The sequence below is a fragment of the Vipera berus genome (genome assembly GCF_964194415.1).
Source record: "Vipera berus genome assembly, chromosome: 1".
Taxonomy (NCBI): Eukaryota; Metazoa; Chordata; class Lepidosauria; order Squamata; family Viperidae; genus Vipera; species Vipera berus.
Genome location: NC_138202.1, coordinates 9,441,929 through 9,513,053, shown reverse-complemented (window position 1 = coordinate 9,513,053; position 71,125 = coordinate 9,441,929). Strand labels below are relative to the sequence as shown.

At 46.4% G+C, this 71,125-nt stretch overlaps 1 protein-coding gene across 1 annotated transcript; it reads left to right on the top strand.

Moving 5' to 3' along the window:
* The first annotated feature begins 16,095 nt into the window (after positions 1 to 16,095).
* Positions 16,096 to 61,496, top strand: MIDN (midnolin). The gene is made up of 8 exons (XM_081341103.1): positions 16,096 to 16,555; positions 30,263 to 30,489; positions 33,112 to 33,199; positions 33,294 to 33,356; positions 43,875 to 44,324; positions 46,425 to 46,557; positions 47,795 to 48,073; positions 60,412 to 61,496. The coding sequence occupies exons 2-8, from the start codon at positions 30,272 to 30,274 to the stop codon at positions 60,672 to 60,674; spliced, it is 1,494 nt and encodes a 497-aa protein (XP_081197229.1). The 5' UTR covers positions 16,096 to 16,555; positions 30,263 to 30,271; the 3' UTR covers positions 60,675 to 61,496.
* The last annotated feature ends 9,629 nt before the right edge of the window (positions 61,497 to 71,125 follow it).

The window sequence follows — 71,125 nt, the reverse complement described above, 5'->3', positions numbered from 1 at the left end:
TAGGGCTGTGAGCTACAAGCAGAGAACCACAAGCTCAAAATCTGATGATCTTTGGGTGCTGGGATCCCACGTTGGTTCAGAGCAAAGGAGCGATGCCAGGAAAGAGGAGGGCGGCTTGGGGGTTGTTGTTGTTGTTTGTTTTTTGTTTCTTGTTTTGCATGTATGTGAAGTGCGTATCTGGAGAATGGTGCAGCCAGGAACACCTGCCATTTCTGTTCATTTCAGGCCAAACAGGCAGAGCTAGGCAGACAAAACCCATCTGCCGCCAGTCTAGAAACCCTGGCACACAGCATTGCTAGCTGCGAGGTTTCGTGGCACGCTGGGTGGAATTAAGACGGGAATGCGATGCGGGGATTTAATCTTTTGCTTTTTGAGTTGTGACGGGAGGAAGGAAGGCAGGGAGCTTTCCGCAAAGACAAGCCGGCAATCAGTTGAGCAGAATTTACCCGGCTTGGTGGTTGGGTTTGAGGAGGAATCTCGAGGATATCAAGCAGACCCCAAGGGAGACTCGGGGTCCGCTGGTCCAGCGAAGCACTTCCTCCTCCCATTCTTGCTTTTCATGGCCCATCCAAGCTCCAAGTCCAGTTGAGGGCATGTGGGTGGTAGTCCTGCAGGGACTAACTCCTCACAGACGTTGCCCGTGAATTTTGCACAGCCACAGGGACCGAACGGCCATTTTCAAGCTCTGGTAGACGAAATTTAGGATCCGTTCCGAGGTGGACTTAAACATTCTTTGATGCTGAATGGAAAAATCGGTCAAGTGGTTAAGCTTGGCAGGAGAACAGGGTGGAGGAAATATAGTTAGATTCTACTTAGAATAGCTACTGTGTGGTCAAGATTTTTTTTTCCCCACCTGGCTCCAGTTCTTTGGAACAGACTTCCACCAGAAATTGGGTCATTGAAACTTAAAAACATATAAAATCGTGTCTTTTTGATGTCTTCTCCCCACCGCCCTCTCCAGGAAAAGTGCTTTAAATAAATAAACAAACAAACAAACAAACAAACAAACAAATAAATGGGTCAATGTTTGCTTATTATTTGGTAGTCCTCGACTTACAACCATTCGTCTAATGACTGTTCAAAGTTACAACAGCACTGAAAAAAAGTGACTTATGAACAGTTTTCACAGCATTCCCCATGGTCAGGGGTAGGCAACCTTGGCTCTTTTATGACTCGTGGACTTCAACTCCCAGAATTCCTGAACCAGCCATGCTGAGGGGAAAGGGAGAGGTTTCCAAGCTGGCTCAGGAATTCTGGGAGTTGAAGTCCACGAGTCATAAAAGAGCCAAGGTGGCCTACCCCTGACCATGGTCATGTAATCAAACTTTGGGGGTTGCCAACTGGCATGTACAGATGATGGTTGCAGCAACCTGGAGTCATGTAATCACCATTTGTGACCTTCTTAGAGAGCAAAGTCAAGCATCTCTCCCATCATCTCTCTCCTCTCCCATTTTGGAATCTTGCAATAAGGATCATCACCAGATTTCAGCATTTGCGGTATTCCTCCAAGGCGGGCCGGATCACGAGCCATTGCATTCCATTTCCCAGCTTGTGGCCTTGGGGTGGTGAGCTGACAGCACAGAGCTTAATTTCGGCTTTCCCCTCTTTTCCCCCCAGCTCCCTCCCTCCCATAGTTCACCGCAGACTGGCATCTAGCAAAGCAATGCAAGGGAGCGAAAGGATGGCAGTCCCGACAAGGTCATTTCAGACAAGATATTGGCGGGCGGTGAACTAGCTGAAGAAAATTGCTTGGAGGCAGCGATGGGATTCAGCCGGTTCGCACTACTTAGGCAGAATTTTTTTATTGCCCAGGCCCAGAATGGACTTCCAGAAGCCGCACCCGGACAGAGAACCGGTTGTTCACATATTTGAATCCCACCACTGCTTGGAGGTATTTGCATGGAAGAACCGAAGGCCCAAGAGCTGTACGGGATCGAGATCCCAAACGGATCTGCTCCTGGTCTGATATAAATCCTTCCATTCCCCACCATCTATTCAGAACTGAAGAAGCTTCTTGGACGAGAAGCGAAATGTCTTCAAAGAAAAACAAGAAAGTCCAGTTGCCTCCTGAAAAAGCAACTTTGGGACAAACTGTGACCGGGACGATGGAGAATCTCCATAGACGTCGTAATCTGAGAACATCAGAAAAGCTGGAGAATGTGAGACAGTGAGGACAATCAACCAGTGGAACAGCTTTGCTTCCAGAAATCGTGGGCACTCCATCACTGGAGATTTTCAAGAAGAGACTGGACATTCACCTGTCTGAGACGGCGTAGTTTCTCCTGCTTGAGCAGGGGGCTGGACTAGAAGACCTCCAAGGTCCCTTCCAGCTCTATTCTATATACATTCCAGCTGAGAATCACGAGTAACTTTATGTGAGGTTTTTTTGTTTTTGTTTTTTTTGCCCAAGAGTTGCCGGTGCCGAAGAACACAGCCTGGTTCTCCAGCTGCCTGTTGCCTGGGGCCTCTGTCATCCCGAGGCCAGCGTGGTCGCGCTGAGCTGGCAGGCGTAGGTGAAACTCAGCCCAGCCCAGGAATTGCTGGAGGTGTGCTGCAAATCAGGGTGCGCTGCTGTTGGCTTTCGCAAACCAGCGAGTGGGAGACTTGGAAACGCTGGAAAGGCCTCTAAGCGGCAGTCCAAAGAGGGAAAGGATCGTGGGAGTCATCAAGCTAGCAATAGCTGTTGGGGGAGCAGAGGTCAGGACTCAGGGTGGGGTATCAGCAGGCCCCACGGAGAGGAAGGATGCCTGAGCAATGACGTTCACCCACGCCTGGCTCCTTTGGTGATAAAAGTAAGCAGGCAGGAATGCTTTGCACCTTGCAAACCCTTTGCCAACTTTCTCTCCTCCAGGTGAGTGAGGATGGCAGCTTGTCTTGGGCTCCCAAGACAACCACTCTCAAGAGCAAGGGACACCTGGCTTATAAAACCAAACCGGGTTTATTTATTTGGGGTTTTTTGCACGAATCGGAAGGTCCCCAACCTGCCACTGCAAAAGGATAAGGAAATTCTCAATCGCCCAGGTCCACGGTTGGATGTTTCCTTATTATTATTTTTTCTTTGAAAACATTTCACTTCCCATCCAAGAAGCTTGTTCGGGTCTTCAGTTCTAGAACATGCGAAATAATGGATTCTAGAACTGAAGAAGCTTCTTGGATGAGAAGGGAGATGTTTTCAAAGAAAAAAAAAACACCAAGGAAGTTCAGTTGCCTTTTGGGGGGGGGGGGAAGCACCTGTGAGATAAAAGCCAAGATAAGCTTTGTCCCAAAATGCCAAATTTGGACTAGCAGGTGGATTGCTTTGCATGTAAATCTCCTCTGCCTCCCTCATTTTCCTCCTTGGAGGAGTGGAACCGCTACGTTTTCTTGTTGTGAAGACCATCGGAACTCACAACTCTTGGGTGATTGGGTTGCAGAAATACAGTATAACAGAGTTGGAAGGGACCTTGGAGGTCTTCTAGTCCAACCCCTTGCTCAGGCAGGAAACCCTATACCAGGGGTAGGCAACCTTGGCTCTTTTGTGACTCGTGGACTTCAACTCCCAGAATTCCTGAACCAGCATGGCTCAGCATGGAAACCTCAGCATGGGTGGCTCAGGAATTCTGGGAGTTGAAGTCCACCAGTCATAAAGTGGCCTAGGCCAGGGGTAGGCAACCTTGGCTCTTTTATGACTCGTGGACCTCAACTCCCAGAATTCCTGAGCCAGCATGGCTCAGCTTGGAAACCTTTCCCTTTCCCCTCAGCGTGGCTGGCTCAGGAATTCTGGGAGTTGAAGTCCACGAGTCATAAAAGAGCCAAGGTTGCCTACCCTTGCCCTATACCACAGGTCTGCAACCCACGCCTCCGGAGCCGCATGCGGCTCTTTCAGCCGTCTCCTGCGGCTCCCAGTCCTCTGCCATGTGCAGTCCAAAAAAAAAAAAGTGGGACTAAAAAAGTTCAACCAATCAATTCAAATATGCAGGGTAGGTGCATATCTCGCCTTGGCTCCAATCTTCAGTCAAACCCTGTTCTTCACACGCGTGCATGTACGTGCATGCACACACATTTTTTGCGGCTCCCAGTTTTTCCTTTTGTGAGGGAACCGGTTCCGAGTGGCTCTTTCACTGTTTCAGGTTGCTGACCCCTGCCCTATACCATTTCAGACAAATGGTTGTCCAATCTCTTCTTAAAAACTTCCAGTGTTGGAGCACCCACAACTTCTGGAGGCAAGTCGTTCCACTGGTTAATTATTCTCACTGTCAGGCAATTCCTCCTTAAGTTCTAGGTTGCTTCTCTCCTTGATTAGTTTCCATCTGTGGCTTCTTCTCCTGCCTTCAGATGCAAGGTTTGGGGCTGTGGCTGGCATCGCCTTCTCTCTCACCTGCATGTCTTTGGAACCGACTTGGCAAATGAGAAGCCTTCTTCTAGAATCTAGATCAGTGTTTCTCAACCTTGGCAGTTTGAAGATGTATGGACTTCAACTCCCAGAATTCTCCAGTCAGTTTAGCTGACTGGGGAATTCTGGGAGCTGAAGTCCTCCCATCTTCAAACTGCCAAGGTTGAGAAACACAGTTCTAAGATGATGCTGGGGTCCAGCTCCCATCAGCCAGCCACCCTGGTTTGGACAGATGGGTACTGTGGTCTGATCCTTGCTGCAGAGGTAAAAGCAGGGCAGGGCTGGGCAGGGCTGAGATAGGATGCATTGTTGTTGCACAGACATGTTAAAGATCATCGGTACAAGCAAGGGAAGCGGCTGTTTTGCTGAAGTCTGTTACTCTGTGGGCTGTTTAGATTTTTGCCCCACCTTTTGTTCAGGAGCTCAGTGAACATGCTGCTTACTCCTATTTTCTCCATAAAAACAACCCTGTTGGTAGACTCGGTGAAAAGATGGGGTACAGCCCAAAGTTATCCAGGGAGTTTCTAAATGGCTGAGGTAGAACTAGATCTCCCCACCCTTAATCCAATCCCTTCCCCGCTACACCTCATTGGCTCTTAGAAGGAGTGGGCGGGTCCCAGCCAATCAGCTTCTGGAAATGAAGTAGGATTAGAACGCAGATCTCCCCACTCCTAGTCCATCCCTTCCCCCACTACACTTCTTAGCTAAGAGGGAGGGACTGACCCAAATTCAGCCAGTCAGCTTCCATGGCTGGGGAGGAGGGGGTTGGTAGAACTAGATTTCCCCCTCCTAGTCCAGTCATCTTTCCCGCTACACCTGATTGGCTCTTCTATTGAAGGGGTGGGATCATCCTGGAGAAACCTATTCACAAGTAGTCCTCAATTTACAACTCTAATCCGGCCTGGATTTATGGTCGTAACTCAAGGCAGTTGTTAAGTAGATTACTATGTGACCACTCCTGATTTTACAACCCTTTTTGTGGCAGTCATTAAGCGAATGTAGTGGTCCTTAAATGAATCCATTTTATCCAATAGGCTGTTGTTGCTGGAAACCGGACGTAAATGCTGGAAACTGGCCCAAAATGCCAAAATTCAGCCAGGTGGCTGTGGGACAATACAAACAGCCATAAATGCAAGCTGGTTGCCAAGTGCCCAAAATGTGATCATGTGACCATAGGGAAAATGTGTGTGTGTGTGTGTGTGTGTGTGTGTGTGTGTGTGTCCTTTGGAACTCCATAGCTGGGTCGCAAGTTCCTTTTTTAGGAGTCTGTGTGACTGCGAACGTTCACTAAGGGACTGGTCGTTAAGTGAGGACTACCTGTATGTGGTCACTAGGAGTCAACAACGATTTTCATGTCACATAATCAATCAAAACCACTGTAGCAGAAAGGGATCTGAGCTCCAGTCTTTAAAAATACAAATTGGGGATGCTTAGCGATGGCCTTAGGTCAAATTCAACTCATGACAACGACAATAATGACAATTGTCATGGTAATCTCTATACCGGGTTTGTTGTTGTCGTTTTGTTTTTGTTTTTTTGTTTTTTTGCTAATGATGCACGTGTGGCTTCTCTTTGCCTCCTTCTAAAATTATCCCCTGGGATTTCTTAGTGGTGTCTCATCCATATCCAACCAGGTCTGACTCTGCTTAATTCTGGGAGATTACTCAGAGCCAAAATTGTGTTGCCACCTACTACTTTGGAACCAAAGCAGAGAGGCGAGTCTATTTCTTACTCACGCCCACGGATCTGTGCCTTCATGTTACGTACTTTTGCAGGAACAATTCTCCTCTTCTAGGAAGGGTGACAGCGGACTGCCGAAGAGGTGACGTGGGCAGGGCCGTGTCACCTCCGTGGGTGAGACCAAAATTGTTTACTTGCGGCGCAGTGGGGAAAGGGGGTGAGAGGGAGATTTTTTTTTTAAAAAAAAACCTCCCTTTTAGATTACATACTACAGGTGCTCCTTGACTTACCACAGCTCGTTTAGTGACAGTTTGAAGTTACAACAGCACTGGGGAATAAAGGGACTGTTTTTCACACAACCATTGAGACAGCCCCGTGGTCATGTGATCAAAACTGGAAGGCTTGGCAACTGGCATGGACCTCTGGTGGCTGCAGCATCTGCACTCATGGGATCACCTTTTGCGACGAGCAAAATCAATGGGGAAGCCAGCTTCATTTAACGACTGGATCAGTGCACTTAGAGGTGGCAAAATAATAATAATAATAATAATAATAATAATAATAATAATAATTAATAATTAATAATAATAATAATAATAATAATAATAATAATAATAATAATAAGAAGAAGAAGAAGAAGAAGAAGAAGAAGAAGAAGAAGAAGAAGAAGAAGAAGAAGAAGAAAAAGAAGAAGAAGAAGTAGTAGTAGTAGTTGGAAGGGACCTTGGAGGTCATCTAGTCCAACCCCCTGCTAAGGCAGGTCCCTCTTTTGAGGACAGCAAAGTCCGCATTCTGGATAGAGAGGACCTCTGGTTTGAAAGAAGGGACAAAGAGGCCATCTACCTTAAGATTGAACAGCCCTCTCTCAACTGGGGTGGGGGGGTAGGGGGAGGGATACGACATCACCTATGTCCTGTTTTACGACACAGTCCTTTCAGCAGCTCCAAGAAGCTGCCACATCCATTTGCACTCTGATTCAGGTGGCCCTGAGGGCACAGATAAAACCTCCAAGTGGCCTCAACAATCCTCAGAGGGAGTGCTTAACAACCAGATGACTGCAAGGAATGTAAAACTTTCCATTCTCCACCATTCAGTCAGAACTGAAGAAGCTTCTTTGACGAGGAGCAAAACATCTTCAAGGAAAAACAAAGTCCAGTCGCCCTTTGAAAAAGCACCTTTCGGACATCCCAGGGTTTCGTGATCACCGTTTGTGACCTTCCCAGCTGGCTTCTGACAAGCGACTTCAGTGGGGAAGCCGGATTCAGTGAACAACTGAAGTGATTCATTTAACAACTTCACTTAGTAAAAAAAAAAGTAATCAAATTGGGTGTGACTCACTTAACAACCGGCTAGCAAGGGAAATTCTGGTCCCAATTGTGATCAAAAGTTGAGGACTACCTGTATTGGCCGTGAGGTGTCTTGAGCAATTGGGTGAATTTAAGAGCCGGGGAGTCCTAGTGATGGATGGCTTCAGTGTCTTGTCAGGAATGGTCAAAAAGGACACAGGAGTTGTGTCCATTATGACCAGAGTCTCCATAATTAATTACATGTATTTTATGATACTGTGCCGACTCATAGCAGGAGGCAGCCAAGGCAGTATGAATCTGATCAAGGTTCAGGGGTAGTCAACCTTGGCTCTTTTATAACTCGTGGACTTCAACTCCCAGAATTCCTGAGCCGGCCATGCTGAGGGGAAAGGGGGAGGTTTCCAAGCTGAGCCATGCTGGCTCAGGAATCCTGGGAGTTGAAGTCCACGAGTCATAAAAAACGCCAAGGTTGCCTACCCCTGATCTAGTCAAAGTCACCATGAAAAAGGGACAGGAAGCTCTTAGTCATAGCCCAGCGTGCGAAAAAGCTATTAGCATTCCCTGTGGAGCTTCTCCAGTGACTAAGACTGGTTTAGCCCTCAGAGTTCCAGTAAGAAGAGAGATCTCCATCCAATCCTGACATTTAATGTAATCGAGATACTATCTCGTGTCTCAATTGCTTCCCATATGTGGCCTTCTTTTAAAAAGCACAAACAGATTGCATCAGGGCCTCTGAGCATACACAGAGAGCTGTTCCCTCACCATTGTGTAACCCAGGGGTAGGCAACCTTGGCTCGTGGACTTCAACTCCCAGAATTCCTGAGCCAGCATGGTTGGAGTAGAAGTCCATGAGTCATAAAAGAGCCAAGGTTGACTACCCCTGGTGTAACCACTGTCTGTTCAGCTAATAGTACAGGTAGTCCTTGACGTATGACCACAATTGAGCGCCAAATTTCCGTTGCTAAGCAAGATAGTTTTTAAGTGAGTTTTGCCCCGTTTTACGACTTTTTCTTGCCAGAGTCGTTAAGAGAATCACCGCAGTTGTTAAGTCAGTCACGCGGTTGTTAAGTGAATCTGGCTTCCCGGTTGACTTTGTCAAATGGTCACAAATGGGGATCACGTGACCCCGGGACACTGCAAGCATCGTAAATATGAGTCCGTTGCCGAGCGTCTGAATTTTGATCATGTGACCATGAGGATGCTGTAATGGTCATAGGTGTGAAAGCCGGTCATAAGTCACTTTTTTCAGTGCTGTTGTAACTTCAGATGGTCACTAAACTGTTGTAAGTCGAGGACTACCTGTAAACGGTATTAGAGGCCTAGCTTTTCAGCTATTTTTCTCTCTAATGTCAAAGGTTTAAATACTTGATGTGCAGGTGATGCCTCAATGCATGTGGTCCTCGAGTTATGGCCATTCATTCAGTGACCGTTTGAAGTTACCACAGTGCCGAATGAAGAGACACATGCCCAGTACTCGAAATTCTGACCATTACAGCATCATGTGAACAAAATTCGGGTGCCTTGCAACCCGCTCACAATTAACAAGCACTCGCAGCTTCTACAGTCACATGATCAGAATTTGTAACCTTTCTTACTGTCTTCTCCCAAACAAAAAGTCAATGGCAAGCTGGCTTTCTGATTTTTTTTTTAAACAATTGCTTATACTTTTTGTAATTTTTTTTTGGTACCTTCATGTAGTTCCTGTCTGATGACCACATTTGGACAGAGTTGGCTGGGATGGTCAAAAACGGGGATCACGTGACCCTGGGGCACTGCAACCGTTCTATATACCTGCCAGTTGCCAAGCACCTGAATTCTGATCTGCTGGGATGCTGCAACAGTCATAAGTGCGAGGACGACTCATTTTTTTCAGTGCTGTTGTCGCTTCAAATGGTCACTAAACAAACTGTTGTAAGTCGAGGACTAACTGTAATCCCCAATCATTGTGTTCCAGCCTGGCCTGTCCAAGGGTTGACTTGCTCAGCTGCATCTCACAGCAAGCGCAACCACATTTTTGTAACTTTCCTATGGCCTTCCTCAACTTGCCCACCCTCCATTCACAGGGCCTCAGGAGGGCTGGATTAGGGGCACAGCCCAAGTATCGAGGTGCAAATACCCTCGACTTACAATAATTCATTTAGTGACCATTCAAAGTTACAACGGTGCTGAGAAAAGGAACCTAAGGCCCTTGTTCACTTACGACCGTTGCAGCATCCCCATGGTTGCGTGATCAAAATTTGGATGCTTGGCAACTGACTCGTATTTATGACGGTTGCAGCAGTCTGGGGTCACGTGATCCCCTTTTGCGACCTACTGACCAGCAGAAACCAGGTATTCACTTAACAGCCATTTTACTAAATTAACAACTGCAGCGGTTCCCTTAACAATTGTAGCGAGAAAAGTCATAAAATGGGGCAAAACGTACTGAATAAATGTTTCACTTAGCAACATAAAGTTTGGGCTCAATGGCGGTCGTAAGCCGAGGACTACCTGTAGGCAAAGGCGGCATTGTAAAACCCTTTGTGATTGTGTCTTTGTGTGTGTGTGTGTGTGTGTATGTGTGTGTGTGTGTCTGTCTGTGTTGCTCTTTTTCAGTTAGCAGCAGCAGCAGCAGCAGGCGGCAATTCGTCTGGGTTTAAAAGGCACAAGACATCCTTGTCCAAACACTGCTGTTTGCAATGCGCCACCCCACCCAAACGTTTTTGGAATATTCCGCTGGTTCTTTTGGAGCCCTGCCCAAGTGTTGGGTGAATCCAAAGCAAAGAAAAAAGGGAGAGAAAGCTGACCTTTGCCAGCTGAGTCACCGGCCACAAGGCCATGTCAGAAGGCCGAAGGGAGCAGAGGGAGTTGAGGATGGATCCTGCCATGAAGCTGTTTCTCGAGCTTGATCAGATCTCTCTTGGTGGAACATAACGCAGGTAGTCCTCGACTTATGACCACAACGGAGCCCAAAATTTCTGTCGTTAAATGAGACATTTGTTAATGCCAGTAAAAGCAATGGGGGAACCCGGATTCGCTTAACGACTCTGGGATTCCCTGAGCAACTGCAATGATTTGCTTAACAACTGTGACAAAAAGTTGTAAAATTGGGCGTGACTCCCTTAACAGCTGCCTTGCTTAGCAATTTAAATTCTAGTCTCACTTGTGGTCGTAACTCAAGGACTGTCTGTAAAACTGTAACCTGTAACAATTAAACAGTCATTATGTTTGGACAACATAGTTAATTTGCCGGTTGAGTTAACCCATGTTTTGGGTTCAAGCCAGCAGCCCATTGCTATGGCGGGCTTTCAGTTTGTTCTAGTACAGGTCGTCCTCAACGTACAACTACAGTGGAGCCCAAAATTTATGTCGCTAAATGAGAAATCTGTTAAGTGAGTTTTGCCCCATTTTACAACCTTTCGTACCACAATTGTTAAGTGAATCACTGCAGTTCTTAAATTGGTTGCTAAGTGAATCTGGCTTCCCCATTGACTTTGCATGTGAGAAGGTTGCAAAAGGGGATCATGTGACTTTGGGACACAGCCACGGTCATAAATATGAACCAGTTGCTAAGCATCTGAATTTTGACCACGCGATCCTGGGGATGCTGCAAAGGTCGTAAGTATGAAAAATGTGTCATACGTCACATTTTTCAGTGCTGTTGTAACTTTGAACAATCACTTTGAACAATTCACTTAACGACAGTTACTACTGCGGGACCCGTAGCATGCCTCCTCTGCCGGCATGTGTCGGACTTAAAAACTGTCTTGAATAGCAATGGAAAGTCAGCTCATAAGGATGCATCATGTAGTCATAAATTGAGGACTGCCTGTACTATATTTCTTTATGAATTAGGTTAAGTTACATGGTAAAGGACAGAATTAATTCTATGTTAATATTATGTGAATCTCTTTTCTTCCTTGTGTATATAAAAAAAGTTTGTACGATCACTGTTGTGTCATAATAAGTTACTATTTTGGTTATATTTGAAGAATAATAACATTAAAATAGGAAACAAGGAAAACTACTGGGAAAAATGGCACCAAACCGCAATTTGCAGTATTTCTGGGCCAAGACCTTTGTCATAAGGGACAGGCTCAAGAAATGAGGCCAACAGAATATTAAATTTCATTTCATTTGCATTTGAATTGTGGCCTTCTCCTAGATCAGGGGTGTCAAACTCAATTTCATTGAGGGCCGCATCAGCATTGCGATTGCCCTCAGGGGGCCGGGTGGGTATGGCCAGGGTGGGCGTGGCCTATTGGGTGGGCGTGGCTAGAGTGCGTATGGCCTACTGGGTGGGCGTGGCCAGCTCTACATCGTTCGCGTCAAGGGTGCCTATGGGGGCCTGGGCAGGAGTGGGACAGATCTGAGGGTCTGTGGCAGAAGGAGGGTCTCTGGGCCAGGGCCAAGGCAGTGGGGGCCGTTCCCTCACTGTTTCCAGGATGGCTTCGCGGGCCACATGAAACCACTTCGCGGGCCGGATCCGGCCCCCGGGCCTTGTGTTTGACATGTCTGTCCTAGATGTTAGGATTCACATCCTCACTTTTTAATATTTCAGATTTTTTGTGTTTTTAAATATAGATAGTCCTCAATTTATAATCGGTCATTTAGGGTCTGTTTGAGGTTATGACAGCCCTATCTTGGGTCTACTTATAACTTGGATCTGAAGTTCTGGCGGTTGGGCCCCCTCTGTGGATATGTGATTCGTATTATGGTTGCATTTATGTTTGTGGCGTCCTGCAGTCACATGACCACATTTTATGATGGTTTTGCTGAAAAATGGCAGTTTTCTTTACTTCCAGTTTTCTGCAAAGTCATGCCCATAGCGAATTATGGGCTCGCTTAATGACTGTGGCGTTCACTTAACTGTTGGAAAAAAGGTTGTAAAATTGGGTTTGGTCATGCGACCGACTCATTTTACAATCACCATTCATGACCATACACCATTTATGACTGTGATGGGCAGGCTCCATTATATCATATGTCAAGGACTATCTGTATACATTTGAATGAAAATTGATACCTGAGTACTCTACACAATGAAATTCCTTGGGGGTCTTATTTATAATGTTATCCCAGTTATTGCATTTTTATGGTCTGATATGTTTGATATACTTTTTAATTGGTTAGTGTATTGTTGTATACGTATATGTTGCCTTCTGGGAACCATAAAAGCATTTGCAAGAAGTTAAATAAAAACAAATGGAAATAAGAGTTGATAATGGTTACTTCCCAGTCACATTTAAATAATTCTTTGCCTTCTATCTAGAAATGTCCATGGGGTCAAGATGGCAGCCATGAAGGTGACTGCCATGTTAACTTTTTTTTGTCTCCCTCCCATAGATGCCCCTCATCTCCACTAAGGTCAGCAAATATACCCTGCAAACTCTTAATTTTCCTCTAATGATGATCTGGATTTTTATTTTATTTTATCATTTTAGCCATCGTCTATATCCATTGCAGGATGAAGGCCTTTTCCACATGCTTCCAATCAATATGGTCCTGATTTTATTTTGTTGAAAGAAAAATCTTCATCAGGGTTCAGTCCAAGCCCGGAATAAACAAAATGGAGACTGCTTTAAAAAGAAGGTTGTAGTTTATTGAAGAGCAGAACCACAAGACAGGAAGCTCTGGAGCAGCTGACCACATGTTGCTGGGAGTGGTGGCTTTTTGTACCTCCTTGGGCTTTTGAGATTGTTTCCTGTTCCTGTGGCATGAACTTTGACCTGAGGCTCAGTGCATCCTTTTGGTATTCTGATGGTAGGTATGTAGATTTTAGGGGTCTTTGTCTTTCTAATCTCATCAGCTTCTAGCTTCCTGGCTCCAACCTTTCTGAATAGGATTATCAGACCTGCATTTCTACAGACCTGGTTTCTGCCTGGGGCTATTAAGAAAAAAAACGGGCCACCTTTTTCTGCCTTTAAGATCCTTTGGGGAAATATAATATCCTGCCTTTATAATATTCCCCAAAATATTTCTTTCTCTGAGGAGGAGTGCTGTCCTCCCACAATTTGTTTGTTTATATTTCCTATCACTATTATTTCTCATCAAGAAGCTGACTGACTTGAAATTCTCCCCCGCCATCTGCAATTGGATTCAAGACTTTCTTAAGGATCAGTTACAAACAGTGAGGGTCGGCTCTGCTTTGTCCACCCCCCTGAAGCTTTGCACCGGCACGCCACAGGGCTGTGTGGCGTGCCGGTACCTGTACTCTTTATACACTTATGATTGTGTATCATCTGACCCATCCACTGCGATAATCAAGTTCACAGATGATACAACTGTGGTGGGTCTTATTACAGGTGGGGATGAGACAGCATATAGGGCGGAGGTACAAAAACTATCCATATGGTGTAGTAACAACAACTTGCACCTAAACATCGGCAAGACGAAAGAGATGGTGTTAGACTTCCGGAGAAAAAAGGAGGAACCTGCCCCACTTCACATCGGAGAGAACTGTGTAGAGAGAGTTTCCTCCTTTAAATTTCTGGGAGTCTACCTCTGTGAAGATCTGACCTGGAAAGTTAACACAACTCAGGTGGCTAGAAAGGCCCAAAAGAGGCTTCACTTTCTTAGGGTCTTGCGGAAGAACAGGGTAGAACAACGGCTAATGACCCTCTTTTACCAGTCTACTATAGAGAGCGTCCTCTCGTATGGTATTGTGGTTTGGTATGCTGGTCTGACAGCCGCGGATAGGAAAGTATTACAGAGGGTAGTGAGCACAGCACAAGACATTGTGGGCTGTTCCCTGACACCACTGGATGACATCGCCAGGGCTCATTGCCTTGGAAGAGTGAGGAAGATTCTCAGGGATGACTCACACCCTGGACGGTATCTCTTTACTGTCCTACCATCCGGTAGGAGATATAGGAATATAGCCAGCCGTACCAACAGGTTGAAAAATAGCTTTTATCCGTGGGCTGTTAGGCTTTTGAATGGGACATAATCTTATGCAGAATTGACTTGGGAGGCCGGTGTGTGGTGTAGTTGGTTCACATAGTGTGGTGGGATGGAGGGTTTGTTGTCACTGTGTGTTGGGGGGAGAGAGCACGGGGGGAGGCTCAGCTAATCTCAATGTACACATGTTGTACTTTGACAATAAAGGTTTATTATTATTAAACCACCCATCTCCCTCAGAGCCCAGCTAGTGGTTGAAAGAAAATGTGGTTTGGGCTCAACACTGTGTGTGAACTCAACTGATCATGGTTTAGGTTTAGGAAATAAACCAAGTGGAGGGATGGGACCCTTCAGGATACAGCCTGAAGATTTTTGAAAAGATGTGCTGAACTGGCCCCCTTCCATTCATTCGAGCAATTGGCAAGACTGTCATCTCAAAAATACAGTAGCTCCAGTCATAGATTTTACCCATTCATCGCCCTTTACTGAGACACTGATCTCCTCTCATCGTCCCTGGCTGCCTCCACTAAACCCACTCCCTACATCTAGTTACTCCATTAACTCCTTTGGGGAAGCACGCCGTCTACTATCCTTGGCAGGCTTGCCCAGCCAAGCCAAGCCACGAACTAAGCGCGCAACAGCCCTATTTCGCAAACGCGTCTGCAGTCGACCGGGTTCAGCGCGTCGTGTGAACGCCGCCCGAGGTCTTCAAAAGCCTTGCCCACGGAACAGCGAGATTGAAATCGTGTCCCGGGGCTGCTCGGCTCGCCCCTCCCGGCCCTAGTCTCCAAGCCTCGCTTTACGACCTTAAGGGGGTCAGGGAAAGCCAGGGCTGGCTGGCCGTTCCGCAAAAGCCCCGGCGGTCCGAGCTGCAAAGTGGGGGGTGGGTGTGGGGGGGGGAGGAGGAGAAGAGAGGCGATCGGGTTCCACAATCGTGCCGGCGATCGGGTCCCACAATCGTGCCCGGGGTGATCATGCACTTTATCCCTTCCTGCCCTTAAGTCTCCAAGCCTCGCTTTGCGACCCTAAAAGGGCTCGGGGGAAAGCCAAGGTTGGCTGACCGTCCCGCAAAAGCCCCGGCGGTCGGAGCTGCAAAGTGGGGGGTGGGTGTGGGGGGGGGAGGAGGAGAAGAGAGGCGATCGGGTTCCACAATCGTGCCCGGGGCAATCGTGCACTTTATCCCTTCCCGCCCTTAAGTCTCCAAGCCTCGCTTTGCGACCCTAAAAGAGCTGGGGGGGGGAAAGCCCAAGGTTGGCTGACCGTCCCGCAAAAGCCCCGGCGGTCGGAGCTGCAAAGTGGGGGGGGGGGAAGGAGAAGAGAGGCGATTGTGTCCCACAATCGTGCCCGGGGCGATCGTGCACTTTATCCCTTCCCGCCCTTAAGTCTCCAAGCCTCGCTTTGCGACCCTAAAAGGGCTCGGGGGGGGGGGGAAACCCAAGGTTGGCTGGCCGTCCCGCAAAAGCCCCGGCGGGGTCGGAGCTGCAAAGGGGTGGAGCGGGGAGGAAGAGGCGATGGGGGGGGGGCCACAACCGTGCCCGGGTGAATTGACAGCCTGCACGGGCGAGAGCCGCCTCGCGCCTCGGTTGGGCGTCGGCGAGCGCCGGGGCCGCAGCCGGCGGGCGAGGTTGGCGGCGTGACGTCACCGGGCAAATCCCACTGCTGACTTTGCAGCCTTCGGGAAGCCGCGCTGCCTCCTCCTCCCCCCGCCTCCTCCTTCTTCTTCTTCTCGGAGTTGGCTCTTTTCTTTTTTTTCTCTTCTTTTCCTCCCCCCCTCCCCTCTCCTCCTCCTCCCCTCCGCCTCCCCCTCCTTCGCAAGCCCCACCCAGCCCCGTGTGACTCTCCGTGCGCGCGGGCGCGCGGGCGCGCGCGCCTGTAGAAGGGAAGAAGAAAAAAAAAACTTTTTGGAGCGCCTCCCTGAACATTAAAAAAGCCACCGGGGCTGGCAGGCGGACACCTTTGGCCAGCCGGGCAACGCAGGCGGCGGCGGCTGCTGCTGCTGCTGCTGCTGCTGCTTGCAAAACGAGAGATCCTCGCCCGCCCGCCCTTCCCTCCCTTCCTGCCGCCGCCGCTTTCCCACGACCATCACAGACGCGGGTTGGATTTGCTCTCGCCTCCTCCCGTTTACGGATCTTTGCCGGCGCTTCAGGAGCTTCCCGTCTGCCCGGAGCGAGGATACAGCCACCCACCCACCCCCCGTTTTGTTTTGTTTTGTTCCTGCGGAGAGGACATTTCGGATTGTCGATTATTCAGCTTGTGAAAAATCCCGGTTTTCTTTTGATTCGGGATCGGTCCGGCGGAGAGGCGTCTGTCGGCTTCGGTGAGTCCCTTTGAAGCGTCTCGGGAGTTGCCAAAAGAGACCCATGGAGGCTCTCGGTGCTGGGAAGGCGAATCCCGTGTATTGGGGGGGGGGTGTCAACCGGGCTTGGGTTCCCACGTTACGCTGGGGAGACGCGGGGCCAGGTCCCCTGTGGGAAGCAAAGAGATCGGGTCGGAATCACCTGGGCGATCCTTCTTTGGTACGGTAGATCTTTTTTTTTTTGGCTCTCTGGCCGAGTTGCGTTCTTTCTTTCTTACTTCGGAGTAATTCCCACTTAACTCAGTAAGAGCTGAGCAGTGAGTAGACCCATCTAAAACTACTTTCCCCGAGTTTTTTAAGCGACAGCTTGTATTGGAGGCACCTTACGTTGGAGTGCTGCCATTTCCTATTGAGTAGATCTGTTTGTCCTGCTGAAGACGTGCTGGCACTGCTTAGATCGAGAGAGATCGAGTTTGTCGAAATAATAAATTGGGTGGTTGCTGGAAGAAGCAGGTAGGGGGGAAAAATCGGTCATTGCTAACCTTTGTATCTTAGGGTGGCAACTGCTTGGAGAGTTAGATCCAGTTTATTGTTCTGGGGAGGATCAAATCCAAATTAAGCAAGCGTAGCATCGCAAGCCGAGGTGGGGGGACTGTATCAGGATGTGACCCCATTCTGGGACTTATTCCCACCGAATTAATATAGAATTAGGTCTTCACGTTTTGTAGGCGAGGGGAAACAGAAATAATTTTTATGCTGTTTTTCACTCTTTTTCTAATCCAAGAAAGATCCCCCCACTTTCTCAGGGAACAAAAAAAATAATAATCAGTACAATGGCCTGGAATCCCTGCGGACATTAAACAGATGTGGGATTGCGGAGGGCGATAGGAAGGAGGATGGGCGCGTTTGACAGTGAACAAAGCTTTGTGTGTTCTCTCAAGCCTTTATGGGAAAAAGGCATTTTTCTCAACAAGCCAGATGCTCTCTCTGAACCAAACTTTTATGGTTTTAGTTGACAACAAAGAAATAATTAGGAAAAAGATGTTCTGTGCTTTTTATTTAAAAGAATCAGCCACACCGGGAGAGGAGATTTTTGGCATTTAAGTCCATATGGATTTATTTCTTTCTTAGTGCCTGGATTCTCTCTTGTGTTGGCCTGGGAACATCTATGAGGGGTTAGGAGCCTTCCCGGAATAATCAATTTCCTGGGGGAAGGAAGGAAAAACTAGAAAAAAACTGCTCTAGTTAGAATTGAAGAAGCTTCTTGGATGAGAAGTGAAACATTTTCAAGGGGGGGAAAAAACCAAGAAAGTCCAGTTAGTTTTTGGGGGGCAAAAAACAAAACACAACAAAACACCTTTTGGGACAACCATGATATGGATGACTGAGAATCTCCACAGACTTTTAGCCTGCTTTTAAGGACCAGGAGTCTTTTGGCTTATGGCTTGGATAGCGCCTTAACTTTTCCTACCCTTACCAATCCATTTCTGAATATCGCAAGAACTAGATACTTTTTTTTTTTTTACAAAACTCCCTGGTCCTGATTTTGGAGAGGAAGCTGGAAGTCAGGACATTTAGACGGTCCAGAGAAGAAGAAATAAAATGTCCTATGGTTTCCCCCCCCTTTCCTAGAGAGAAAGGCAAGATAACACAGATGGGAAAACAGACATGGATTAACCAGGAGGTGATGTCTGCTGGAGGAAATCTGTGTCTCCTTTCGAGGGAATCCCATTCATTTTATCCAGCTGCTTTTTCTGCCCAAAGTAAACCCAAGCACCCTCCCTTTGGAGAGGTGGGGCAGCCCTTCCACCTCCCACTGATTTTTGCCCACGTCGGCAGGATTTGACTTAATCCCCGTGTCTGGCGCCCACCCTGTCCCCCTTTTCCTTTGTTGCATTGTCAGGACCTTTTCCATTCATCCTTGTTTCTCTCCCTCCCCACCCCAGCCTCCTGCAGGAAAAACTGATCCACGCTCTCCTATCCCAGCTCTCTCTCTCTCTCTCTCTCTCTGTCTCCCCCCCACTCGGTTTTCAGGCTTCCCAGAAACTCCATGATATGGTGGGAGTACAGCGTGGGTGACCAGAGTCCGAGGCCTCCTTCTAGGCAAATAGATTAATACACACACACACACACACACACACACACACTGCTATATTCTCCCTCATGCCTTCTGACCTGGAAACCTGGATGCGTGCAAGCAGTTCGCCTTTATTTACTCTATGATGAGAGACTGTGTACTCTGAATATGCTCAGGAAGAGCACGGTTACTTTATTCTCCCCAATCCAGGAGCCGGAAAGAAATAGCTTTGCGGATCGGAACAGGTTCAGATGATTCAGGATCCCCCATCTGGATCCATCCCCAGGATCAGAGGTTGAGTCTTCTGAGGTTTTGGACTCATGCTGGAGTCCACTCCTCAAAGAAACTTCTCTCTCTCTCTCTCTCTCTCTCTCTCTCTCTCTCTCTCTCTCTCTCTCTCTCTCTCTCCCCTCTCCCTCTCCCTCTCCCTCTCCCTCTCCCTCTCCCTCTCCCTCTTCCTCTCTCTGTCTCCTGAATGTGTGAAGCTCTGGAAAGCTAACATCTCCCGGTCTGGGTAACCCAGCCAGATTGGATCCTGCAACATTATCCTGGGACTTTTATATTTGCCTTCATTCGTGAGGTTCAGTAGAAGACCTGTGAGCAGAGAAGCCATCTTTTAGCAAAGGGCTGCTCTTCTCCTCCTCCTCCTCCTCCTCCTCCCCCCCTCTTTAAACCCTCCCCCCCTTGGGATGGCCTTCCATTCCTCTCTGCCTCTGCGCTGGACCTACAGCAAACTTTCCTCTCCTTTCTCCTTCGAGTAAAACCGCTTTGCTGGCCACCCACTTGGGTGTCCTTGGGAAACCTGGGATGATTTTGCCTTCCTGAAGGAAGGGAGGGGGGGGAGGGGAGGACCCCCAGCTCTCCAGTTCCCGAAGCCGGGGTGGAGATTGAAGGCATTGTTTGGCACTGGGAAGAGGAGGCTGCTGAAGTGGGAAGGTGGGTGATCCAAAGATGTGTCACTGAAGCATTCAGAAAATTAAACTCGGCCACGCGCAACGCCCTGTGCATTGGCAGAGGCTTGGGGAGGGGGGGGGGGTGGAAAGGAAGGAATTTCAGGCCATCAAAGCTGCCGGCCTGAGTCACCCAAGTCCTGAGCCCTTCTCTGCCCACTTCAAATATTGCTTCAGCAGCATTTGCAATGCCCCGGTGGAAAAGGGGAGGTTTCCATGCAGAAAGTGCTTCCTTACTGTAAGGAGGGCCAAGATCTCCTCCATGGGCAGTGGTGGGGAAAAAGAAAAAAACTGCTCTCCATTGAGGACTGGGAGGAGATGCGTTGCAAAGTCATCTTCCAGTTTCCAGATCCTACCACCCTCTTTGTTCAGAGGAGGTTGCAGAGACCAGTTTAAAAAAACAAAATAAAACTATTTTCCCCCCACACACACACACACTCAAAGAATTGTGGATTCGGTAAGGCAGAGGGAAACTTGGATCTCTTGAATTATTTCTTGTGCCAGCATCTTCAGTCTCACTCTGTAAACAGTGTTTCTGCATCTTGAGTTTGCAGGTCTGGGTTTGTGGAGCTGAATTTGCCAGCATCCCCCAGAACACATTGATGGATGGACCCTGAAAACTCCTGAATGTTAATGTTGCTCCTTTTAATTAAAGAGAGAGAGAGAGAGAGAGAGAGAAAACAGGAATAGCCCTACAGATTTGCAAATGGCAAAGCTTTTGTTTTTCTCTTTTTATGCCTTTGCTTTGACACCTCTGCCTCTATTTCGTCTCTGGAGGATGGCATGGGGAGGGAATATAAATCTACCCACCCACCCGCTTAGTGTTCTGTGGTCCAGAGAGCATTTTTTTCCCCTTGGTTTGAGAATAAATTGTAGCTTCAGCTTGCAGGCTTAAGTTATTGGTGCGGAAGGGGTGTGAGCTTGCAGCCCTATCCACCCCATCTCACTTGGAAAAAATGCAGTGGGGCTGGAAAATTTCCAATCTAGTTTTGCAGGCCAGGGGAACGGCATGCGTGCCTTTGACATTTTGACCTGGGAATCTTTCCACTTTCCTTTAAAAACAGGAGTGAGTGCTCCCACTGGGGACCTTCGGGTGACACATGGAAGGTCCTGCTTCAAAAGGAAGGGGAGGGAATGGGAATCTCCTCCACTACAGATTATGTTGAATTAAAGTCAGCTGCAATTAATACGCCCTCCACACACCCAGACACGCTGAATCCTGTTCCTTTCCTGACCGGTTCAAACTTTTACGATGTCAGTTTGGAGGCAGAAAGCTTTGGGGCATCCCAAACAGTGAAAAAAGACACACAACCTTTGATTGCCCTAAGTTGTGGCAAAATTTGGGGGTGCCTCTCTTCCGGGGGACTAACATTGCCTACCATGCAAATGAAGGAGGAATAATATTTACTTGTTATTGACCCTTTGGCCTTGGGGGTGTCATTTTAATCACACACACCCTCTTCCTTTCTGCCTGCTGCTCCTTCCAGGGCTAATTTGGGGGGGGAGGCTCACAAAATCAAAGATGGTGGTGGCTAAGCCACAGGTACAGGAAATCCTTAACCTATGACCCCAATTCGGACCAGAATTTAGATTGCTAAACATGGCGGTTCTTAAATGTGTCACACCCCGTTTACAACCTTCCCCCCACAGTTATTAAGTGAATCCTTGCAGTTGTTAAGTGAATCAAGCGAGTCATTAAGCAAATCCAGCTTCCCCTATTGCAGAGGTCTTCAAACTTGGCCCTTTTACGACTTGTGGACTTCAACTCCCAGAATTCCTCAGCCAGGCATGCGGATTCTGGGAGTTGAAGTCCACAAGTCGTAAAAGGGCCAAGTTTGAAGATCCCTGACCTATTGAGTTTCCTTGTTGGAAACCCAGCTGGGAAGGTTGCAAATAGTGATAACATGAGTTCATGTTGTAAATATATACCGGTTGCCAAACTCCCAAATTTTGATCACATAATTGTGGGGATGCTGTGATGGTTGTAGTAAGCATGAGGACCCGTCCGAAGGCACTTTTTTTCCAGTGGTTTGGAACTTTGAATGGTGGCTAAAGTGATAGTTGTAAGTCGAGGACTACCTGTAACTTTCCAGAGCTAGAGGATGCTATAAACAAGAGCAGGGGTCTTCAAACATGGCCCTTTCATGACTTGTGGACTTCAACTCCCAGAATTCCTCAGCCAGACACACTGGCTGAGGAATTCTGGGAGTTGAAGTCCGCAAGTCATAAAAGGGCCAAGTTTGAAGACCCCTGAACAAGAGCTTTGGTTGTTTTCACCTAAGATTGGTCAGCTGAATGCTCTTTGCACAGGAGCAGAGAAACAGAATATTTCTGTCTCTCCAGAAACTGTAAATTAGGGGAGGGGAGAGAGAGAGAGAGAGAGAGAGAGAGAGAGAGAGAGAGAGAGAGAGAGAGAGAGAGAGAGAGAGAGAGAGACCTCTCAAACCATTCTCCTCCTTAGATCTTTTTCTCAGCCCTATTGTTCCCCAACTATTTGAGTTTCTCCCAGCAGAGGGCGCTCTTGCTTTGCTGACTCATTCTTGATAATACCCCCTTTTGGCTTCCACACTTTAAGCGGCCACATAAATACAGAACATGATCTATATAGTCAGATTAAGGTGGGAAGCAGGCCCAAACCCTCTAACAACGTTTCTCAATCTTGGCAACTTTTAAGAGATGGGGGACTTCCAATTCCCAGAATTCTCTAGCCATGGGGAATTGGCTGGGTAGCTGGGCATTCTGGGGAATTCTGGGAGTTGACGTCCACACCTCTTAAAAGCTGCCAAGGTTTGAGAAACACTGCTCTAGGTTTGCAACCTGTCTTTACATCCTATCCAATGTGGTGGCCGGGGGATTCTGGGAGTTGACGTCCGCGCTTCTTAAAAGTTCCCAAGCTGAACAAACACTGCCCCTATTTGCTTTTTACAATAAAAGTAGAATCGGTGCCTTAGATGCTCATTCTAGGCCTCAGTTCCTAGTCCCCTTGAAAGACAAAAGACCCAGCTTAAGCTTTCATTGCATCCCCAAAGTAGTAAGAATAGTCAGGGAAACCAGAACTGTGTTGGCCTAAAGATAAACTGGAAGAAATGACTGATAAATTCTTGGAAGAATGGTAATTGTCTCTATACAGTACATACTGATAGGAGAAAATATTTGTATTTCAGGGCTGAACTGTGGCATTCTTGGTGCTGTCTGAGCTTGCTTGTTTTCTTGCAAACGTTTCATTACCCAAGTAGGTAACATCATCCTTGCTAATAGTTACCAGCATTGATGATGTTACCTAGTTGGGTAATGAACTGTCTGCAAGAAAACAACCAAGCTCAGAGAGCACCAAGGATCCTGCCATCTATACATAATCATTTCTCTCTGTATCCCTGCATTCTTTCTTTCTGACCTCTTCTGCTCTTATTCTCCACACAGCCCAAGTCTTTCAAGATAATTTGAAGTGGTCTATAATCCATAAAAGCTTATTCCGTTGTTACTTTTTTTCTCCTTTAGCTTTTAACCTCCACAAGAACGTTGTTTTTAACCACGTGATGACTCGTCTAGATTAGAAAGTCTTTGCCTGATAAAATCTCTCAGAGGTGATCTAGTTCGCACATCACTCTTAAGCAGGAACTGAACAAACCACAATATGACTCGCTTTAAAATAGGAATCAAGGCTATGGCTTCCCTGGTTTCTTGTTTTAACTTTGTGAGCATCTTCCCCCCCCCTTTTTTTTCTCGAGAGTAAGTCACCATCTCTACCTGAAAGTAGTCTACTCTAATTCTCGATTCAGTCCAGAGAAGGCCCAAAGTCTGCATGTTCCTATTTTAATCTAAATATACGTTTAGCAATAGGCTCAAAGAAGCTTGCCTGATAACTTCCACACAATTACCCAGTGATTCAGTTCAGTCTGGGGTTGTGGGTTAGTCTTCAGACCTGTCACATGGCAGATAATAAAAACTTTCCAAATCATAAATCAGCTGTATGGCCAATGACCAAGAACTCATGGCCGCTTCATGTTTTTCTGATAGCCTTTTGCTCACTGATATAAATTGCTATCACATTTAATAATACAACATGCCAGAACAATGGGTTAAGGCATGATCTGTTAAATCATGGCCTGTTGAATAACAGCCTAGATTCATGCCTCATACAAAGCCAGTCTTTCTTAACCATGGCATCTTGAAGATGGGTGGACTTGGACTGCCAGACTTCTGGGAGCTGAAATCTACACAACAAACTGCCAAGGTTGAGAAACACTGTAGTAAGCTATCCGGCATGTTTTACAAATGATTGTAATTCATTTTCTGCTCATAGGTTGTCCTAAGTCGGAACACAGCAAACCAGAATATGCTAAGAGGCTTAACTGGTTAACTTAGGACCAGGCAGCTGCATTTTCACCCCATCTTAAGTTTGGTTAGAATTCATCGTGGCTAACTTTTTGTGGATGTGAGTATCCAGCCAGTATCCTGGGTTCTCTATATCCATGCCTTATTTACCCTCCATGACACCCCAGAAAATGGAAGCTGGAATAACAATAAAGCCAGGCCATTTTTTTCCACACTTTTTTTTAAACCCTATGGGCAAAAAGTGGATGTGAATTTTGATTCATGGCCATAAGTGTGAGGACTCGTTATAAGTAATTTTTTTTTCAGTGACATAAATTTGAATTCCCTAAAGGAATGGTCGTAAGTGGAGAACTACCTGTATCTCTACCTGTACCGGCCACCGGTCAGAGAATGCCGTCTGGTGGCCCCCAGGGGGAGATCCTTCTCTGTGGGCGCCCCGGAGCTATGGAACCAGTTACCGGTTGAGCTCCGGACGGCGCCCGATCTGCGCTCCTTTCGCCGCGATCTGAAAACATACTTGTTCGAGCAAGCCGGCCTGGCCTGAGGGGGGATTGGTGGGGTTTTTTATCATTCTTATTGGGGTTTTTATTATGTATCAATTGTATTTTAATCGGGCATGCATTTAATTATTTTTTAATTTTTGTAAATTTCTGTGTTTTATTCTTGCCCTGTACACCGCCCTGAGTCCTTCGGGAGAAGGGCGGTATAGAAATGATAATAAATTAAAATTAAATTAAAATCTCGCCAGAGCGAGGGGATACGTGCTATGAGCAAGAAGTCGGTTTTTGTCTGGGGTTTGTCCATTGCACGCTCTTTTTTTTGTATACAGAAGAGAGAAAGAGAAGGAATTTCGATTCGGTGGGGGCCCTGGGCACTTTTTAAAGTCAGAGCCCGTTGCTGAGAGTCACTTAAAGTTGTTTCGAAGTGCGAGATGGGCGGCAAATAAGTTTGATAATAATTTTTTTTAACCTGGTGTTTACATTTGCATCTTTGTTCTAAAGGGAAGTGAGAACCAGGATGGTAAATCACTTCCCCTATATGGAGTGACCAACCCACTTAGGTATGTCCTGTGAATATGATTGGCACAAGGCCCAAATGAGGAGACTGGACTGGTCAGAAGGAAGCTGGGGTGTTGCCCTGCTGGCTACCAGGCTTGGCAGGGAGTTTTCTGGCTGGTTCCTGCTTCCCCTCCCCCCCCCCTTTTGCTCCCCAAGGTCAGGAGCCAAGGCTCAAGCCTTGCAAGCTAAGGAACGGCATGAGCAATTAGAGCATGAAGTTGGAAGGGACCTCGAAGGTCCTCTAGTCCAACCCCCTGCTCAAGCAGGAGATCCCTTTCTTTTTTTAGGTAAACCATGGCTCTTGATGGCCCCCTTGCAAGGACATGAAGATCTGGAAAGGTGGAGAGCATATGATAGTTTGTTTGACTATGGTTTGTTGAAAGCACAGGTGGCCGTCTGCCCAATATGCTGATTCAGAATCAAAGGAAGCCTAGCCTGTAGTATCTGAAACAAGCTGAACTTTGGATGATTGTGGCCCATCTCTTTCTCAGCCTGCCAAAGCATTATATTCTGTCAGTGTTTCTCAACCGTGGCCACTTTTAAGATGTGTGGACTTCAACTCCCAGAATTCCCCCAGCCAGCCATGGTCTTCCAGGTCTTCCAATAGTGCCCGTATCATTACTGCAGCTGAGTCCATCTCCCTTGCTGCTGACTGTCCTCTTCAACTTTTACAGGTAGTCCTCAGCTTATGACCACAATTGAGGCCAGAATTTCTCTTGTTAAGCAAGGCAGTTGTTAAACGAGTCATGCCCAATTTTACAGTTTTCCAACCAATTTTTATCATGGTGGTTAAGCAAATCACTGCAGTTGTTAAGCGAATCAACCAGTCAGCTAAGCTTGTAAGCCGCCCTGAGTCTTTGGAGAAGGGCGGGATATAAATGTAATAAAAATTTAAAAAAAATAAAAAAATAAAAAAATTAAGTCAATCCAGCTTCCCCCCATTGAAGCCAGCTGGGAAGGTGGCAAATGGTGGTCACGTCACACACAACACAACACAACACACACATACACACAGAGGACACTACAACTGTTGTAAATACATCCTGATTGCCAAGCACCCAATTTTAATCACATGCCTTGGGGAGAGGAGAATGCTGAGTTGGTTGTAAGTGTGAGGACCGGTCATAAGTCACTTTTTTCAGTGCCTTAACTTTGAACGCTCACTTAAACAAAGGGTTGTAAGTCGAGCTGTTTTCCATTTTTCATTGCCAGCCTTTTAGGGTTAAGTGTTCTAATTACAGCTAGTCCTCGATTTGCAACCATTCATTTTGTGACCAATTAAAAGTCACAACAGCACTGGAAAAAAAGGATGAACGGCCAGCCCTTGCACTTAGAACTGTTTCAGCATCCTCAGGGCCACGTGAGCAAAATTCGGGTGCTTGGCAACTGGCATGTCTGTATGACGGTTGCAGGGTCCCAGGGTCACATGATCCCCATTTGCAACCTTCCCAGCCGGCTTCCGACAAGCAAAGTCAACGGGGGAAGCTGGATTTGCTCAATGACCAAATGATTCACTTAACAACTGCGGCGATTGGCTTAAGAATTGTGCAAAAACGGTAGTCAAGCCAATCGTGATTCGCTTTGAACAACCGCCTTTAACACCTGCAATTCTGCTCCCAACTGTGGTCATAAGTTGAGGACTATCTGTCTGTGGAGATTCTCAGTCATCCAGGTCAGGGTTTTCTCAAAAGTGCTTTTCCAAAAGGTGACTGGACTTTCTTGTTGTTTTTTCCCTTGAAAACATTTCCCTTCTTATCCAAGAAGCTTCTTCAGTTCTCGGGGACTATCTGAAGTCTGAGATGCAAGACTAGTAAATGGGCCAGACGTCTTCAAGATGCTTTTTTTCAACCTGGCCTCTTATAGATGCAGAGGGAATACAATTCCAAGAATTCCTGGAAAGAATTTGGAGAGTTTTAATCCTGACACATCTGGAGACTGATTAAGGCACCGGTGATGATCTTCTTCTTCTTCTTCTTCTTCTTCTTCTTCTTCTTCTTCTTCTTCTTCTTCTTCTTCTTCTTCTTCTTCTTCTTCTTCTTCTTCTTCTTCTCCTCCTCCTCCTCCTCCTCCTCCTCCTCCTCCTCCTCCTCCTCCTCCTCCTTCTCTTCCTGTTTGTGACACCGAAGAGCAATATCATAATTGAACTCTTTTCTCCAAACAATTGGGATTTTTAACTTTTGCTGGTGCTAAAGAAGCCTAACATACATTAGCCCTTTTTGCCTGTTTCCTGCCTTCTCCAAAGGGAATTTAGATTTTTAGATTTCCGGCTCTTGTTCACCACCTGAGCAAACAGTTTGGGGGTGCAGGAAAGGAGGGGGGGTATGTGTATTAGGGGATTAAGAGAAGGGTTATCTTGTGATTCGTGACACGCTGAGAAACCTCTATCGAAACTCAGGTTTATAGGTTTTATGGTGGCCAATCTGGACAGTGGTAAGGCCTATTCATTTTTTTCCTTTTTTTCCCAGTAAGATGGGGGAGGTGTCTGTGGAGATTCTGAGTCATCCAGGACATGGTTGTCCCAAAGATGCTTTTTCGAGGCAACTGGATTTTCTTTTTTCTCTTTGAAGACGTTTCGCTTCTCATCCAAGAAGCTTCTTCAGCTCTGACTGGATGGTGGGGAATGGAAGGATTTATACTCCTTGCATATATATATATAAGGACAGGGGGTCTTCAAACGTGGCCCTTTTATGACTTGTGGACTTCAACTCCCAGAATTCCTCAGCCAGCGTGGAAGTCCACAAGTCATCAAAAGGCCAAGTTTGAAGACCCCTGACCTATACTATACAAAGTATTCTACTCTATAAATTATGCCTCTCAGATGTGAAGAATTTCTAGTTATCAAAAGAAATACATCTCAATGGAACAGGAATGCCAGAGATTGTGTTTCTCATCCTTCTTCTAAAATTGCATTTCATGAGACTCTGATCAATTGAAATCCTCCGGGGCTTTATTAATTATATCGTTAATAACAACACGCTAACTAAAGTGTCTGCCCCTCTTGTTCCAAACCCCCCCCCAGTGAGGCAACAATTGCACACTCAGTTATTTGGCTGGTTCTGTTCCAGTTTAAAAGCTTGTCCCATCGGCTTCTAGTGGAGATAGGAAACATAAAATAGGACCGGTCATTTTTTTTTTACTTCTGAGTAAGCCCCTGGGAACAGTAGAAGTTACTTCCCGAGGAAGAAGCGCATGTAGCCCAGCGTTGGTTTCAGTTGCAAGAAGATTCAATCCCGAATGAAAACCCTTCCTCGATAATTAAACGTAAAGCTATCGCAGCGTTTCTTCCAAAATAAAAAAAACACCGTTTTTTCCCCCCTGAAACACAATAATAATAATAATAATATTTTTTTAAAAAAGCCGAATCGTGACGTTTGAATAAACCAGGGGTCTTCAAACTTGGCCCTTTTATGACTTGTGGACTTCAACTCCCAGAATTCCTCAGCCAGCCATGCTTTTACCCTTTATTTTGCCAAAAACAGAATAAAGAATATTGGCCAAGATTACCTCTGGTACAAAAGTCGCACAGGGTCAGGAAATTGTCCCTCAAATTGCACATCTGACTTTACATGAACAGAAATAATTTATAGGTAGCTTTTTCAGCGGTAGTAATAAAAGGTTATCCACATTCTTGATTGTTCCATTGCAGGGGGTCTTCAAACTTGGCCCTTTTATGACTTGTGGACTTCAACTCCCAGAATTCCTCAGCCAGCCATGCTGGCTGAGGAATTCTGGGAGTTGAAGTCCACAAGTCATAAAAGGGCCAAGTTTGAAGAAGACCCCTGGAATAAACCCTCCTGCCTCTTTTAATTGCATCCTCACCCCCCACCACCACCACCCCCCACCCTCCCTTTTACAATTGCGACCCCTCCGTTTCTCGCCGTCGGTGCATCTCTCCGTCTCGAATAAAACTCCCGCACGCCGTATCACTTCTTTTTTGTTTTTGGTTTTAATAAAAGCTCTTTGTTGTAGAACTAATACATCATGAATGGCCCTTTAAAAAAAAAAAAAGAGAGAGAGAGAGGAGTGGGGGGGGAAGGGCGAGGAAATACGGGGGCTGGCTTGGCAGAAGCGCGTGGGCGGAGGAAAAAAAAACTCCATTCTGGCGCCCGAAGCCCCGCCCACTATTGCTTGATCGCTGGCGGGGCGGGCGAAGGCGCGGGGGGGGGGAGGAGGGAATCGGGGGTGGGCGGGGCGAGGCGAAGCATCCGGTCTCCTTCCACACGTGGGGGGGGGGAGAGGCGCGAAGCGACAGCCATTGGTCGGCCGCCCTGGCGTCTTCAGCGGGAGGAGAGCTCCGATTGGCTCGCGGCGGGGCTGGCCGCGAGCGAGCGAGCGAGCGAGAGAGAGAGAGAGAGAGAGAGAGAAAAGAATGAATGGGGAGGGGGAGAGTAACCCCGCCCATTTAGAACGTCGATACATTCTAACTTTTTTTCCCCTCCCCCTCCCCCACCCCTCCCTCTTTCATCTCTCCTCCTCCGCTGTCTCTTCCCGGCACTGGTTACTTTCACGCCAGACTTCGAGAGCGGCGGCAGCGGCGGCGGCGGGAGCCGGGCTGCTTCGCTGCTCGGGTGTGCGCGCGTTTGGCCACGGGTTCGAGCCCCCAGGTGTGTGTGTGTGTGTGTGTGTGTAGGGGGGGTGGAAGCCAGCTGTAGCAACCCAACCCGACTTTTTTTCCCCTTTTTTCTTCTTTCTTCTTCTTCCTCCCTTTCTTGGGTTTTTCAGATTTTTTTGTGTTTTTTTTTGTTTTTTTAACCTTCCCTGCTGCGTTTCCGTAAGAAGGCAGAGAGATAGTATTATTTGGGGTGGGGGGGTTTGGGATGGAATGAGCGTGTGTCTGTGTGTGTGGCGGGGATCTGAGGATTAATTGATCTGTTCCCAAACGCTCTCCTTCCCCCCCCTCTCCTTTAAGGATGCGTGTAATCCGCGGGGAGAGGGGAGAGGGTGGGGGAAAAATAATAAGTGAGTTGCGGGTATCTTTCTGACGGAAGGGGGGGGGTCGTGAAAGGACAAAAAGACGCCCCTTTCCCTCTTCTCCGCGATCTCTGCGCACGGGTGGCTGGCGGAGCAGAACTTTTTCTGGAAAAGATCCGAAGACGTTTGGTTGGACTTGAATTTGCGCCCGGGCGAGGGAAGTGGGGGGGAGGAAGAGAGGAGACGGAGTCGCTCCAGGGTCGTGCAAACGCGGCGGCGGCGGGGGGGGGGCTGGGCGAAAAGGCACTCCTTTGTTTGCGGGGCAGCCTGTCTTACCAGCTTCTTCGAGGCCTCATCTCTCTGCCTCCGCCCCCCCTTTCCACCCCCACCCCCCCAGGTGAATCGAATGGACCACCAACCCACCCCCAGGAGCTGCAGCCGGGGGCCCCCAGCCTGCGACACTGTGCAGAGTGACCCTCCTATGAATGTTTTCATTCACACGACCACCGGGGCCCGGTATGAGCTCTCTGTCCCCGTGGAAGAGACGGTGGAAGGTCTGAAGAGGAGGCTGTCTCAGAGGCTTAAAGTCCCCAAGGAACGCCTGGCTCTCTTACATAAAGAAAGGTATTTACTCTTGTGTGATTGTGGATGTCTGTCTGTGTGTGTGTCGAATCTTTCATCCATTTCCTACCCCCACCCCGTTTCGAAATAAAGACCTGGGGTGGTGGTGGGGGGGCAGAAGATAGTGGGAAGTTAGAATTTAACCCATTTGTTTCTTTTTTTTTTGAATTGGGGGAGACCTTTAATTAAAAGCAGTTCTATTGCTGCTTTGAACCTCTGGGGGGGGGAGTCTCCTCGAGTTCAGATAAGGCAAATTCGGGAACTGCTTGGAATTTTTCTGGGTATTAAGATTTCTTTGGGCTGCAGCCTTCTTCCTAAGGAGTGAGGAAAAACTTCCCGAAGTGTATGGAGAAAGAAGAAAGTGTAGAGTCTCTAGGCTACTGGGCAACTGTCTTGAACTTTCTTGGGTATTGTGTGGGAATGCCTGCAGAAATCTTTGTGCATGCCTGTAATTATATACCGTCTTTTTTGAAAGAAATATTGCAAATGTGCTGATTGTGGAATACTGTTTAGATAAGAATCCATGCATCTCTACAGAAGGGAGTGTATACATACATACATATATATATATGTGTGTGTATATGTATATGTATATGTGTGTATATATATATATATATATATATATATATATATATATATATATATATATATATATATATATATATATATATATATATATATATATATACATACACACATACACTACACACACATATACATACAGAGAGAGAGAGACAGAGACAGAGAGAGAGAGAGCGCGCACAGTGGGATTCATTTTTGACATTCAGGCATACCATAAAATAGCCAGAGGGAGCCTATATGGAGTACTTAGAAGAGAAAAATATAGCTTGAACCTCTTGCAGATTTCTTTCTGCAAAATACCTTATTCCTCATTTATTCCCTTGTAAAACTCTGAAAGCTTTTGTAAAGAGCAGAGTGTAGCCCCTCCCCATAAATAACATGCTGATGCAATCCCCCCCCCCTTACCCCACTCTTTTTCCCTGCTGGTGGAAGAAATGTAAATATCTATTGATCTGATCTCAGGGTCAGAATTGGTCCTGGCAGCTTTGCTTAAGATGAAGAGAGAAGAAGACTAGCAAGATAAAGACAAGCCTCTTCAAGCGTTTCCCCCCCCCCACACACACACACAGCCCACCCCCCCAAAAGCTTTATTGGCTTCAGATTCCCTTTCTGTCTCTGCCTGCCTTCCCTTGGAGGTGTCCTTTGTTCTGAAGGTTGAATTTGGGTAGCGTGCAAGTGCATAGAGAGAAATGTACGCCTACACACACATGCACGCGCAGGCACACACACACACACATTCACGCTTGCATGCACACAGATGCAGGCCACCACTTACACAGACCTTTTAACTGCTTTAAAAAAAATTTCCCCCAAAAGAGCTCTGGAGAAACCTTGGAGGTGCAAGGGAAGGCTAGCTGGGGCTGCCTTGAATGTCCTTTGTGAGGGGCAAGAGAGGAAAGGTTTGGGTTTTTTTGAGGGGTGGGGGGGGGAAACGGGGCTATCTGGAGTGCCTGAGCCACTCTCTTTGTTTAACTAAATCCCCCCTTAGCTTTGTTAGAGAATGCAGAACGGATCAGTCCTTAAGATGCAAAACAGCTCTCTCTGCCATTGTACAGTCAACCCTCATGCTGCACAGGGCCCCCCAAATTAACCCCAAAGTCTATCCCCTCTTTTGCTCCCTTATGCATCTTCCCAGCCTCTGAGCTTAAGGTAAACTGAAAGAGGATTTAAAACCTACCAACCCTAGCTTTAAAACAAAACAAAATGTCATTTTGTCTCCCAGCCCTTCTGGCAATTAAGAAGTTCTAGGTATTCCGTACCAGCTTAGAATATTCTGACATGGTAAAGGATGAGGTGGGGGGGGGGGAGCTGGTTTTATCAATTGATCTGTTCCCAAAACTACCTTCTCCCATCCTTTTTTTTCTCTTTTCTTTTTTGAGAATCAGACTGGGGAAAACAAACAAAATTCACCCAGCTTCTCTTTCTTCCGGACCCTCCACCCCACCCCACCAAAAATATTCAACAGCTGCTGATGGGATTCTTTATCTGCTCTCCGCCCCCCCCCCTTTTAACCTTCTTTATCTTCCCAGATCTGTCAGTTCAATTGTCTGGAACGGTAAGAAAAGCAAGGGATGTTTTGCCTTTGGAGAGTTGCCTGCAGAATCACAGCCCTTCTCTCTCCTGGGGGCAGCAGAGAGAAAAGAGAGAGAGAGAGACTTAGGATATTATGTTTACATAAGGAGCGGAAAGTGGAACGCCTGGGCTGAGACGGGTTGTTTAGTGGGAGACGAAAGAAAAAAAAAACTATAAATTATAAATTAGAACTAATTTTGTCACAGGAACCATTTTAATAACAATAAAAAGCAACGGCAGCCCTCTTATGATTATTTTTTTTAAATCACAACCTCCTTAAGAAACCCTATGCTGCTGTTCCTGTCTTTGTAAAAGTTGCAAACAGTTAAAATGTTTGAGGAAGTGTTTTGTAATCATTCGTGGCTCTTTCTGACATTGTAAACCAAGTCTCGGCTTTTAATTTATTTATTTATTTATTTATTTATTTATTTATTTATTTATTTATTCCCATTCCTTGCTTTTCTCTTTCAGTCGTCTGAATTCAGGCAAGCTGCAAGATTTGGGGGTCGGAGAAGGGAGCAAGCTGACTTTGGTACCCACGGTGGAAGCTGGCTTGATGGTAAATTTTAGCCTTTTGCTAACCATGGTTTCAGGCCAAGGTCATTCTAGGGGCAGGAAATTCAGAACCTAACTTCCTCTTCTCTTTTCAACAGTCTCAAGCATCCAGGCCAGAACAGTCGGTGATGCAAGCATTAGAAAGTTTAACTGAAACTCAGGTAAGATGCGACTCAGGTAGATACGAATAAATTATGTGTGCTCTTTTAAAAACTTTGTTTGGTCCAGTTCTTCCATCTTTAAGAGAAAGAGATGTGCGGACAAAAAAAGATGGAGAATTATAGTGGATACAGCACTGTCAGTCACTATGGGTCCACTGCAGAGGGATCCTGTAGCTTGAGATTTCTCAACCTCAGCCACTTTGAGATATGTGGACTTCAACTCCCAGAATTCCAGTGGCTGAAGTTGAGACACACTGCTGTAGAAGTTTGGGCTATAATTCCCAGGAGTCCAAGTGGTTTGGCACCTTAGGCCACAAAGCAAAACATTGGAAGGACATCAGGATTGAATAGTGAATTTGTCAGAGACAAAGCAAAATCTCTTATCGAGATTCTAGTCCAGGGATAGGCAACCTCGGCTCTTTTATGACTCATGGACTTCAACTCCCAGAATTCCTGAGCCTGCATGGCTCAGCTTGGAAACCTCTCCCTTTCCCCTCAGCATGGCTGGCTCAGGAATTCTGGGAGTTGAAGTCCATGAGTCATCAAAGCGCCCAGGTTGCCTACCCCTGTTCTAGTCCATGGGAAGGTTGGTGGGTTTAGCCCAGGGGTAGGCAACCTTGGCTCTTTTATGACTCATGGACTTCGACTCCCAGAATTCCTGAGTCAGCATAGCTGACTCAAGAATTCTGGGAGTTGAAGTCCATGAGTCATAAAAGAGCCGAGGTTGCCTACCCCTGGTTTAGCCTATTTCCCGTCTATCTAAGTATTATTGTTTCAGTTCTGCTATAGTTTTATTTATTATAATAGTAATAAAAATGTATCCTCTACTTCAGGGGTCCCCAATGCCCGGTCTGTGGACTGGCACCGGTCCGCAGCATGCCAGCAAGTGGGCCGTGCAAACAAGCAAAGCTCCATCCTTGGGATGCAGGCAGTATACAAAACCATACCCTCTGTGGTCCACAGAAAAAACTTTCTCCATGGCACCGGTCCCTGGTGCCCAAAAGGTTGGGGACCTCTGCTCTACTTGATGTCCTCGTTGTATGCCAAGATTTTCTAGAATTCCCCAGGTAGCATGCCAGAGAGGAATTCTGGGTGTTGTAGTTTCAGTAAGGCAGAAAAAGCTAAGGCTTCATGTACTGAAAACCTGATTTCAGAGTCAACCCCTTTCAGACCTTTTTTTGATGCTCTGGTTAAGCAAGCCAGCCTATTGAGCTGGTTGTCTCATCCATGCTTAAGTTTTTGGCTGGGTCCTGTGCAGTCTATTTGAGTAGCCCAGGGTGCTCTTAATTCTGTTTTGGTTCTCCTTTGCAGATCTATAGGCAAATTCTCTTATTGGCATTCTCACCAGCTGTATTTTACTTTTAAGTCCTGGCTTAAGCAATTAACTCTTGCTTTTAACTTCTATATTGCTTTTGCTCATCCTTCCTGATCTTCATTCGTTAGACTTTCTGTTTAAACTCATTAAGTGTTTTGTTTTTTTAAAAAAAACACCCCAAATCTGTCTTGATTTTTAACTCCTAGATCTGTGTCCACTGATCAATTACAGCAATGAATGAATATTGTGAGAAGGTATCATAGTTTGCTTTGTCACTGATACATTTGGTGAAGCCTGGCTGAGCTGATATGTAGAAAGACTGACTTTGACTTTGTGGACCTACCTATTCTCTAAGTTCCCTCCTCCCCCCCCTTTTTTTTTTAAGGAAGTCTTTTTTTTTAAAAAAAAAAAGTTGCTTCTCCAAAGAGCTTGCTTCTCCAAACAATAGGGTTTTCTCCAGTCAGATAATAGTATTTCTTAGCTATCTCCAACCTGGAAGGAGAATTATAGGAGTCAAGATTTACTTCCTTGACCCTCTGCTCAAAATGAATCCCCTTGACATTCTTGCATAGTCCTTGCATTTTAATTGGCTGTTTGTTCATTTTCTCCTCCCTGTCTGAAGGGTTTTGTATCCTTCCCTTTTGCCTCCACCCTTGGCAAACACAAAACGCTCTTCTTCCTTTCCAACTTTTCCTTCACTTCATTCTGTCCCTTCCCTTGTTGCACGTCACTTCTAATTTTTTGTAACCCGGCATAATATCCTTTCCTGTTCTTTTTTGCAATTTAAAAACAAAACATGGAGTTGCAAGGGAAGTCGAGGGATTGCAGAGTGAGGGGGGCGGGGCGGGGAGAGAGGATCACATTGCACCCAGTTGACAGAGGAGAAGAAAGGGAGGGTGGAAGGATGGGTTTGGGAGTCAGTCAGGTTTATGGTACTTAAAATGCAGAAAAGGAAGGGTCGGATGGAAGAGGGCAGGGGTAAGCAACCTTGGCTCTTTTATGACTCGTGGACTTCAACTCCCAGAATTCCTGAGCCAGCCGTGCTGAGGGGAAAGGGAGAGGTTTCCAAGCTGAGCCGTGCTGGCTCAGGAATTCTGGGAGTTGAAGTCCACGAGTCATAAAAGAGCCAAGGTTGTCTACCCCTGGAATAGGGAGACCTAGAGAGGAAAGAGATATGGGATGGGGGCGGGAAGGATACCAAAGAGTAATGAAGTGAAGAGTGACTTGCTAGCTGGCCTTCTGTTTGTGATAACTCTGGCTCTGATTAAATTGCTTTTGTTATGTGCACATTCCTTCCTCTTTGCACAGACAGACACCCTGGGATATTTTCAGGAGCGAGAATGTGCCCACAAGACTAAGATAGTCTTGCTTGGAGAAGGAAGGGCAATTTAGGCATTGGGGTTTTAGGGGTTTGATGTGGCTGTCGTCTTGAGCAGGAGGTTGAACTAGAAGACCTCCAAGGTCCCTTCCAGCGCTTACGAGTCTATGATCCTCACTAATATTAAAGCAGGAAGTGTTCCCTGCCCAGAAGTTACCCTTCTGAAAGGCAAGAGATTAAAGGAAGAAGCGATGAGGAGGGAAGAGGAGAGATGAGCGTACACAGTGGTCCGTGGATTAATCTGTAACAGTTCCGGGCTTTGGAAAAGATTTTTGGCATGGCTTATTAAGAAATTGGAAGGGGCAGGGTGGGGGGAAAGCACCACAAAAAAGCTAAAAGTCGATGGTACCTTTCTTATTCCTAGCCAGTGGCCCTCACTGCCCAACAAAGACAGGTAGTCCTTAAGACCACAACTGAACTCAAAATTTCTGTTGTTAAGTGAGGCATTTGTTAAGTGAGTGAGTTTTGCCCCATTTTACGACCTTTCTTGCCACTGTTAAGTAACCCCGTTGTTAAGTGAACCTGGATTCCCCATTGACTGCTTGTTAGAAGGTCGCAAAAGGGGATCACGTGACTTGGTCATAAATAGGAGTCAGTTGCCAAGGGGCCCGAATTTTGATCACCTGATCATGGGGAATGCTGCAAAGGTCGTAACTGAAAAACGGTCATCACTCACATTTTTCAATGCCATTGCAACTTTAAACAGTCCCTAAATGAACTGTTGTAAGTTGAGGACTACCTGTACACAGATGTTTGTGGGTCAACATTTCTAAGGGAAATAGACACTTGGAATACCACCCCACCCCCCACCCCAGGTATTTAGAGGACCCAGCGTAGGAAGCTGTAAATTTGGAAAGTTTTGCTCTGAATTGTTAATTTTGAGGGCCGAATGTCCTGCTTGATGAGTGTGATGTCCTTCCTTTCAAGGGCCTGGGGTGTTTGATGTTTGCTGGATGAGGGATCCCCTCGGCCATCTGGTGGGCTTCAGATTGAGGAAGGCTGAGCAGGGCCTCTGGTAAAATGCCCAGCTTTATAAAAAAAAATGTGCCCCCCCTTCCATCCACAGCTGATACTTTAAAGCAGGCATCTCCAAACTTGGCAACTTTGTGGACTTCAACTCCCAGAATTCCTCAGGGTGGATAAGAAGGAAAGGAGGAAGAGCTTATTAAGAGGGTCTCTCTTCCTTTTTACCTCATCTATTCAGCTAAGAAACAACCAGTAACCTGCTGATAATCCTGGTTGTGTTACAAATTCCATTGTTTCTTCTGGCTGTGGATGCTGGAACCGGGGTGGTGGGGGGATGGGTTGTATCATCTGACACCGGAGGGCATTCCTGGTTATGAAATGAGGCCGTGTGCGTTGCTGCCAAGGAGATTATCAAGCCCAGCTCACCCTGTGTTTACAATGCCACCACCCACAGCCGGGAAAGAAGCCAGGGTTAATTTAGGCCAGGCGTGGTTGAATGCCACTGGGGGGATGGGTGGGTGGGGGGGAATTGAATCTAATCTGAATTATCTCTTGGTTTTGGAAGCCGGACTTTGCTTTCTGACTCTGTGAAGCTTTGCTCTGGATTTTCTTCCTCTTTGGCTAGATCCCACCCCTTCAGTCCCTTTGGAGCAGAGTTTCTCAACCTCAGCCATTTTTAAGATGTCTGGACTTCAACTCCCAGAATTCCCCAGCCAGCTGTTAAGACAATCCAGCTTCCCCATTGGTTTTGCTTGTCAGAAGCCATCTGCGAAGGTCGCAAATGGTGATTACACGGCCTCTGGGACACTGCAACCATTGTAAATACATGTCAGTTGCTAACCGTCTAGATTTTGATTATGTGACTGTTGGGACATTGCAGTGGTGTGATGGCCGATCACCTTTTTGTCAGTTCTGTCATAACTTTGAATGGTTGTCATAAGTTGAGGACTGCCTATATGTTGGCAAGGTGGGAGAGGAAAGCATGAAAGGGTTATGTATGTGGATGTATCCAAAGTAAGATGGGAAAGTGCAGTGCTAGTGGGAATCAAACATTTAAAGAGTTTGTCACGCCTGAGAGGAACAAGAGCTGTTCTGTTTTGGTTATAGGGCAGAAGTCTGATCAATAGGGAAGTAGATTTTTTTTTTGACATTAGTAAAAACTTCCCAGTGTTTTTGATGTGGTATGGCCTGACTCTGAAGGGAATTGTCTTTCCTTTGCTGAAGAGGCCTGAGTTGTTCTTCGACAGTGACCTTTGGGCAGGGGGTCAGACTAGATGACCTCAAGGGTGTTTCCCAGTTCAGTGATTATCATTTGTACTTTGTTTTTTGTTTTTTCTCTTCTGGAACTCGGCTCTTGCGGCCTAAAGCCTTCTCAGGTGGACCTTTTAAAAATCTCTTAGCACCCCACCTGTTCAGCACGAAAATGAGGAATTACATCTACAGAGAAGGAAAGTTCAGCTTTGAGGTTAGGATCGGTTTATTGAAGCTAAGTGCTGCCAATCGCTGGGAGAGGTGGTCTCTTGACGTGGCACACCCCTTTTGACTGAGGTGTTCAAAGCCCAGGCTAGATAGCTTAGGGTCCATAGTGTTTTAGTATTGCGTTTCCCCCAAAATAAGACCCAGCTGGAAAATCGGCCCTAATGCGTCTTTTGGAGCAAAAATTAATATAAGCCCCGGTCTTATTTTCAGGGAAACACAATAGATCCTGTACTGAGCAAGGGGGTGGTCTATAGATACCGTTGGAGATTCCCCCCCCCCTGTCTCTTAAAGGGCTGCCTAAATCAAACCATGCTACTTACTGTTTGGCCTGGACAGAGAGGCTCCCCATTTTGTGATCTTTTTGAGCCTCCAAGCTTTTCCGTCCCTGCTCACCCACCCCATATACTAGAGGGGGAGGCAAGCAGCTTAAGAAAGGACATGTTGGCACTGCCAAGAATCCTGTGGCACTGCCAGGGCCTGGTCACGGAGTGTTCCACTTTTTTGGGGGGGGGCTGACGCTGAGGCTGAGTGAGTCATCCCACAAAGGAGGTGGGGGGACAGAGAGAGAGAGGGAGGTGTCCGGGGAGATCTCCGCTAACCGAAGATTGGTCTCTGACGTCAAAGGGATCTGGAGGAGAGCAGAAGGGGGGGATGGGAAGGAGGAAAACACGAGCTGTCCGGGAGGGAATAAACAGATGGAGGTCTTAAGATGGCCAGCCAGCTCTCTCGAACCAGAAGCAGGAGGCAAGATCTCCGAGGATTTAGTTCCTCTGCTGCCTGGTGGGGGGGGATTGTGAGAATCCGGTCTTGGTTGGTTCAGACAGATTTCCTTGATCCCGTCTGGATTGGATGCAGAGCTTTAAGCTCCTTTGGCTTAGAAGAAAGCAGATTTGGGTGGATCTTGAGAAGTGTTTTTCAACCTTGGCAACTTTTAAGAGGTCTGGACTTCCAGAATTCCCCAGCCAGCTCATTCTGGGAGTTGGAAGTCCGAACCTCTCAAAAGGTGGCCGTCTTCTCCTCTCCACCCTGCTTTGTGCCTCCCTTCCTGCCTTCTCCCCCTTTGTGTAGTGTGGGGGAGGGGCCCTTTCCCTTGGCAAGCCCTCCCTGCAAGGCTGGCTGCTAGGAGGCAGCCTGGAAACCGGTGTCGTGACCTGCTTCCCTTCTGGAAAAAAAATAAAATTAAAATTAAAAGATCTGTGCTATTTGGCAACCAAGACAAAGAAGCTGCTGAGAGCAGATCTGGGGGGGGGGAAGGGGCTGCTCCCCAGCCAAGGACCCCCAGTCAATCAAACCTATCTGGCTGGCTTTTTTTTTTTTGCATATGGTAATTACCATCTGTGCTGGATGTTCTGGGGAGAACAAAGGGATGATTTGCATTCAGACACCAAGAAGAGGGAATTCCGGGGACTGAGGGTGGGAGGGAGAGAAGAGAAGGCTGAAGCACATCAAAACGACACGCATGCATGTATGAAGATGGGGAGAGGGAGGGGGGGGTTTCTTCTGCAGCTGGTGCTCTTGTTCTCCTTAGAGGAGCCCACCCACCCCCCTTCTCTTTTTCCCCTTTGCTTTTCAATCGACTTGCGGCAGGCGCTGTCTTGGGTGGGTGCCCAGCGGTCTTGAGGTGCCACCAGTGGGGGGGGGGCGGGCGGGTGCTTTGCGCACGGGGAGGTGTGTGCGGATGTCGTGACTGCAGGGAGAGATAGCCTGCTGGTAAGGGAGCCTTTTGTGACTCGGCCAATCTGGAATTTCGTGACTGGTAGTATAAAGAAAGGCTGGGCGATCAGCGATGGAAGAACAGGCTGCAGAGATTTATTTTTTAAAAAAAAAACAGGTTTTAAGCGATGCTCCCAGTTTCAGGGTAACCAGGATTGGGGACCTGCAGTTTAAGGCCCAGGAATCTCCTGGCTGGCCCAGACCAAGAGTGGTATCCCCAGTTTCCTGCCTTTCTCTGAGGGCTGCATTCTGTCTTCAGCCCATGGGGGTGCTTTGTTTTTTTTTGGGGGGGGGGGTTTCCTTTGTTCCCTGACACTTTAATCCATTGGTCCCATTTACTGTTGGCAAAGTCTGTTTAGAACCCATCTTCCCCCTTCTGAGCGCAGGGTGGTAAATTTAGATAAGCATCAGTGGCACAGAAGGAAAAAATATGTGAAGGTTTTGAATTTTCAGAAAGAATTGGGGAATCACTTTCCCCAACCTGCTGCCCCCCCCCCCCCGCCCCCAAATTGTACTAGATTATTACTTCCATCAACTGTGCTGGCTAAGTGCAATGGGCATGATAATCTGGCATTCCTGCAGGGCACCAAGTTAGGGGAGAGTTGTGTGTTTGTTTTTTTTCTTCCATCGCAATTCTGCACCCTACCAGGATGGCCTTTAGCATTCATTAGTGGCTTTTAGACCCACAAGGAGACTGAAACTCTTTGTGCTGCTTGTGATCCAGGCTTCACTTGACATCCCCCAAGCCCTCCACCCATTTTGATGTGTTTTGGAAAGCCTCATCTTTTCTTAAGCATCTGGTTAGTGTTTGGGGATAGAGTGCCCCCGTAACTGAAGGCTCCACTCCTGGTTAATTATCACAAAAGGAAAAAAAAACTTTCCTGAATTCTGTGATCCTTTGTTGATTAACCTTGCTGGATTTTAAAGCTGGGCGAGTAAAGTAGTTTTGGAACCCGGAAAAATAAATGCTTTGAGACCTCTGATCTCCAAAAGCACGCACCTTTCAGCTTGCGATGATGATAATAGTACAAAAGGAAGGAGCAGACATGTAAAGTATGCAACACCTTCTCTTTTGGCAAGGTGGGGCGCCCTCTGCACATGCTCGGGCGCCCTCTTGCTAGAATAGGACTTAGTTTTTTTTCCTCTAGCTTCCTCCCACCCTGTTTTACATGAAAAAAAAAGAGTTTCTTTTCTCCAAAAGTCCTACTCGGTTGCTTGGGCTGCCTCCCCACCCCAATTTTTTCCTACCTGGTGTCCGAAACTCACCTCCCCACCCACCTCTTCCTCCTGTAGATGCTCTGCTATGCACGGCACCCACCTTTCCTCGAGCTGCCGTTCCCACGGGTTTCTCAGAAATCTCCCTCCCATCCACGCTTCCGTCTTTGCAGTGAGGCTGGGGGGCGGGGTGGGGGGAGGAGGAAGGCCAGAAAGGCAGAAGTGGTAGAAGGTTTTTGCAATAAACTTGGGCGTTTTGAGCTGGAGGCATGGATAACGCATAATCCGGCCGCCTCTCGTTTTGCTGACGTTTTTGCAGAGGCGAAGGAAGATGGAGGGGGGGGGGAGGGAGTGTTTGTCGCTGATCGTGCATTGACAGGAAGCCGGGAGTTGTGCAGAAGGGCGATTCTCCGTCAGCGAGTACGCAACGGGAGAGGTCCTTTTCTTGGTGTGTGCTTTGTTTTCGGAAGCCGGAGGTTGCCATCTGGCACTTTCCGAGGGCTGGTGAATCATTTGCTGCAGTCCTTGTTGTCCTCCATCCCTTGTGTGCATGGTGCTGCTGAGGGGTATGGCGCCCTCCATGAGATCTAGCCGCTTGCTTAGTGCATGTCGGGGTTTGTTTTTTTTAAGTGGCTCAGCTGCTCTAGGCTTGCTTGCAGATGGGATCAGGAGCACCCCAAGACCTGCTGGGTGGTGCCAAAGCTCTGTTTGGCATACCTTTCCCAGTCCCTTTACACAGTGGTGGCAGTGCCTAAGAGATAAATGGATACACACACACACCACACACACACACACACACACACACACACACACACACACAAACACACAACAGCAGCATGAGCCCTCGGTGCACAAGTCAGCCCTTTTCCCCTTCCCAGATTTCGGGAAGCCACACTATGAACACTTCCATCCTGGTTTAAAGGTGGCTTCTTCTTGCTTCTCCTCTTCTGTAAATACCTCAGTTCTGACATCAAAGGCGGACTGCCAGTCCAGCCCCTGCCTAGTTTTTTTCTTCTTTCTTTCTTTTTCTTTTCTTTTTCTTTAAAAAACACCCTTTAGCTACAGGCCCCACCTGGTATAGCAAATATTGACTGCTCTGAGGTTTCCTAGCCAGTCTCCATCTGCTAGGCCACATTGCCCTCTCTCCTGTTCTGAAGGCCCATATATTATGGTCTGTCTTTAAATTAGTCTACCTCAGCTGAACGTTGGCTCTTGTTCTGCACTCAATAGCTGACTGGGAGAAGAAGCTCTAGGTACAGGGGTGGGGAGCTATGGGCCTTTTATGGCCTGTGGACTTCAACTCCCAGAATTCCTGAGCCAGCATGTCTGGTCTAGGAAGACAACTTTGAACAGGTTTCTTGTGTTTTCTTGGAATATTTTATTTTAATTATTAAATTTGTTTGCCACCTATCTTGCTGCGTGCAGGAAAGTCTTGATGCAAAACAGCAACTTAACTGGGTGATGAGTCTCTTAGTTTCATGATTATGTTAACCATAGCAGTGCAACCGGAAATAATAAAATAATACTAATTAATAAATTAATACATTTGTATTTCATAGCAAATAATAGAAGTGTTCCCACAGGTCCACTAAGCCAGGGGTCTTCAAACTTGGCCCTTTTGTGACTTGCGGACTTCAACTCCCAGAATTCCTCAGCCAGGCAATGCTGGCTGAGGAATTCTGGGAGTTGAAGTCCGCAAGTCATAAAAGGGCCAAGTTTGAAGACCCCTGCGCGCTAAGCATTAGAGTGCTGAAGCCCCTTGTCTCCTAAGAAAGGGCGAAAGAAAACTTAAGGCATGTTTTCAGGTGCAGGTGTTCCTTGACATACGACCACAATGGAGTCTTCTCATTACAGTTGTAGGTAATAACAGTCGTAAAACAGGATGGTCCTGTGACATATTTTAATTTTCCAACTTTTTTTCTGGAAGTTAAGTGAATGCTGCAGTCATAAAGCAAATGCCACAATCCTTAAGTGGTTCACTATGGTTGCGGTTTTGCTGAACGTTGGAAGTAAGTGTCGATTTTGGGGAAAATGTTGTAAAACACAATTACGTTACCGCTGGACAGTGCAAAGGGGTGTAAATGTGTTGCTGTGTTGCTATGTGCCCAAAGTCTGGTCGTGTGACTGGAGGGGGCCTAATCGTCAGTAATTTTGGAACTTTTGTGTAGTAAATCCCATTTTTTAGATCAGTGGTGACTTCGAAATATCACTAAGCGACCCGTCATAAGTCAAGGACTACTTCTATAGCATTTGCAGGTGTAGTGTTGTAACTGCAGTAACTTAAGGTTTACTTATTAGTTTATTTTAATTTAATCCTGCACCAGGTAGCACTAATTTCCATCTACCACTCGTTTTGGGGGTGGTCCAGGAATAGCTTTGTGCCCAGTTGAAACTCCTGGCTTAAAAATCAGCCCTCTGATCTAACCACTCCACCTGCTGTTCTCTTTTCCAGGTAAACGACTTCCTGTCCGGGAGGTCCCCCCTGACCCTCGCCCTTCGGGTGGGCGATCACATGATGTTTGTCCAGCTGCAGCTGGCAGCTCAGCAAAACAGCGGGCAGCTCCAGCATCGCCACGTGATCGCCAGCCGCGGAGAACAAGCTGGAGGCGCCACACCCGCCACGCCGGTGCCGGCGGCCGGACCGGCTGCTTCCAGTTGCCGCACCCTCCCTGGGAGCAGCCCCACCTCCCCCACTTTTGCCCGGCTCCCCACGGCATCCGCTTGCCCACCAAGCCCTGTGCCCAGTCCTGCTGCTTCTCCATCACCAATGCAGACTATGCCTCTCTACTGTACCACCGCTAACCCGACCCCCGTCACGGCAGGGATGTTCCATTCACATGGTGCCAGCGCACAGACGGTCAACGGAGGGGGGAGCGGCAGCATCATGTCTTCGTGTTCAGAGGTCAGTTATGGGGTGCTTTGTGGGGTGGGTGTTGAAACCAATGAGGGTTGAGCATGAGCAGAAAACGCTGAAGCTGGACCTCTGAGTGTGGAGTCCTGACCCATGGCAGCTTTTGAAGGCACCAGTCTAGAAACCAGGAGACCGAGAGTTCTAGTTCATCCTTAGGCATGAAAGTCAAATAGATGACTTTGGGCCATTCACCAGGAGACTGGGAGTTCTAGTTCAGCCTTAGGCCTCAAAATTCTCTGGGTGACTGGGCCAATCACCAGGAGATGGTGAGTTCTAGTCCCGCTTTAGCCATGAAAGATAGCTGGGTGACTTTGGGCCAGTCACTCACTCTCGGCCGAGCCCACCTCAAGGGTTGTTGTTGGGAAAATAGGGAGAGGAAGGTGTGTGTTGGATATGTTTGTCACCTTGAATTATTTGTAAAAATAATAAAACAGATCCTTGCAACGGGTGGAATTGGTCATTAGGTCTCCTTCCACTCTCCCGCAAATAAAAAAAAATCATACCTACATGCATTGGGGAGATTTCTGCTATGGACATTTGAGATTTTTGGATTTTTTAAAAAGGCTCAGCGTTATTATTTTTTTATCCTTAGTGGCTGCAGGGCAGAGCAGGGGATGCCTGAGAGAAGGAACTGGAGCCAGAATTAGGGAGAGTCTTCCTGTATTTGTTAGATTTTTTATCTCAAGGAGAAAGTTGGAGCAGCTTTATTATTATTATTTTAAAATTTTATATGCTGCCCACCTCACTACCAAGTGATTCTGAGCAGCAAGCTTCCTTCACTCCCTGTATTTCAGCTCACTGTAAGCTTCAGCTTTTTATTTGGGCTACTCTTACAAACGTTTTCTGGTTCAGAAATCACCTTGTAATCCAGATTTTTTGACACACACAATTTTTTTAATGACATAATCTCCCTCCTATTGATCCAGGCAGATTCATAGCTGGGCATTGCTCTTTGTCAGTTGCGTATATCGTGTGTATTATTCAGCTTGGTCTATTAACTGTATGCTTAGCTAAGTCTCAAAACTCGAATCTGGTGTGTTAGAACTGCGGTTCCCAGAATTCCTCAGTCAGTCAGCCATTTTAGAGGGCTGCCTGAGAATTCTGGGAAATGCTGTCCCAAGGTATCTGGAAGGCACCACCAAATTGGGTTGGGTTGGGTTGGCCAATTTAAAATAGAATAGAGCTGGAAGGGACCTTGGAGGTCTTCTAGTCCAGCCCCCTGCTCAAGCAGGAGAGCCTATACCGTCCCAAGACAGGTAATTGGTCAGTCTCTTCTTAAAAATTTCCAGTGATTTGATGGTTGTAACTCTCCAAGCCTATAGGCCAGGGGTAGGCAACCTCGGCTCTTTTATGACTCATGGACTTCAACTCCCAGAATTCCTGAGTTGAAGTCCATGAGTCATAAAAGAGCCGAGGTTGCCTACCCCTGCTATAGGCAGGAAAGACTCTTCCCCATTATTATGTTTTTTTACAAAATTTATTTTCCGCCTATCTCGTATCCAATGACTCTGCTACTAGATCCTTTTCAATGAGAGTTTGGGAATTGAACTTTTGAGACCTTCCATGTACAGAGGAATATCAATCCGGAGGGAGAAGGAAAAACAAACCTTTGCGTATAGAAATGTCTTTCTGGCAAGGAACAGCAAAATCAGGCTACTCTCCAGGTGACTCAGGGCGGACTTGTCCTTAAGGATGAACATCACAAGCCCACCGTAAACCTTTGTCCAAAGAAGAGGCTCAGAGCAGGAATCTTCAAATTTGGCCTTTTTATGACTTGTGGACTTCAACTCCCAGAATTCCTCAGCCAGGCACGCTAGCTGAGGAATTCTGGGAGTTGAAGTCCACAAGTCATAAAAGGGCCAAGTTTGAAGACACCCCCGCCCCTGCCTTAGAGCTTCAGGTTTTCTGTTCTGTTTTTCTAGCTGCCTCAAAATAAGGCATCCAATCTTCTCCTATCCCTGTTTTCATTTGAGAGAGCAGCAAAGCTGGCTTCAGACTTTTTGTGATCATGACCTCATGTCTGAAAAAGGTTCTCACGAGTCTCCAGCCCATCCTTGTCCCTGCTTAGCATCTGTTCTTTGGCTTTTGCAGGTAGACTGCGCCTCAAGAAGTAAAAGTTCGCCCAGCACCAGCCCCACACAGGCCTCTCGGACCCGCAAACATGGCGCCGTGATCGAAAGCTTTGTCAACCACGCCCCTGGGGTATTTTCGGGAACGTTTTCTGGTATGTCTGTGTTCCATTTGTCTTGTCTTCCCCCATAAGAGGAAATATGGTTAATACATGCAAGCTTCAGAGTCCCACAGGGGCTCTGGCTGTGGAATTCTGGGAGTTGAAGTCCACCCATCTTAAAGTCGCCAAGGGTGAGAAACACTGGATCAGTTAAAGAAACCAATGAAATTTCCAATGCTTGCCTAGGTTTATATTCTCCCAGGAAATACGGCGGCTGCATCTGACAGGTTTGTCCTTATTTAAGCTAAATGAGTTTTTGCTTTTCACCCCCAGCCTGTGGGACTCATTGTCTCTTGATGGCTGGAGACCTGTTCAGCTTGCAAAAGATGCCGCTGTTATCATTAGCCCCAAACACTCAGCAGTCCATCCATGATAAATGGAGACTTCAAAATTGTTTCCCCCCCCCCGTTTTTTTTAAAAAGAAACCTTCTATAGAAAAAAATTCTGCTATAAGTGAAAGTAGTATTTGGCTTAAAGAAGGAAAAAAATTGGCATGTGTTGCTTTCTATTACAAAAAAGTTGAATAATAACTTCGACCGGGAGGTGAGTAAATTAAAGCTGGTCAGCCAAATCGGGGGGGGGGGGGGGGAGAGGGCGGAGAGTGACATCAAGCCCGAGACTCATCTGAGCAACCAGGGCAAGGGGCCTCTTGAATGCAAGCAGCCTATCAGCAGATTCCTTACTGGAGGGTTGACCCTGCCCAAGGCCTGCCATGTTCCTTGGCCCATAGACCTGGCAGCTGTGCCTACAGACATGAAGGAGGGGCAGGATCTGGCCCCTTAAGAGAGAAGAAAGTTTGCTGATCCTTCCCCAGCAGGACTAGCAACTTGGCTTGTTAGAAAAGCCACCAGAGATGAAACATTTTGAAAAAGTCTTCACTACAATATATAGCAGTGTTTTTCAACCTTAGCCACTTTAAGATGTGTGGACTTCAGGCTGGGGAATTCTGGGAGTTGAAGTCCACACATCTTAAAGTGCCTAAGGTTGAAAAACACTGCTATAAACCAGGGGTCTTCAAACTTGGCCCTTTTATGACTTGTGGACCAACTCCCAGAATTCCTCAGCCAGCCATGCTGGCTGAGGAATTCTGGGAGATGAAGTCCACAAGTCACAAAAAGGGCCAAGTTTGAAGACCCCTGCTATAAACCAATACTGCTGGTTCCCTCCCCGCCCCCTGCCGCCATAGATTTGATGCGCTGCTACAACCTTTGCTGCTTCTTCCATCCTGCAGGCACTTTGCACCCCAACTGCCAAGACAGCAGCGGGAGGCCGCGCCGAGACATCGGCACCATCCTGCAGATCCTCAACGACCTCCTGAGTGCCACGCGGCACTACCAGGGCATGCCTCAGTCGCTGACCCAGCTGCGGTGCCAGACGCAGTGCTCCTTGTCCACCCCTTCCCTGGATCTCAACAACCACACTACCTCAGAAAGAACGGCAGCTGCTGCTAACCAGCCCTTGCACTTGGGGGTCCAGTGCCCGAGCCAAGCAGCCACTTGCAAGCCCCCTGGTGAGTCCACAAACCTTGATTTTGGGGTCTCCCCCTTCCCCCCTCCCCTTTGTTTCTCCCTTCCCTCTCTTTCTCAGTCATCCAGGGAGGTGAAGACTGGTCATTAAGCAGAACAGAAAGTGTTTAGGGTGGGTGGAGCTTGGAGGCGGGGCTTATTCTTGGGAGGGGCGTGTGCAAAAATGGGGCAGGATCGGTGGTGGGATTCAAATACCTGAACAACCGGTTCTTTGTGAGGGATGCCACTTCCGGAAGTCCGTTCTGGGCCTGTGGCAAACAAAAACTTAGCTACCGGCTCTGGCGAAGTGGTGCGAACCAGCCGAATCCCACCACTGGGCAGCATCAGTTATTGTTTGGGGGGTGGGACTGTCCTAATTTTGCAAGAGTTTAGAGCAGCGTCTGTGGAATATCCAGGATTGTTTTTGTTACAGTATTAAAGTACTCCTCAATTTACGACCATTTAGCGACTGTTCCGAGTTGCGATGGCACTCAAAAAAGTGACCTACTTAACAACTGTCACGACATCCTGTGATCAAAATTCAGGCATTTTGGCCACCAGCATCTATTTAGAATGGTTGCAGCAGCCCCGGGTCATGTGATCCCCATTTATTTTTTAAAATTTATATGTCACTCATCTCACCCTTAAAAGCGACCCTGGGTGGCTTATAATTAAGATTAAACCTTCCCAGCCAAATCAGTGGGAGAAGCCAGATTATCTTAACAACTGTGGTTAAGAAAAGATTGTAAAATGGGGCGTGACCCACTTAACGTCTGCCTCACATTGACCAGAGTTCTGGTATCCCAATTGTGGTCATAAATTGAGGATTAGCAGCATTGTTATTTGCAGCACCATTAAAGTAGTTGCTGTTAACTTATTTACATGTAATAAATGGGGCTGGATGAACAATCTGGAACTTTCTCAAAGGGGGTGGGTGAACTTGGTGCCTATAAGGTTGAAAAAAAGAGTCTGGGAAATCCTGGTTTGGAGAAATGATGATTTAAGTTGGAAATTTTTGGCTATTTGTGTTTGCTATTTGCCCTTGTGTTCGGATTTCCAGCATTGTGACATGGGGCAATTGAGATGAATAGGCTGCCAAAGAAACTTCAAGTTGCAGTGAACTTTCCTGAATGATTTAATTGGATTCGTATGTTAAATTCCTTAGGCAGGGTAGAATTGGTATGATTTGTTGTTACTCATCCAGAAAAATTGCCTGAAAGGCAGAAAAAGAGGGCTTTCCCTGTACAAACCAGTCTTACTCCTGATGTAATTTTTTTTTTGCTGATTTCTGCTGTTTTACTGAATGCCAAAGAAGTTTATGGATGGGTGGGTTTTTGTTCTTGTTGGTTGGTTTGTTTTTGGGAAATCTAAAAAAGGCCAGGAAGTGCCAGTCATTACCAGTGTTGCAGGATGCCCTGAAGGAAGAAAGAAGGGACTCAATAAACCATAGCTTGCTGTCACCATGATACATTCATGAGGAAGTGGCTGAATGCCTTAGCCATGATGAACATTTGTGAGAATGATAGCAAGCAGTAGGCACGCTCTTATCTCAGGGGTCTTCAAACGTGGCCCTTTTATGACTTGTGGACTTCAACTCCCAGAATTCCTCAGCCAGGCACGCTGGCTGAGGAATTCTGGGAGTGTCCACATGTCATAAAAGAACCAAGTTTGAAGACCCCCTGCTCTACCTGAAATCAGCAAACAGGATGCCTGTCTATCCAATAGTGGAATATTGTAAATAATATGGGGGTATTGTATTTCAGGCCCTTTTTTAGCTGTAGCTCAAAAAATAAGAGCTATGTGGACTTAATGATTACCGTATTTATCGGCGTATAACACGCACTTTTTCTTCCTGAAAATAGGGGGCAAATGATGTGTGCGTGTTATACGCCGATATAATGTTAATGACCCATTTTGCTTTAAAGTTATTTATTTGAAATTTAAGTTTTTTTCCTGAAATTTCCTTTTTAAAATGAGGTGCGTGTTATACGCCGATAAATACGGTAATTTTTCCAGAGGTATGACCTTATTCTCAGAATTCCTGGACATGTGTTACATCAGTTCCCTTCCTGGAAAATAACAACCGCCTCTGCATGTTATGGTTCTCACAACCGAGTCTTTTTCTCAAACGTGCAATTAACTTTCTTCCTCTCACGAGTATGTGTGGCAGTATACAACCCTGTGAGGTAGGATAGTTTGTGGTCTTGGCCTCGTGGTCTTGGTTTTCTGGATTGCCTCGTCTAGCCTTTTGTGTAATGTTTCTCAACCTTGGCAACTTGAAGGTGTCTGGATGTCAACTCCCAAAATTCCAGCATGTTGACTGAGGAATTCTGGGAGTTGAAGTCCAGACATCTCCCACGTTCTGAGATTGAGAAACACTGTTTGAGTGTCATCTTGACTGATGAAATATTATTGGTTTGTCGCTTTTAAGTATAGGTGTTTTATGTTTGTTTGCTTGGTGGGTGTTCTGGCATATGTGTCAGAGTGTCTTGCTTTGGTCCCTGCCCCAAATGTCAGCTCTTTCCTGCAGGTGTGTGCAAAACCTCCACCCCATAATCCACTCCAGCCCAAAGTGCAACAAAGGAGCTGTGAAATCAGACCTACATTTCCTTTCCTTCAAGAACAGCCCCACACTTCCTCCTGTTTATCTCATTGGCCTTGGCTGAGGTCCAAAATCACAGCCTGGGTTGATTATTTCTTGGGAAAGGAGGCCACCAGGAAATTCAAAACTAGATTTCCTGTGGAGGAATGGGAAAAAAAATTCTTCTTCTATATCACTGCTAAAAAAATCTGCTAGGATATGTTCTTGTAGTCAGGAATTAAATGTGACTTACATGTGACGTTAACTCAGACAGTAAATAAACGCAGTGTTTCTCAACCTCAGCAACCTTTCAAGATAAGTGAACTTCAAATCCCAGAATTCCCCAGCCAGTATGCTGGTTTAGAGCCACCCTTGAGCTCTGCCTCTGAATTTTTTGCAACTATCTAAGGTAATTCCATCCATCAACCTCCTTTACTAACTGTTTATCAGGATTAATAAGGTCTAGGTCACTGGCACCCTGAAGCATAATGGAACAATAGATTATCTATTTGCTTTTGCTCATAGAAGGCATTAACTCATTGCCTGCCCAGGAGACCTTAAATTTGTCTTCCCTCAAGACTTTTTAATTACTATTTTATCAACTTCGAATTTGCATATGTAAATAGACTGCCTGTTGCTTAGTGGAGAAATGATAGCTGGATTAAAGTCTGCAATTTGATTCCCACTCTTTCTTCACCACTGTTCAATGAGCATTGTGTTTGTATGTGTGAAAACGGTCCTTTCCCCATTCGTACCTCTCTTCTCCTCCTCCTCCTGTGTGTTTGTGGGCATCTTTTCCACTGGAAAGTGGAATATGGCTTTCATTTTTTATTTTGCTTGACATGGCGTGAGTTTGGGAATAGAGAGGCAAGTAAGTGACAATAAAGACAGATTTGTTTGAAACAGGCAGGGTCGTTAATGCTTCTGCAATTCAAATCTCCTTTAAGGTTCCTTGATGTCAGGCTGAGTTTGAAAGAAAGTATGGGAATTGTAATCCCAGGCTATCTAGAGCAGGGGTCTTCAACCTTTTGCCACAGCAAAGCTGGCTGAGGAATTCTGGGAATTGAAGTCCACAAGTCCTAAAGTGGCCAAGGTTGAGGACCCCTGATCTAGAGGACTTTTAAGTTGGAGAAATTAGTGACTTCAAAATATTTCCACTTCTAAATCCATCTCAATAGCTACTGTCAGCCCTAGAATTCAGGTTTGGAGTCTACTTGGTTTGAAAAATCCAAAGTGGACAATTCATAAGTTTGAGTGCTCTGAACACAGAATTTCTCAACCTTGGCAGCTTGAAATTCCTTAGCCCACCACACTATGGATTCATTACGTGCCATCAAGTTGGTTTTGACTCTTATTGGCCTTTATTCGTCCGTTGGTCTTGGCATCGTGTATAGTAGACTAATTTGAGCATGGTCATTTGTGCCTCCGAGTGTGAATTCTGAATGGATTTGTTTGATGATCTGATTCCTGGCTGTATTCTCCGGAGTCTTTCTCCAGCATCAGATTTCAAAACCTCCCTGGCTTTTCCAGAATCCAACTTTAGCATCTGTGGCGTGTCAGAAGAAGAACAAATAGCGTTGCATGATTCCGAATATCTTTTCAACTATGTTAATCACTGGAGTCTACATTTGTAAATGTTTGCAGGAGAGAGAAACTAGGTTGAGGAGAACTTTTTATTCTGTAATTGGGAGGAGGAGGCCCCGATGGGCAAGTTTTCTCTGCTCCATAGTAGCAAAGCTGAAATAATAACATTTTAGATAAAGACAACCAGCCTCTTTTCTGGGGCAGAAGCCAAAAATTATGTAGCAGAATGGGAAAGAGCAATAAGAGCTCTTTATTGCCCTGTACACTGCCCTGAGTCCTTCAGGAGAAGGGCGGTATAAAAATTTAATAAATAAATAAAATAAATTTTCTCCTGGGGCCAGAAAGGACTTTGATGAAAGAGAAGGGGAGTGAGTTGCAGACCTTTCCTTGCTTCCTGTTCTTGGCTTTGGGTTGTAGATTCTTACTTTTTCTCAGACTAAAAATGACAGAAAGCACAGGGTCTCAGAATAACAGATTTGGAAGGGACCTTGGAGGTCTTCTAGTCTAACCCCCCCCTGCTCAAGCTGGACACCATTTCAGACAAATGGCTGTCCAGTCTCTTCCAGTGATGGAGCACCCACTGGTTGATTTTTCTCACTATCAGGAAGTTTGTCCTTAGTTCTAGGTTGCTTCTCTCCTTGATTAGTTTCCATCTGTTGCTTCTTCTCCTGCCTTCAGGCGCTTTGGAGGATAGGTTAATTCCTCTCTTCTTTGGCTTTGTAAGGGCCTTCTCCATTACCGTTTTACAGCCATTTTGGCTGCATGGTGTTGGGTAGTTATCCAAAGCAAGAAAAATATTTTCTGACATTAGAAAAGCGACCCAGCAAGGATGAACCATAACAGAGAGACCAGTGAACTTGACTTAACGTCTCAACCTCTGGGCCACTTTAAGACTTCAATTCCCAGAATTCCCCAGTCAGCAAACGAGTCTGGCTGAAGAATTCTGGGTGTTGGTCCACCCACCTTAAAGTGCTTAACACTACAGATAGTCCTTGACTTGCAACCATTCATTTAACGAACGTTCAAAATTACAACTGAAAAAAGTGATATGACCAGTCCTCAGACTTAGAACAGTTGCAAAATCCCCGCCGTCAGATTATCAAAATTTGTCTGCTTGGCAACCAACATGTATTTGTGGCAGTTGCAGCACTGGGGGGGTGGGTGTCATGTGGTCGCCATTTGTGACTTTCCCAACCAGCTTCCAATAAGCACAAGTCAATCGGGGAAGCCGGAATTGCATAATAACCATGCGGATCACTCAGCACTTGCAGTGATTCGCTTAACAAACAGGGCAACAAAGATCATAAAAATCAAGCAGGGTTCACTTAACGTCAGACTTAGCCATGGAAATTCTGGTCCCAATTGTAAGTCGAGGACTATCTGTATTATGGCTGAATTCAAGAGGTGAGAAATGGATGCTGAGCTCTTAAATCTTTGCTCTGAAAAGGAATGTGTCTCCCGCTCCTTCACCCAAAGTGAGAAGGGGTTGGGTGAGAAACCCGCAGTGGGCCTTCCTTTGCCCCCCATGAGTCTGGCTGTGGGCTGGACATTGCAAAACTCTGCTGGCTTCTAAGGCTATCTGCCCTGGCTCACCCTTTGTCAGGGAAGGGAGAGATCCCCTCCCAACCGCCTGCCTGCTTGAGCAACCAGCGGGAACCAGCGAAGGCCGGAGCCTCTGCCTGCTTGCGTCAGAGCCTGGCTTAGTGTCGTCCGTTTCTCTGCTCTGCTGTTCCCCTGGCAGGGTCACTCCAGCCTACGAACTCTGTCACAGAGGAGGCTGTCTGTCTGCCTTTCAAGGCCGCCCCAAGGAACCGGCAGCCTCCACTTCCTCCTCTCTTCCTCCCTCCCTCCCCCCATTTTCTGGGAATTCACAGCCTTCCTTTCCCCGCCTCCCCCTTTCCCTTCTCATGCACCAAAGACGACTCTGCACACGCACGCCGGCTGAGCTACGACGTCACCCCAACACCTGGGAGGTTGGCAACCACCGAGGCGCTCCTTGACATGGCAGTTTAAAAAAAAAAAAGCAAAAATCAACAAGCGAGGTGGCCCAGCTCCCAGGGCCGGCAGATGCCACCTGCCTGAAACCCAAAAGCAAACGGTTGCAACTAGAAGGGGGGGGAGCCACATTTTAAAAGGGTGCTGCAAAGGAAGTGCGGTTGTGCTTCCTTTGCTGTTCCTGCCTTTGCACCTTGAATGCTGCTTAGTTTCTGGTTCCTATCTGTCCCACGCCCTCCCAAAGCAACACTGGTGCACATACACACACACACACACCCCTGCGTATTTTTCTTTTCTTTTCCCCAACAAAAGGCCCCAGAATGAATGGGGAAGGAACGGAAGGAAGCAAGGGAGGAACTGGAGAAAGGAGATTTTGAAATCACAAATGCTGCATTGAGCACTTTGTTAATACACACACAGTCACACACACACACACACACACACACACACACACACACACACACACACACACAAACTGTTTGGGCAGTTGTCTACAGCCAAGTGGGAAAAATGGACAAACCAGTTCTGGGGAAGCGGTGGGAGGGCTCTGTACCTGCTCCATTATATTGTGCCGTGGGTGTCTGTGTGTTTGTGTGTGGGTGTGGGTGTGGGTGTGGGTGGCAGCCCTTGGGGCGAATCTGCATTTTTCATAGACACAAATTAAGGCAGACATGTCAAACACAAGGCCCGGGGACCAGAGTGGTTTCATGTGCCCCCAAAGCCATCCTGGAAACAGTGAGGGAATGGTCCCCGCTGCCTTGGCCCTGGCCCAGAGACCCTCCTTCTGCCAGAGACCCTCAGATCTGTCCCACTCCTGCCCAGGCCCCCATAGGCACCCTTGATGCAAACGATGTAGAGCTGGCCATGCCCACCCAGTAGGCCATACGCACTCTAGCCACACCCACCCAGTAGGCTGCGCCCACCCTGGCCATACCCACCCGGCCCCCCGAGGGCAACCCCAATGCTGATGTGGCCCTCAATGAAATTGAGTTTGACACCCCTGAATTAAGGAGTCAAAAGACCCCTTTCTTGTTCTTTGTTTTTTAAACCTTCTTTTGGCCTGTTTATTGGTATAGATGGGAGCATGGCTTCTGGCCTGCAGAGGGGAAGTTAAGCGTGAGGAAAGAGGCCATCTTTGAGCATAAGCAGAGTGCGATGCCCTTCAGTCGATCTGAAATCATTTTGATTGCCAAAAAGAAGGGGTTCACTGCCGGTCATGAGCCCAGGTTGCTTTCAAACAGGGGAAAGTTATCATTTCCCAATTAGATATTTACTTGGTAAGAGAGGAAATTGTGACCCCCCTGAGTTGTTGATATCCGGACCTTCTTTTTTTCCTCCCTTTCTCCCTTCCTTCCTTCCTCCCTCCCTCCCTCCCTCCAATATAGCCATCTTTCATCCCTTCCCGTCCTGCATTTATTTCCCCCTCCTCCCTGTTGTATTGAATATAATTAGGGAATAACTAGAGGGCAAACGCCCTCCACCTACCTCCCTTCCTGAGGATTCACTTTCATTTCATGTGAGATGGAGGAGATTTGCTCAAAGTTGTGGTTATTTTCATCAGGCTAAGCACTGCAGCAATATGGAGGCTTTGGGGAATCCCAAATCCAGAGACTTTTTTTTTTGGGGGGGGAGGTACTGTGTGTGCCAAATGAGAGGAATATTCCCCCGTTCTGCTTCAACAAACTATAGGTAGTCCTTGACTTACGGCCACGATTGGCAGCAGAACTTCTGCCGCTAAGTGATGAGGTTGTTAAATTAGGCCTCTGGCGAGAGCAGTTACAGAAATGCAGGGTCTTTGGATGGGCGCCCCAAATCCTGCAAGATTGCAAGGGGAGGAAGGAGAGAGGAATAGGCAGAACACACCAGAATCAGTGTGTTACTCCATTTGCTTTGCACGCTCAGGGATGGGAAAGGGTCTTCTGAAGAAAAGAGGAAAAGATTGCACTCAGTGGTGTGAGAAGGCCTGGAATGCTTTCCTGCACCCTTGAGAGAGCAGAGGGTAAAAAAAAATGCTTGGAATGGCTGTGCAAAGTGATTTGGCAAAGAGATGGGTCTGGCCCCGTGGTGGGAGGTTGTTTGCGGGGTGGGGGGAGATGTATCTGCAGGAAGACTGGTGGGAAGGTTTCCTAGCAGTTCTGAGAATCTCAGCTGGTCAGGATTACTTCAAGCTGAGAGGAGAATCAGCTTCTCTCATAGTTGATTCCCTATGGAATCAACTCCCAACGGAACTCCGGACTGCCCCCCCCCCCCGACCTTCGTTCATTTCGCCGGGACCTAAAAATCTGGCTCTTTGAGCTATCTGGTCTGGACTGAGGGGTTTAATGTTTTTAAATTGTGATTTAATTTTTGTGGCTAGACTTAATTTAATTTATTTTAATTTTATATTGGATGGTTTTTAAATTTTGCCTTGTAAACCGCCCTTTGGGAATAGGGCGGTATATAAACCGAATAAATAAATAAATAAATAAATAAATAAATAAATAAATAAATAAATAAAATAGGACGCCATTCCCCCCCCCTGCCCCTTTGTTTTGGGATGGTTTCTATCCATTGGCTCAGCTTTACGCTGACCTCTGACTATAATAAAGATTTGAATTGAATTCAATTCAGTTCAACCGATTGATTTCGACCTGAGTGCCCGTCGGCTTACCTGCGCGTGGAGGCCCTTACTTTAGTGTTCAAAAGCATGATGGGAATCGTAGTTCAGGGGCACTTGTAGTCTGGTTATTTGAATATCGCTGTTACTCTACTCATTGTGCAAAGCAAAAAGGACCGGTAGCGTTGTCTCGGTTTCCCAATGCCTGGGGTTGCGACAGCTTTTCCCAACCTGACTATTATAACTCACAGATGCTTGGACTTCAACTCCCAGAATTCCTTGGTCAGATGGGCCGTGGCTGAGAATTCTGGGAGTTGAAGTCTCCCCTCCCCTCACAGTGGCCCAGTTTGGGAACACTGCATGACAGGGCCAGGTTAAGATTGAGGAGAACCCAGTTCAAATCCTCCTGTGCACCGTAAAACTGACTGGGGGAACGCTCCAATTAAGATGTCGGTGAAGAAAATGAATCCCCTCTTCTCTTCCACCATCACCCCCACACACCCCACCACATTGATCAGCCTGTCCACCTACTCAAGTATTTCTCTCCAGGGGCGTTTGCACACTACTTGTGGTCTCTTCGGGCGAATTCCTCCAAAATAAATGCCGCCTCCAGTTTCTATCTTGCCTGTCACCTTCTGCACTTCAGGGCATGAGATCAGCTAAATTCTTCACATGCTTGGCTACTTTGGGGCCTGGCAAAGCTGGCCTAGCGTGGCCTTTCTCTCACATGCGTGTTTTCTCCTTTTTCCTGATTCCAGGGCCCCATTAGAGACGCCTATTTTGACATGACTTTCTCATTGTCGCTCTGGGGTAGGAAATGAAAAGTTTAAATAATGGTAGAATAAAAGGAATGGTGCTCTGTGATTTCAGGTTTCAGCTCTTAAGCAAAAACTGAGGTTTAAATGCAGGTAGTCCTTGACTTACGACCATAACTGAGCCCAATGTTTCTCTGGTGGGTTTTGCCCCGTCTTACGACCCTTACCACAATCGTTACGCGAGTCATTACAGTTGTTCAGTGTGCAACACGGCTGTTAAGTGAATCTGCCTTCTCCAGTGGCTGTGCTTGTCAGAAGGTCGTAAAAGGGGATCACATGACCCCGGGGCACTGCAACCATCATAACTATGAGTCAGTTGCCAAGCGTCTTGTTTTTTTGTTCACGTGACCGCTGCAGCGGTCTTAAGTGTAAAAAACCAGCCAGGAGTCACTTTTTTTTTAGTGCCATTGTAATTTCAAGTGGTCACTAAACGAACTGTTGTAAGTCGAAGACTACCTGTAATGGCAGAATTTCAGGCCAAGTATTGTTTGAGTGGTTTCCACTTTCTTTTGTCTCATTTGTGTAAACGTTCAATTGTTCACCCACCCACGGGCAAAGACGAAGATGAATTTTCTTTCCAAAAAGCATTCTCTGTCTTGGAAGCTGGGAGCAGAGCGACTTTGGTTATGTTTAAAAGGGAGAAGCCATCTAAACCTGGGAAAAGGCCAGGAAGATGCCCAGCGCCATTGTTTACCTACTGCTTCAGCATCCTGACTCTGTTGCCATGGAGACAGCGACCTAGATAAAGCCCCTCCTGGGGCTGAGAGGTCTTTAAGGGCATGGAAGGGGATCTCATATGGCAGACCCGGGCCCTTGGGAAAGAAAGTGGCCTGATTTTAACTTAGTTTGTCCAATATATCCAGGAGGGAAGTGGTCAGCCAAGATAGGCCTATGAACCTGGAAAGGGGAGATGAAAGCAAAAATTCACTTTTGTAGCTCTCCTTCAGCAGCTGACGCATGTGCTCCTCAACTTGCAACCACAATTGGGGCCAGTGACTAAGCAAGGCAGTTAAGCGAGTCACACCGTGTCGCTTTTTGTAAAGGTTGTTAAGCAGATCACTGCAGTTGTTAAGTGAATCACACAGTGGCTAAGCTGATCTAACTTCCCCAACTTGTTTGTCGGAAGGAGAAGGTGAAATTTATTTATTTATTTAGAAAATTTATACAGCCGCCTACTTGCACATGGCAAGGCTTACACCGATACCTCAGCCAAATTAGCTAACATCGTCAGTGCGTCAAAGGGAGGCTTAGCTGAAGATAAAGCCCACAGCTAACCTACATCGCTGAGTTGTTTCAAGAACAACAATTCAGCACTGATGGGAAGTATTTTGTGTCCCCTCCCCTCCAAAGGACACACACCTGGAGTATAGGAAAAAAGAAGGCCTGAAGGCTTGCAAAATAAAAAGTTTTTTTTTAGTTTTCTGTGTGTGGTTTCTGTTCCTTGGGCAATGTGGGGGGATGGCTGAAATTAAGAGTGTTGTGTTGCATTTCTTTGTTGCATAATGGTCAGTGAACTTGGTTCAGTGTGGGTGAATGCACCAGAAAGACAAGACTGGGGACAAGTCACCCTGGATCAGATCTAGGTAGGAGTTGACGCTGCCTTGATGACACATACAGTTAGTCCTCGGCTTAAGACCATAGTTGGAACCAGAATTTCCATTGCTAAGCAAAGCAACTCTTTAAGTGAGTCACATCCATTTTTGTTAACCTTTTTTTTCGCCACAGCTGTTAAATGAATCACACGGTCGTTAATCAAATCCGGCTTCCCCCATTAACTTTGTCAGAAGTCAGCTGAGAAGGTCCCAAATAGCGATCATCTCTCTCTCTCTCTCTCTCCCCCCCCCTCTCTCTCACACACACACACACTCCAGGATGCTGCAACTCTCAGAAAAATACATGCTGGTTGCCAAACACCCGAATTCTGATTGTGACCGTGGGGGTGTTAAATAGTCGTACGTATGAGGATCAAGTCATAAACCAAAGAGCCGTTGTAATTTTGAACAGTCACTAAACAAATGGTTATAAGTCAAGGACTAACTGGACTTGGAGAAGGACTAGTCAATTAATTGCTTGTCAGTCCGCTTGGTACAAGATAAAAGGAACAGTGGATCTGTATGTCTATGGCAGGGGTCTTCAAACTTGGCCCTTTTATGACTTGTGGACTTCAACTCCCAGAATTCCTCAGCCAGGCATGCTGACTGGGGAATTCTGGCAACTGAAGTCTACAAGTCATAAAAGGGCCAGGTTTGAAGACCCCTGGTCTATGGAGATTCTCAGTCATCCAGGTTATAGTTATCCCAAAGACGCTTTTTCATGAGGCAACCGGACTTTCTTGTGTTTCTTTGAAGACATTTTGGTTCTCACCCAAGAAGCTTCTTTAGGTCTTGACCGGATGGTGGGGAATGGGAGGATTTATACCAGGGGTCTTCAAACGTGGCCCTTTTATGACTTGTGGACTTCAAGTCCCAGAATTCCTCAGCCAGCGTGCCTGGCTGAGGAATTCTGGGAGTTGAAGTCCACAAGTCATAAAAGGGCCAAGTTTGAAGACCCCTGATTTATACAGTCAGAGCTGAAAAAGCTTCTTGGACAAGAAGCGAAACGTCTTCAAAGAGAAACAAAGTCCCTTTGCTTTGTGAAAAAACATCCTTGGGAGTGGATCTGTATCCGGGAGCCCAATATAAAACCCACTTTTTCACCGCTGAATGAGTGATCTGATTCCATCTTGACTCTTCCATTAAAAACCTTCATTTCTTTGTGTTCCTCCGTTTTTAGGCGACCGCTTGCGTCAGACGGAGAATCGCGCCACCCGTTGCAAAGTGGAACGCCTGCAGCTTTTGATGCAGCAAAAACGGCTGCGCCGGAAGGCAAGGAGAGACGCCCGGGCTCCTTACCACTGGCTGCCCAATCGAAAATCCGGCCGCACCAGCAGCAACAGCAGCGTTTCAAGCGAAGGCAGCCTTGATCTAGACTTCGAAGATTCGGTTTGGAAACCCGAAGTCAAAGCGGACATGAAATCCGAATTTGTCGTAGCATAAAAAATAACAAACCTTGGGTAGGGGAAAATGGCATCTTTTGGGGTGGGCAGGGTGTGGGGCAAGGGAGTGTTGAGGAAAAAAAAAGAATTGAAAGACCATTTAGTAATAATAATAATAATAATACAAATTTTTTTTTGGTCCATGAGAGCAAAGATTTTGGGTGCTTGATTCTAACACAAGACTGGATGGCTGTGGATTGCGTTGCGTGGACCTCGTCTTCAGCTGCACCGAAGTGGATCAGTCCAGCCTTGGAACAGTATTTTCTATTTTCAAAAAAAAAACCTGTTCTGCTTTTATTTTAAGAACTGAAACAGCTTGGGGGGGGCAAAAGCAGGCGAGCGAGAGACAATTTGGAAAGCAAAATGGCAAACACATTTCTTAGGGAGGGCTTCCTTTGATTTCGGAAAGAAGAATCTTCAATGGCTGCCTTAGCAAAAAAAAAACGTGTTCAGGAAAAGCCGGACCACTCCTGGATTGAATGGAGAGAGAGAGAGAGAGAGACGAAAAGTTTAACCTTGTGACTTCCTAATTTTATTTTATCGTTGGGGATCGGAGGGCCAAAGAGGAAGGGGCAAACCAACCCCAAGGTTTGCGTGGGCTGAAAAGCTGCTTCCTCCCCACCCGAGCATTGACAAAAGGGTGTGTGTTTGAAACTGGGGGCAGGGTTGTCTCCGAACGCTTCCTCCTTTTTTAAAAAAAAAATTATTATTATTATTATTATTTTTTATTTGGGTGACTTTTGTGTAACGGGAAGCGCTGTGCATTCTTCAGACTAAGGGAGGGCCCCGGTGGAGGGTGGGTGGGTCCAAAAAAAGAAAGAAAGGGTGTATGCTTGTGTGTGTGCACATGTCTATCTGTGTGTGTTTCTTTCCCTTCCTGGATATGTAGCATTTCTGAATTATTCTTGATATGTCCGATCTCCTCTTTTTAAGACCCCACTGATCTCTCCCCTATTCACTTCCAAGGATGTTTTCTGTCACGGGCACTTTAAAGAGGTGTGACTCGTGCAGGTGGGAGGGGGGCAGGAGACTTTTGGAGGTGATTTTCAAACAATGGAGGAGTAAGGGGATATGGAGTGGGGGGACGCAGGGTAAAGAAATATTGTATACTCTCAGTTTGAGGGCTTCCTCTTCACATTGTACAACATGAATGTGAGATATGCAGGGGGGGGGGTTTCAAAAAAAAATTCTGTGCATTAAACGTAAGGGGATCTGATCTTGCCTGGTTTTTTTTAATTAAAGAGCCAACAAAGTATGTTACGAGCTAGGCTGGGGAGAATTAAGATTTAAAACCTACCATTCTAGAGCCCCTTTGGACAGCTAGAAAGCCGTTTTGTGATATTTCTGGTTGTTGGTTTTTTTTTGCCAACTGCACACAAAAATCAACCCTAATATTTTGGCCCCTTGGTTCTGCCTGTGGCAGAATTCTCACCCGTTCCCCTTTTGTGTTTACCTCATCCATGTTGGGTAGCTGCTGAGTTTTCAATGCTTTTTTTTTTAGCCCCTCAAAATGGCCTGCATCCTTGATCCTGCCTCCCATATCCTCCATGAAAAGACCCAGGCTTTCTGTCCATTCTCGGAGGCCATTTTGCCAAGGCATATACATGCACAGGAGTCCAAACTACACTCTCTGGTTACAGAGACCAAGTCCTTGTTCTCATCCAATTTTTGTTTTAATTTGTGTGTGTGTGTGTTTTATTTTTAATTAATGGACACAAAAGTAATCTCTGGAAACTTAAATGCTAGGGTTTTTGTTGTTGTTGCTGATTGACATTGATGATCTGAGCCAATAATTTTTCATAGGCAGTAGAAATTAGTTCCCATCCTTCTTCGCAGACCTAGCAACCACAAGTACGTTTGTGTATATGTGTGTGTATATGTGTGATGTTTGAGTTTCAAAGAAAAGACTGTGTGGAGAATAACTTGGGATCGTCCATAGATCCAACTTTTGAAATAAGGATTTAATCTGACAAGTCCATTTCTATGAAAACCTATCATGGAGGGTTCTTGCCTAAGCATCTCTGGGTCATGATGTGAATATAAACACATGTTTATAAAAGAATTCACAGTTCTGCCTGAAAATAGAATAGAATGATGACTCATAGCTGGATCTTTGGCAAGTCATTTTTGACAACCACATTTCGCATGAATTTCTTTTGAGGTCCCCAACCAATGAGGTTCCCCAACCTACAATAAACTAGGCTTATGAGAAGAGAAAGTCACAATAACTTTGGTGTAGGTCTCTCTAAGAGTAAATAGGCAATTCCTGACTTGCTTTGTGACCGGCATGGATGGGTGACGTGCCCCTCTCAAGATGCTGGATTGCATTTTTCACAATTGATCAGGGATGAAACAAATACAAGTTTTCCATCTCTTCCTTTAAGCATCTCTATTCAAGGCCCTTTTTGGTCCACCCTCCCACCCATCGAAAGGAACGTGGTGGCTCAGTGGGTTAGGACGCTGAGCTTGTCGATCAGAAAGTTGGCAGTTTGGCGGGTCAAATCCCGAGTGCCGCGTAACAGAGTGAGCGCCTGTTACTCGTCCCAGCTTCTGCCAACCTAGCAGTTCGAAAGCACGTAAAAATGCAAGTAGAAAAATAGGGACCACTACGGTGGGAAGGTAACAGCGTTCCGTGCGCCTCTGGCATCTAGTCATGCCCGCCACATGACCACGGAGACGTCCTCGGACAAGCGCTGGCTCTTCAGCTTTGAAACGGAGATGAGCACCGGCCCCTAGAGTCAGAAACGACTAGCACGCATGTGCGGGGGAACCTTTACCTTTTTACCCACCCATCGATCCAAACTGAAGAGAAAGATAAGGACTCGTTTTCCAACGAACGTTTTTGTCAAGAGCTGGAAAGTGTCCTTCCCCCCCCCCTTTTTTCAGCCTTCTGTTTCATTTTGAGTTTTCATTAAGTTGTCCAAGTGGATTTTGCAGGCATTAAAACATGGGAAACACCACACTGGGGGAAAAAATAAAATAAACCAGGCAGGGATCCCTCTCCTTTTATCATTTTACTCTTGCTGATCCACCATTTCTCATCTCTTTATGCAAACCTTTTCCATAGTTCAGGTGACTGGAGCAATGTTGGAGTACAGGAGAGAAATCCACTTCTCCATCCATAGCTACTTGCATCCTTGGCCTAGAAGTTTGTAACACTACTAAGTACCCAATGTTAATTCCCCCACCACCACTTTTTAAAAAAGGCTAATCAAAGCCAGAACAAATCTGTGAAGCAAATTATTATTATTATTATTTTGAGAGAGAGAGACGCTTTCTTATTAATTACCGTAATCCACTATCTTCCCTCTCGTCTCTTTAGTTTGTGCCAAATTTGCGCCTGGTCTTGAAATGATAATTTTTTCAGTGGTTGGTGCCTTAAGGCTCCACTAAAACCAAGAGAGGCATTCTCAAAAAAAGGGGTCCTCTTGGGAAGTTGAAGCTGGGATATTCTCCGTTTTCCCCTTTTGGAGGAAAAATGCACACAACATTTTTGTAGCTCGGAAACACTCTTGCCTCTTCCAACTATGGGCTGTTCTGTGTCCGTTACTTTTTGCTTTCCACCATCTATGAAATATGGAGATTTGTGATTAGAGACTAGTCAACTCTTCTGGCTATCTTAAGAAGTTTATCAAAAGTTTAAATTTGGTTTTCAGATTTGTGGGGGGGGGAATAGGTAGAAGGTAGAAGGAGTCAAACTTTGCATTGGAATTTGGCTACGATTTTTGCAGCATTTTATGGTTAGAAGTCAGGTTGAAGACAGGACCGACAGGGCCTTCTCTCCTTTGTAGGTTAATGATAATTCCAGAAACTTCTCAAAAGGAAAACTAAGGTCCTGTAGACAATGGAAAGTCACATGTTATTCTCCAAATGTGCTGGCCAGCTGCTCCAATGAGAGGTGCAGCAACACATCTGGATAGATCCAAGACATTTGGGTGATTAAAGTTTTGGGGACAGTTCATCCAAATAAGATTGTGAGAACAAATTTTGGGGTGCCTGCAAGATGGTGTCAGGTTGTTGCTTCCAAATAACTCCATTTATATTTCTCTACGTTAGTCGCCCCAACCTTGTGTTTAGCACAGATCCAGGGTAGCCCCTTCATCTCATCTTTTGCTTGTATTTTAAGACAATTGCACAGCATTTCACCTTCCCCACCCTCCGAGGTCACGCAAAATTTGCATCCCTTCCTGGAATTTTCTTGCCAACTAAGGGAAGTGGGCAACCGCCCCCCCTCTGGTCAAATTGTGTCATTACACTTCCTCTTTTCTTTCCCCTAGATGTGAAATTTCCTTTGTATGTGATGCTGTAGCGGGATTTTTTAAAAAAAAGTTTTTAAAATGTTTTTTTTAAGTGTGTATTTAAATGTACTACTTTTTTGTATGGTGTGTGAATATATATATATACTTCTTGCCCCTCCCCAATTCATCCATTTTTTCCCCACTTGTCACCTGGGGGGGGTGTCAGTTTTTTTTTTTGCCCCATTGCTGAACATTTAGGTAGCAGCAAAAATGAATCCCAGAAGCATTATTTAAAAAATAATAATAAAGATCCTCCTGTATGTGTGATTTGAAAGAATGTGGGGGAGGGGGTGCGAGGGGAAAACACATAACTTGTTTTATCACCTCATTTAAGTTACCTGTATTAAAAAAAAGAAAATTTTAAAATGATTTAAAAAACAATAAACACAAAATAAAGATTGCTTGAGCCACATTTGGGTTGTAGCCTAAATAATTCTCTTTCATTTTGGTATGAAATTAAACTCTCGTGGCAAGAGAGGGAAAGACCCTTTTAAACTCCAGCTGTTTTGCCTTGGTATGGTTTGTTCACAAACACACAGGGGTAAGTGTGCTTGAGACAATGTGCCTCATTTCCAATTTTCTCCCCAAGGGTCTGCATAAGGAAGGCATATCTGACCTGGAAACATTTCCTTTCCTACAAATTGCTCCCTGATGATTCAGATAGCAATGATTTATGTTTGTTTTATTATTTACATCCCATCTTTTATTATTTTTATAAATAACTCAAGGTAGTAAAAATAACCGATTTTCCCTATAACAGTCCTTTGAGATGAGATAGGTTGAGAGAGAATGATGGTACAGTCATTCAGCTGGCTTTCACGACTAAGGCAGGACTAGAACTCATCGTCTCCTGGTGATTGGCCCAAAGTCACACAACTGGCTTTCGTGCCTAAGGCAGGACTAGAACTCACAGTCTCCTGGTGATTGGCCCAAAGTCATCCAGCCAACTTTCATGCCTGAGGAGGGACTAGAACTCACCATCTTCTGGTGATTCACCCAAAGTCACCCAGCCAACTTTCATGCCTAAGGAAGGTGTAGAACTCACCGTCTAGTGATTGGGCCAAAGTTATCCAGCTGACCTCCATGTCTAAGGAAGGACTAGAACTGTCTGCCATTTTCTAGCCTGGTGCCTTAGTCACCAGACCAAACTAGCTCTAATTTCCAATATATTTGTAATGTCCAACTAATGTTTGAAATGGGAGCACTGGTCTTTCAGACTTTGGCCTGGACTCAAAATCTGTGACTCTCACATTTGATCGGCTGAAATTATAGATCCCTATGGAGATCTTCCTTGAAGCCAAGTGAATATACTTCCCTCCGGTCCTCACATTGGGTTTAATATTGTGTTGTCGATACTAAAAGATCCTATTTTGGTGAGCAAACTTGCTGCTCTTGCCCTGTTTTTATCTGGGGTAAATTCAGGGCGGCGACCGATGGATTCCTGCCTGCCCTTCCCCTCCATGTCACTGACCAGCAGCCCTTAATTGGCCATTGGTTGATTTGGCCTTAGTTTTTCTTATTGGCCACATCCTCCTCCAGAACGGGACTGTCTGTCCTCCAGGAGAGCGATGAGGCCTAGCGAGACACATCCCAAGCATCAAAGGAAAGGTGCTTCAGAAAAACATGGTGGAACCTGCTAGCCACAGATATGCCAGGGGTCTAGCGGGCTTCTTGCAGGAGACAAAGGTGGTGATTCCAGAAAAAAAACAGGTTTCCCTCTTGTCCTTTTTGAAACACCAATGTTTTCTGCCCAACTGACCACTCGGCTGGAGAAATATCTTCCTCCTGCTGTGACTTCCTTCTCTTTCTCCCGTTAGAACTGATGGTGACCGGTGTGAATCCAGGGACTTGTGCACTCCTGGGAAGCGGCAGTTGCCCTGGACCACTAGCTCTTCCTCTCTTCTTTTTCCTCCTCCTCCTCCCCTCCCCCTCCTCTTCCTTCTCTTCCCCTTCTTTTTCTCTTCCTTTTTCTCCTCCTCTTTCTCCTTCACCTCCTTCTCCTCCCCCCTTTCCTCCTCCTCCTCCCTCTCCTCTTCTCCTCTTCCTGCATTTTTCCTTTTATGACTCGGCTGCCGCATGCAGACTTTTCCCCTGCTAACCTTTGCATTGCAAGCCCTGTTAAGCTTTGGCTTCCCTGTTGGACGTCATGCTCTGGGACTGTTTCTCTACCCTTCCCGAGGGAGAATGGTAATGAGGCAAGGGCAATTAAAAATCAGGCGAAAGGAGATTTCTCTTGCGGTGGCTTCCTAAAGACATTAGCCATTAGTGGTTCCTGGAATGAAACCTTCTGGATGTTCCCCTCTCCTCAAAGATTGGTGTGATAGCAGCCCCAGTTTAAAATTAAAAATAGAAGGGAGAATACTCAGGAAATTATGGGGCAGAGCTATTGCTAGGCTTTAGATCTGTGGCAGGGTAAAATAAAGTTGTAGTACGTGATAAAGGGCCATTCTCCTCCTTCAGGGCAAAGTTCAGCTTTGGGCTCTTTCTCAAAACACAAGTTTCTAGTCCATAATGTTTCTCCAATTACTCCAAGCTGGAATAATCACTTGAGGTATTAATACCACTTGAGAATGCCTTGGTAAGGCCACACCTGGAATACTGCATCCAGTTTTGGTCACCACGATATAAAAAAGATGTTGAGACTCTAGAAAGAGGGCAGAGAAGAGCAACAAAGAGGATCAGGGGACTGGAGGCTAAAACATATAAGGAAACGGTTGCTGGAATTGGGTATGTGTAGTTTAACGAAGAGAAGAGTGAGGGGTGACATGATAGCAGTCTTCCAGGATCTCAGGGGCTGCCACAAAGAAAAGGGAGTCAAGCTATTCTCCAAAGCGCCCGAAGGCAGGACAAGAAACTAACCAAGAAGAGAAGAGAAGAGAAGCAACCTAGAACTAAGGAGAAACTTCCTGACAGTGAGAACAATTAACCAGTGGAACAACCTGCCTCCAGAAGCCGTGAATGCTCCAACACTGGAAGTTTTTAAGAAGAGACTGCACAGCCATTTGTCCGAAATGGTATAGGGTTTCCTGCCTGGGCAGGGGGTTGGACTAGATGAGCTCCAAGGTCCCTTCCAACTTTATTATTATTATTATTATTCCAATTGTAGATAAGATCTCAGCTGCCCCTGTAGAAACAGAAGCCCAGGAACAGAGCTCTCTTCCAGTCAAGCAGCATGGATTTTCTCTGTTTTTCTTTAAGCAACCCTGGGATGGTTCCAGGCTGCCCGGAAAGGCCTGTTTACATGTTAACATAGCCAGTCACTGGCAGAGCATCAGAGGCCGGACCCCCCTGCCCTGCTTGGTTCCACCCTGTCGGGTTGAAAACCTTTGCAGTCCCAATAAAGGAGAATATTTGCCGTTCAGTGTTGAAATGAGGGGCCCTTGGTGTTCTCTGAGCTTGGTTGTTTGCTTGCAGACGTTTTCATGTCTAACGCTGATGAGGTTACCTAGTTTGGGTCATGCAACATCTGCAAGAAAACAACGAAGCTCAGAGAGCACCAAGGATCCCTCACCTCTGCAGTCTCTACACACACACACACACACACACACACACACACACACACACACACGGACGCAAGCACAAACAAAAAAAACGAAGAAAAAAAAACCCTTTGCCAGGAGAGAAAACTCCACCGCCTTCCAACATTCTGAGGTTTGTTTGCACTACAGCAGTTTTGCTCTTGTTTTTTTTTTATCTAATTAAGCCAGGCTGCCAGGAAGGCGAAAACAGGAGGATGAGGGAGGCCCCTCTGCGGATTCCTACCAAACGGGGGGAAATGGCGTTACTTGCACGCCCAGGAAGCAAGCAGAACAGTCTCATAATTACTTTTTCCGGGTCTGCTGAAAAAAAGAAAAACAAAAAACAAGCACATCAGGGGATGGATCTGAACTTTCCCCCCCAAAAGCATGTCCACCCGTCGTCGTCTGATCCCACGAATAGAGAAGGTGGACGTGCTTTTGGGGGGGGAAAGTTCAGATTCAAGCCTTGGTGGAGCAGTGGGCTAATGCCTCCTTAAGTAACACCAGCTGCCTGCAATTAGTGCAGGTTCGAGTCCCACCAGGCTCAAGGTTGACTCAGCCTTCCATCCTTCCGAGGTAGGTAAAATGAGGACCCAGATTGTTGGGGGCAATAAGCTGACTTTGTAATAATGCCGCTTGGGGTGTGTGTGAAAGCCCTAATAAGCAGGCATATACGTAGAATGAAGGCTACTGCTAAGCTTGTAAGCCGCCCTGAGTCTTCGGAGAAGGGCGGGATATAAATGGAATTAAAATAAATAAAAATAAAATCTTGCAACTCTGGAAACTTCTTTGGGAGATCTGTCAAGGCAGGGGAACTGGGCTGGACCTGACCACTGTTTTGTTTTTGTTTTAAAAAAAATGCAAATAAAACTTAGCATTCTGTGGTTAATGCAGATCCTGGTAGGTCAATAAACCAATCGGGGTTAGCAAGCCATCGATGAGCCCAACACGTAAACCTGGACAATTTTTATTTTCACTGGCTGGCAAGCTTTCAAGGAAGAGCTGTCCGTCACCTGCTCTCCAATCTCCAAATTTTTGATTGATGGATTCCATGCCCTCCAGTTGTTTTCGATCCCTAGCAACCACAGGGACAGACTTTTTCCAGTACTTAAAGCGACAACCGAGCCCCGAATTTTTGTTGCTAAGTGAGACAGTGGTTAAGTGAGTTTTGCCCTCTTTTGCGACTTTTCTTGCCACCGTTGTTAAATGGATCGATAGGGTTTCTGTGTAAGTAGACCTTCTGACCAACTTGTCTCTCTTCTGGTTCTGTAAATTAAGTCATCTTATCTAGGAGCACGGGACGCGGTGGTTCAGTGTGTTAGGACGCTGAGCTTGTCGATCAGAAGGTCGGCAGGTTGGCGGGTCAAATCCCGAGTGCCGCGTAACAGAGTGAGCGCCTGTTACTCGTCCCAGCTTCTGCCAACCTAGCAGTTCGAAAGCACGTAAAAATGCAAGTAGAAAAATAGGGACCACTACGGTGGGAAGGTAACAGCGTTCCGTGCACCTTTGGCGTCTAGTCATGCCGGCCACATGACCACGGAGACGTCCTCGGACAAGCGCTGGCTCTTCGGTTTTGAAACGGAGATGAGCACCGGCCCCTAGAGTCGGAAACGACTAGCACACATGTGCGGGGGAACCTTTACCTTTACCTTATCTAGGAGCATCCAAAGGGGAAGTCTTGTTCTCTACCCCTGGAACAGGTTCTCCAGAGGTTTGCATGAAGTCCACCTTCCTATGGGCCCAGAACAATGTTTCCCAATCTTAGCCATTTTTAAGATGGGTGGACTTCAACTCCCAGAATACCCCAGCCAGCATGTCCACCCATCTTAAAATAGTCAAGGTTAGGCCTAGAAATTTGATGAGCAAATAAATATTTGAGGACAGCTATCAAACTCTCCATTCTCTGCTTGGTGAAACAGATTCCCTCCCCCTTTTTTTGTTCCATGTAGAGAGAAGACACTTTCCAGATGCCCCTGCAATCTCTCTGACTGTTTTTTTTTTTTTTGAGGGATTGTCCCGTTGGTGTCTTTTCGGGAAATCTGATATCCCTAATTAAGTCCAGGAATCCAGCTCCAGCTTAGTCAACCCCAAATGAATTAGCCCGTGATGTCTACCTCACGGAGAAAGGCCCCGTCCGTTATTGCATCTCAGCAGCCGGTCTTTCAGATTTGCTGCAGGGATATCCATGCAGCTGGAAGTCCTCGACTTACGACCCCAACTGAGCCCAACATTTCTGTTGTTAAGCGAGACAGCTGTTAAGTGAATTTGGCCCCGTTTTTCAACTTTTCTCGCCACAGTTGTTAAGTTAGCAACCTGGTTGTTACAAGAAGCTGGCTTCCTCGTTGATTTTGCTTTTCAGAAGGTGGCTAAAGGGGATCGCATGATCCCTGGGACACAGCAACCGTCATAAATATGAGTCAGTTGCCAAGCATCTGAATTTTGATCACGTGAACGCGGGGATGCTGCGAAGGTGGTGTGAAAAATGGTCATGTTGCTTTTTTCAGTGCCGTTGTAACTTCGAACGGTCGCTAAATGAACTGTTGCAATTTGAGGACTACCTCTATTAACATCCGCATAATGCTTTTGGTGCCTTAACACAGGGGTCCCCAAACCCCCAGGGCTGTGGACCAATGCAT

Bases quoted from the DNA above. Each gene is read 5' to 3' on its own strand.
- MIDN (XM_081341103.1), top strand. From the start codon at position 30,272: ATGGACCACCAACCCACCCCCAGGAGCTGCAGCCGGGGGCCCCCAGCC. The intron at 30,490-33,111 runs GTATTTACTCTT...TTTCTCTTTCAG, and splicing joins GCTCTCTTACATAAAGAAAG to TCGTCTGAATTCAGGCAAGC. The intron at 33,357-43,874 runs GTAAGATGCGAC...TCTCTTTTCCAG, and splicing joins AAAGTTTAACTGAAACTCAG to GTAAACGACTTCCTGTCCGG.